A 51,617-nucleotide genomic window follows, 5' to 3' on the forward strand; every position below is an offset into this window, starting at 1 on the left:
GGGGGGCGCGAGCGCACCTGTGAGTGCAGCTGCCGTGCAAGAGTTCCCTTTTATTATTCTCTGTTGGGAGTTGGCTGTCTCCCCCTCTCCGCCCCTGGACGGAGGCTTTTGTTTAAAGGTCCGGCAGAGACTTGCAATCACTGCCAGTTATTGGTTTCCCTCAGTGTGCTAGCTAGTCTGCCTCTGTTGGTCTCCTGCTTCTGTCATCTTGTCTGCTATACATTGCTATTGTCCGCCAAGTTTTTCCATCTGCCTCGGTCTGCTTAGTATTGTTCGTGTTGGTTTATTACATCTGTCTTTTCTGTCGGTATTCTACCCTATCCACCCAGGTATGCCAGCGTTCCTTTTCAGTCCCTAGTGAGAGTAGGGATCGCCGCCCAGTTGCACGCCTGGGGTTAGCCAGGAGTGGAGGCAAGCAGGCAGAGACAGGGGTTGTGGGTGAGATCTAGGGCACCCGAGCTGGCGTATTAAGGGTAGTACACCGTAACATAACTGCCCCTTAAAATTGCTCTCCAATAGAGGCCATGAGTACCCTCGCAAGTCGGTTGCAGGATTTAGTGGTCATGATCCAAGACCTGTCCGGTTGTATGGTGGCCCAGGAGCAGCGGGAGTTAGTGCATGTTTCTACCAGCCCTTCTATTCCCCCTCCCAAGTGTCCTCTTCCTGAGGTATTTTCAGGGGAGAGGAGCAAGTTTTTTGTTTTTTATCAGGCATGTAGATTGTATTTTCGGATGCAGCCCCGCTTCTCTGGCTCAGAATCCCAGAAAGTTTAATTAAATATGTCCTTACTGCGGGGTTCCCTCCAGACATGGGCCTACTCATTGCCCGAGAGTTCAGCTTGCCTGCAGTCAGTTGATTTGTTTTTTCAGGAACTTGGAGGTATTTTTGATGAGCTGGACCGTGCGGGGTTGGCGGTATCTCATCTCATGTCTCTACGTCAGGGGCAGCAGTGGGTAGAGGACTATTGCGCTAAATTTAGACTGTATGCAGGTAAAACCTCTTGGAACGATAGCGCCCTTAAAGATGTGTTCTTGTTGGGTCTTTCTGACGCTGCCAAGGATCTACTCATTTCTCATTCTGCTCCTGTGACACTCAATGATGCGAAGAAATTGGCGGTCAAAGCTGACAGGAGGCTGAGATCTAGAAAAGAGGAACGTCAGGCCCGTAAGGCTAGGGAATCCTGCAGGCCCGCTCCTCCTTCTCCCATTCCAACTTCTGGTGCCAAGCCTGTGGAAGTGGATCAGCTAAGTCCCGAGGAATGGTGACAGTTCCGGATGACTCATTGCCTCTGCCTCTCTTGTGGGAAAGCTGGACATCGTGTAGCGACCTGTCCTCAGAAGCGTCTACAACATCAGTCTGAACAGGTGGAAAACTTCAGATCCTAGGCGATCTTTGGGAGGATCGCCTAGAATCACAGGTACTCCCTAAGTTGTTGGTGCCTTGTCAGTTTGCCTTCCGGAATTTCACTCGCTCCGGTCAAACTTATTGATTCGGGTGCTGCCGCCAATTTGATTAATTTAAGTTTTGTCAGACCTCTGTTGACTGAATTCTCTGCATTAAAAATTCCCATACGCTTCACTAGTATAGATTCTACCCTTCTGTCTGCAGGGGTTGTACGATGGAGGACTCCCATGTTACAGTTTAGTCATGCCCTTAGGACTTTGTAACGCTCCCACTGTGTTCCAGGGATTTATGAACACGGTCTTCCACGACTTCCTGGGGGTATTTTTGGTCATATATCTCGATGACATTCTGGTGTACTCCCCAGACTGGGACTCACATGTGCGGCACCTGAGGTGGTTCTGACCCGTTTGCGTGAGTACCAACTTTTTGTCAAGTTGGAGAAATGCATTTTTTGTACTAAACAAGTGTCTTTCCTTGGTTATGTGATTTCACCCACGGAGATTCAAATGGAGTCTGATAAAGTGGCAGCAATCACCCAATGGGTCAGACCAGATAACCTGAAAGCTCTCCAGCGGTTTTTAAGTTTCGCAAATTTCTACCGTAGATTCATTAAGAATTATTCTGTTATTGCTCAACCCCTGACTGATCTTACAGAGAAGGGTGCCGACTTGGTAAGATGGTCGCCTGAGGCCCTAGAGGCTTTTAGTCATCTCAAAAGGGCGTTTACTGCTGCCCCGGTGCTAGTACAGCCTGACGCGTGGCGACCGTTCATTGAGGTCAATGCGTCTGAGGTGGGGGCAGGGGCTGTATAGTCTCAGGAAGTCAGCGGGAGACCTGGGTATAGTCCATATGTGTTCTTCTCACGGACGTTCAGTTAGGTGGAGCGTAACTATGACGTGGGTAATTGTGTGTTATTGGCGATTAAGTGGTCTCTGGAAGAGTGGCGTCACCATCTTGAGGGGGCAAGGCATCCCATTACCGTGCATACTGATCATAAAAACTTGGTATATCTCGCCAATGCTAAGAGACTCACGGCTCGTCAGGCCAGGTGGGCGTTGTTTTTTGCCAGGTTTAACCTCGTCGTTACATATATTCCAGGGGAGAAGAACATGAAGGCAGTCGCCCCCTCATGGATTTTCGGTTCGCTGGAAAGTGAGACAGCAGCTCCCGAGAATATCTTGGCACCTGGGGTGGTGGTGGCAGCTGTAGAGTCTGGTCTCGTTCCTCATCTACAAATATGTCAGCAGGACGCTCCCTCGGGAGTGCCGGAGGGCAGATGGTTTGTGACAGAGACCTTGCGTCTCGGAGCCATTGAAGAGTCTCACTCATCTGTTCTCACAGGCCATCCGGGGGCTCAGGGGACTCTGGATCTTTGTACTAGACGCTACTGGTGGCCAGGCATGTCTCGAGAGATCCGCAACTTTGTTAAGGGATGCTCTGTCTGTGCACGCAGTAAAAGTCCTCGGCGGCGTCCGGAGGGGCCTCTGAGACCGTTACCGGTGCCTTCTCATCCATGGTCACATTTATCGGTAGATTTTATCACCGATATACCTGAGTCTCAGAAGTTCACCACTATCCTAGTTGTTGTAGACCGTTTCTCAAAGATGGCACATTTCGTGGCGTTAAAGAAGCTACCTTCTGCGATAGAATTTTCCAAAATTTTTGTAAAGGAAATCATTCGTCTACATGGGGTTCCCGAGAACATTGTATCTGATCCCGGTGTTCAGTTCGTTGCGCAATTTTCGCAAACCTTCTGTAGAAACCTGGGAACGTCACTTTCCTTCTGTTCAGCATTCCACCCGCAAACTAATAGTCAGACTGAGCGGAAGAACCAGGATTTAGTGCAATATTTACTGTTGTTTGCTAGCAAAAAAGCTCATCAGTGGGCAGAATTTCTGCCGTTGGCAGAGTTTGCACTAAGCAGCCATACTTGTTCTTCCACTGGGGTATCTCCATTCTTTTACGTATATGGTCATACGGTCAGCATCCTCGCTTTCTTACAGCTATATCTACACTTTTGGCCTGTCCTGCAGCTGATGTCGCCATGGGAGGAGTCTGTCAGTATCTGAACCTTACAGGATGGGACAGAAGGTATATTTGTCTTCTAGAAATGTTAAATTGAAGATTCCGTCTTTGAAACTGGCGCCGCGTTACGTGGGTCCCTTTGTCATCACACGGGTAGTAAATCCGCTTGCTTATGAACTTGATTTGCCAGCTACATGGAGGGTTCATAGGGTTTTTCATAAGTCAATATTGAAACCTTTTGTCCCTTCGGTATAAATATATCAGGGGTCTGTGTGCGGGATCCCGCGGTCGGGGCGCGTCCCTGGCTTGTTGTCCGGCTGCTGGGGGAGCGGGTGCCCGCCGGCGAGGAGCGTGTGCGCACCTGTGAGTGCAGCTGCCGTGCACGAGCTCTCTTTTATTATTCTCTGTTGGGAGTTGGCTGTCTCCCTCTCTCCGCCTCTGGGCGTAGGCTTTTGTTTAAAGGTCGGGCAGAGACTTGCAATCACTGCCAGTTACTGGTTTTCCTCAGTGTGCTAGTTAGTCTGCCTCTGTTGGTCTCCTGCTTCTGTCATCTTGTCTGCTATACTTTGCTATTGTTCACCAGGTTGTTCCATCTGCCTCAGTTCCGCTTAGTATTGTTCGTGTGGGTTTGTTACATCTGTCTTTTCTGTCAGTATTCTACCCTTTGCATCCAGGCACGCCAGCATCCCTTTTCAGTCCCTAGTGAGAGTAGAGACCGCCGCCCAGTTGCCTGCCTGGGGTTAGCCAGGAGTGGAGGCAAGCAGGCAGGGACAGGGGTTGTGGGTGAGATCTAGGGCACCCGGGCTGGCGTATCAAGGGTAGTACAGCGTAACAGGGTCAGTACAGAGATCTCTCCCATCATCTATTATACCCAGGACTGTAACACTAACAAGGGGGCGCCCTCTACATCTAGAGGAAGGACGGATTCTACACCGACATAGAAGGGGTTTCTTTACTGTAAGAGCAGTAAGACGATGAAAAGCTTTGCCTTGATAAAGGAGTTCAAGAGGAGCTGGGATGCATTTCTTCAGCATTACAATATTACGTTATAATCATTATTAACTGCAAAAGGGTGGGTGATTATTCTGATTGGCAGTTCCTGTTTGACTCAAAGCTGTCTTGTGATAGCCCACCCTATATAACCTGGCCTGGACCTACCATCCTTGCGAAAGTATTGTGCTCCCAGCTAGTAGAGAAGCTCTTCCACCTGTCGCTCTTCCATACTGCTACCTGACATACCTACCTGTATACCGAATTCTGGCTTCCCTGAATAAGCTACCCGCCTGCCACTCTGTTCCACGAACTGCTACCTACCTGGGTACCAATCTGCACTGCTTACAATAAAAGACTCCAAACCAGAACTGGATTGTATAATGTGTATTTATTTCTTTAATGTGCATACTCCTGCTATATATACTATACATACTACAGGGCTCAGTGTATAATGTGTCCCCTCCTGCTATATATACTATACATACTACAGGGCTCAGTGTATAATGTGTCCCCTCCTGCTATATATACTATACATACTACAGGGCTCAGTGTATAATGTGTCCCCTCCTGCTATATATACTATACATACTACAGGGATCAGTGTATAATGTGTCCCCCTCCTGCTATATATACTATACATACTACAGGGATCAGTGTATAATGTGTCCCCTCCTGCTATATGTACTATACATACTACAGGGCTCAGTGTATAATGTGCACCCTCCTGCTATATATACACTATACATACTACAGGGCTCAGTGTATAATGTGTCCCCCTCCTGCTATATATACTACAGGGCTCAGTGTATAATGTGTCCCCCTCCTGCTATATATACTATACATACTACAGGGATCAGTGTATAATGTGTCCCTCCTGCTATATATACTATACATACTGCAGGGCTCAGTGTATAATGTGTCCCCCTCCTGCTATATATACTATACATACTACAGGGATCAGTATATAATGTGCCCCCTCCTGCTATATATACTATACATACTACAGGGATCAGTGTATAATGTGTCCCCTCCTGCTATATATACTACAGGGCTCAGTGTATAATGTGTCCCCCTCCTGCTATATATACTATACATACTACAGGGCTCAGTGTATAATGTGTCCCCTCCTGCTATATATACTATACATACTACAGGGCTCAGTGTATAATGTGTCCCCTCCTGCTATATATACTATACATACTACAGGGCTCAGTGTATAATGTGTCCCCCTCCTGCTATATATACACTATACATACTACAGGGCTCAGTGTATAATGTGTCCCCTCCTGCTATATATACACTACAGGGCTCAGTGTATAATGTGTCCCCTCCTGCTATATATACTATACATACTACAGGGCTCAGTGTATAATGTGTCCCCTCCTGCTATATATACTATACATACTACAGGGCTCAGTGTATAATGTGTCCCCTCCTGCTATATATACTATACATACTACAGGGATCAGTGTATAATGTGTCCCCCTCCTGCTGTATATACTATACATACTACAGGGATCAGTGTATAATGTGTCCCCCTCCTGCTGTATATACTATACATACTACAGGGATCAGTGTATAATGTGTCCCCTCCTGCTATATATACTATACATACTACAGGGCTCAGTGTATAATGTGTCCTCTCCTGCTATATACACTATACTTACTACTGGGATCAGTGTATAATGTGTCCCTCCTGCTATATATACTATACATACTACAGAGATCAGTGTATAATGTGTCCCTCCTGCTATATATACTATACATACTACAGGGCTCAGTGTATAATGTGTCCCCCTCCTGCTATATATAGTATACATACTACAGGGCTCAGTGTATAATGTGTCCCCCTCCTGCTATATATACACTATACATACTACAGGGATCAGTGTATAATGTGTCCCCCTCCTGCTGTATATACTATACATACTACAGGGATCAGTGTATAATGTGTCCCCCTCCTGCTGTATATACTATACATACTACAGGGATCAGTGTATAATGTGTCCCCTCCTGCTATATATACTATACATACTACAGGGCTCAGTGTATAATGTGTCCTCTCCTGCTATATACACTATACTTACTACTGGGATCAGTGTATAATGTGTCCCTCCTGCTATATATACTATACATACTACAGAGATCAGTGTATAATGTGTCCCTCCTGCTATATATACTATACATACTACAGGGCTCAGTGTATAATGTGCCCCTCCTGCTATATATACTATACATACTACAGGGATCAGTGTATAATGTGTCCCCTCCTGCTATATATACTATACATACTACAGGGATCAGTGTATAATGTGTCCCCCTCCTGCTATATATACACTATACATACTACAGGGATCAGTGTATAATGTACCCCCTCCAGCTATATATACTATACATACCACAGGGCTCAGTGTATAATGTGTCCTCCTCCTGCTATATATACTATACATACTACAGGGCTCAGTGTATAATGTGTCCCCTCCTGCTATATATACTATACATACTACAGGGATCAGTGTATAATGTGTCCCTCCTGCTATATATACTATACATACTACAGGGCTCAGTGTATAAAGTGTCCCCCTCCTGCTATATATACTATACATACTACAGGGATCAGTGTATAATGTGTCCCTCCTGCTATATATACTATACTTACTACAGGGATCAGTGTATAATGTACCCCCTCCAGCTATATATACTATACATACTACAGGGATCAGTGTATAATGTGTCCCCTCCTGCTATATATACTACAGGGCTCAGTGTATAATGTGTCCCCCTCCTGCTATATATACTATACATACTACAGGGCTCAGTGTATAATGTGTCCCCTCCTGCTATATATACTATACATACTACAGGGCTCAGTGTATAATGTGTCCCCTCCTGCTATATATACTATACATACTACAGGGCTCAGTGTATAATGTGTCCCCCTCCTGCTGTATATACACTATACATACTACAGGGCTCAGTGTATAATGTGTCCCCTCCTGCTATATATACTACAGGGCTCAGTGTATAATGTGTCCCCTCCTGCTATATATACTATACATACTACAGGGCTCAGTGTATAATGTGTCCCCTCCTGCTATATATACTATACATACTACAGGGCTCAGTGTATAATGTGTCCCCTCCTGCTATATATACTATACATACTACAGGGATCAGTGTATAATGTGTCCCCCTCCTGCTGTATATACTATACATACTACAGGGATCAGTGTATAATGTGTCCCCCTCCTGCTGTATATACTATACATACTACAGGGATCAGTGTATAATGTGTCCCCTCCTGCTATATATACTATACATACTACAGGGCTCAGTGTATAATGTGTCCTCTCCTGCTATATACACTATACTTACTACTGGGATCAGTGTATAATGTGTCCCTCCTGCTATATATACTATACATACTACAGAGATCAGTGTATAATGTGTCCCTCCTGCTATATATACTATACATACTACAGGGCTCAGTGTATAATGTGTCCCCCTCCTGCTATATATAGTATACATACTACAGGGCTCAGTGTATAATGTGTCCCCCTCCTGCTATATATACACTATACATACTACAGGGCTCAGTGTATAATGTGTCCCCTCCTGCTATATATACTATACATACTACAGGGATCAGTGTATAATGTGTCCCCCTCCTGCTATATATACACTATACATACTACAGGGATCAGTGTATAATGTACCCCCTCCAGCTATATATACTATACATACCACAGGGCTCAGTGTATAATGTGTCCCCTCCTGCTATATATACTATACATACTACAGGGATCAGTGTATAATGTGTCCCTCCTGCTATATATACTATACATACTACAGGGCTCAGTGTATAAAGTGTCCCTCCTGCTATATATACTATACATACTACAGGGATCAGTGTATAATGTGTCCCTCCTGCTATATATACTATACTTACTACAGGGATCAGTGTATAATGTACCCCCTCCAGCTATATATACTATACATACTACAGGGCTCAGTGTATAATGTGTCCCTCCTGCTATATATACTATACATACTACAGGGCTCAGTGTATAATGTGTTCCCCTCCTGCTATATATACTACACGGCTCAGTGTATAATGTGCCCCCTCCTGCTATATATACTATACATACTACAGGGCTCAGTCTATAATGTGTCCCTCCTGCTATATATACTATACATACTACAGGGCTCAGTGTATAATGTGCCCCCTCCAGCTATATATACTATACATACTACAGGGCTCAGTGTATAATGTGTCCCCCTCCTGCTATATATACTATACATACTACAGGGCTCACTGTATAATGTGTCCCCTCCTGCTATATATATACTATACATACTACAGGGCTCAGTATATAATGTGTCCCCTCCTGCTATATATACTATACATACTACAGGGATCAGTGTATGTGTCCCCTCCTGCTATATATACTATACTTACTACAGGGATCAGTGTATAATGTACCCCCTCCAGCTATATATACTATACATACTACAGGGCTCAGTATATAATGTGTCCCTCCTGCTATATATATTAGACATACTACAGGGCTCAGTGTATAATGTGTCCCCTCCTGCTATATATACACTACAGGGCTCAGTGTATAATGTGTCCCCTCCTGCTATATATACTATACATACTACAGGGATCAGTGTATAATGTGTCCCTCCTGCTATATATACACTATACATAGTACAGGGCTCAGTATATAATGTCCCTCCTGCTATATATACTATACATACTACAGGGCTCAGTGTATAATGCGTCCCTCCTGCTATATATACTATACATACTACAGGGCTCAGTGTATAATGTGTCCCTCCTGCTATATATACTATACATACTACAGGGCTCAGTGTATAATGTATGCCTCTGAAGATCAGGATGAGCGTAAGTTTCATCGATGGGGGGCAGGGGGGGGTCACTATTATTACTGAGGGCCAATGTAAGGGTCGCTATTGCTACTGACGGCCACTGTGGGGGTCACTATTGCTACTGAGGGTCACTTTGGGGGTCACTATTACTACTGAGGGCCACTGTGGGGGTCACTATTTCTACTGAGGGTCACTTTGGGGGTCACTATTTCTACTAAGGGCAACTGTGGGGGCCACTATTACTACTGAGGGTCACTGTGAGGGGTCACGCTTACTACTGAGGGTCACTAATATTACTGGGGCCACCGTGGGGATCACCATTACTACTGAGGGCCACTGTGGGGGTCACTATTACTGCTGAGGGTCATTGTGGGGTTACTATTAGTACTGAGGGCCACTGTGGGGATCACCATTACTGCTGAGGGTCACTTTGGGGGTCACTATTTCTACTGAGGGCCATTATTACTACTGAGGGTCACTGTGAGGAGTCACCCTTACTACTGAGGGTCACTAATATTACTGGGGCCACTGTGGGGATCACCATTACTACTGAGGGCCACTGTGGGGGGGTCACTATTACTGCTGAGGGTCATTGTGGGGTTACTATTAGTACTGAGGGCCACTGTGGGGATCATCATTACTACTGAGGGTCATTATTACTACTGAGGGTCATTGTGGGGTTACTATTACTACTGAGGGCCACTGTGGGGGGGTCACTATTACTGCTGAGGGTCATTGTGGGGTTACTATTACTACTGAGGCTGCTCTGCAAGTGGCAGCATAAATCCAGCTGACCTATGGTATGTTTACACATGACGGAAATAGTGCGAATGTCCGCAGCGGAAATTCCTGCAGCATTTCTGCATCCAAAAAAACCTAAATCTGTACCACTGGTGTGAATTGTGACTGGAAATCAGCTGCAGATCCACAGCTGATGTCATACAATGCGGTGCTTCCCCTCGCCTCTTCCGTAGGCTTCCCGCTGTCAGCGCTTACCAGCTTCCGGTTCCCAGCGGCCTGGTCAGGTGCGGCCCCGCTGGTCAGGTGATGCCACTACAGGCCATTGGGAACCGGAAGCTGGTAAGCGCTGACAGCGGGAAGCCTACGGCGGAGGTGAGGGGAGCGCCGCATAGTATGACATCAGTTGTGGGTATGGGGCTAATTTTCAAAACTGGCACCAATAATACAGATTTGACTGTTTTCTGCATGAAGAAATGCTGGGGGATTTGCTCGCTGTACTTTTTATAATGTTGGAGGTAAAATCATACATCATAAGCCCCGCCCCTGACCACACCCCTCTGCCCCACTTTGACCATGGGAAAATCTGGTCACCTTAGCCCTGGTAGTCATAACCCGTCACTAGAGCCCCGGTAGTCATAACCCCAGACACTAGAACCCCGGTAGACGTACCCCCCCGTCACTAGAACCCCCGGTAGTCGTACCCCCAGTCACTAGAGCCCTGGTAGTCGCAACCCCAGTCACTAGAGCCCCGGTAGTCGCAACCCCAGTCACTAGAGCCCCGGTAGTCGCAACCCCAGTCACTAGAGCCCCGGTAGTCGCAACCCCAGTCACTAGAGCCCCGGTAGTCGCAACCCCAGTCACTAGAGCCCCGGTAGTCGCAACCCCAGTCACTAGAGCCCCGGTAGACGTAGTGCCCGTCACTAGAACTCCCGGTAGTCGTGTCCCCCGTCACTAGAACCCCCGGTAGTCGTGCCCCCCCGTCACTAGAACCCCCGGTAGTCGTGCCCCCCCGTCACTAGAACCCCCGGTAGTCGTGCCCCCCCGTCACTAGAACCCCCGGTAGTCGTGCCCCCCCGTCACTAGAACCCCCGGTAGTCGTGCCCCCCCGTCACTAGAACCCCCGGTAGTCGTGCCCCCCCCCCCGTCACTAGAACTGCCGGTAGTCGTGCCCCCCGTCACTAGAACCCCCGGTAGTCGTGCCCCCCGTCACTAGAACCCCCGGTAGTCGTGCCCCCCGTCACTAGAACCCCCGGTAGTCGTGCCCCCCGTCACTAGAACCCCCGGTAGTTGTACCCGTACCCCCGTCACTAGAACCCCCGGTAGTCGTCCCCCCCCCCCCCCCGTCACTAGAACCCCCGGTAGTCGTACCCCCCGTCACTAGAACCCCCGGAAGTCGTACCCCCCGTCACTAGAATCCCCGGTAGTTGTACCCGTACCCCCCGTCACTAGAACCCCCGGTAGTCGTAACCCCCCCCCCCCCCCCGTCACTAGAACCCCCGGTAGTCGTACCCCCCGTCACTAGAATCCCCGGTAGTCGTACCCGTACCCCCCGTCACTAGAATCCCCGGTAGTCGTACCCCCCCCTTCCGTCACTAAAACCCCCGGTAGTCATACCGCCCGTCACTAGAGGCCCGGTAGTCGTACCGCCCGTCACTAGAGGCCCGGTAGTCGTACCGCCCGTCACCAGAGGCCCGGTAGTCGTACCGCCCGTCACCAGAGGCCCGGTAGTCGTACCGCCCGTCACCAGAGGCCCGGTAGTCGTACCACCCGTCACCAGAGGCCCGGTAGTCGTACCGCCCGTCACCAGAGGCCCGGTAGTCGTACCGCCCGTCACCAGAGGCCCGGTAGTCGTACCGCCCGTCACCAGAGGCCCGGTAGTCGTACCGCCCGTCACCAGAGGCCCGGTAGTCGTACCGCCCGTCACTAGAGGCCCGGTAGTCGTACCGCCCGTCACTAGAGGCCCGGTAGTCGTACCGCCCGTCACTAGAGGCCCGGTAGTCGTACCGCCCGTCACTAGAGGCCCGGTAGTCGTACCGCCCGTCACTAGAGGCCCGGTAGTCGTACCGCCCGTCACTAGAGCCATCACCAGAGCCGCGGTAGTCGTACCACCGTCACTACAGCCCCGATAGTCGTACTCCCGGCACTAGAACCCCGTGAAGTCGTAACGCCCGGCACTAGAGCCCCGGTAGACGTACCCCCCGTCACTAGAGCCCGGTAGTCAGACCCCCGTCACTAGAGCCCGGTAGTCAGACCCCCGTCACTAGAGCCGCGGTAGTCGTACACCCCCCTCCCCCCCCATCACCAGAGCCGCGGTAGTTTTACCCCCGTCACTACAGCCCCGGTAGTCGTACTCCCAACACTAGAACCCCGGGAAGTCGTACCGCCCGGCACTAGAACCCCGGTAGACGTACTGCCCATCACTAGAGCCCCGATAGTCGTACCCCCCCCCCCCCCCCATCACCAGAGCCTCGGTAGTCGTACCCCCGTCACTACAGCCCCGGTAGTCGTACTCCCGGCACTAGAACCCCGGGAAGTCGTACCGCCCGGCACTAGAACCCCGGTAGACGTACTACCTGTCACTACAGCCCCGGTAGTCGTACAGCCCCGGTAGTCGTACAGCCGTCACTAGAACCCCAGGAAGTCGTACCCCCCGTCACTAGAGCCCCGGTAGTCAGACCCCCGTCACTAGAGCCGCGGTAGTCAGACCCCCCGTCACTAGAGCCGCGGTAGTCAGAACCCCCCCCCATCACCAGAGCCCCGGTAGTCGTACCCCCGTCACTACAATCTCGGTAGTCATAACCCCCGTCACTAGAGCCCCGGTAGTCGTAACCCCCGTCACTAGAGCCGCAGCAGTCGTACCCCCCCGCCCCCCCCAATCACCAGAGCTCCGGTAGTCGTACTTCCGTCACTACAGCCCCGGTAGTCGTACAGCCCCGGTAGTCGTACACCCGTCACTAGAACCCCAGGAAGTCGTACCCCCCGTCACTAGAGCCCCGGTAGTCAGACCCCCCGTCACTAGAGCCGCGGTAGTCAGAACCCCCCCCCCCCCCCCATCACCAGAGCCCCGGTAGTCGTACCCCCGTCACTACAATCTCGGTAGTCATAACCCCCGTCACTAGAGCCCCGGTAGTCGTAACCCCCGTCACTAGAGCCGCAGCAGTCGTACCCCCCCCCCCCCAATCACCAGAGCCCCGGTAGTCGTACCACCGTCACTACAGCCCCGATAGTCGTACTCCCGGCACTAGAACCCCGTGAAGTCGTAACGCCCGGCACTAGAGCCCCGGTAGACGTACCCCCCGTCACTAGAGCCCGGTAGTCAGACCCCCGTCACTAGAGCCCGGTAGTCAGACCCCCGTCACTAGAGCCGCGGTAGTCGTACACCCCCCTCCCCCCCCATCACCAGAGCCGCGGTAGTTTTACCCCCGTCACTACAGCCCCGGTAGTCGTACTCCCAACACTAGAACCCCGGGAAGTCGTACCGCCCGGCACTAGAACCCCGGTAGACGTACTGCCCATCACTAGAGCCCCGATAGTCGTACCCCCCCCCCCCCCCCCCCATCACCAGAGCCTCGGTAGTCGTACCCCCGTCACTACAGCCCCCGTAGTCGTACTCCCGGCACTAGAACCCCGGGAAGTCGTACCGCCCGGCACTAGAACCCCGGTAGACGTACTACCTGTCACTACAGCCCCGGTAGTCGTACAGCCCCGGTAGTCGTACAGCCGTCACTAGAACCCCAGGAAGTCGTACCCCCCGTCACTAGAGCCCCGGTAGTCAGACCCCCGTCACTAGAGCCGCGGTAGTCAGACCCCCCGTCACTAGAGCCGCGGTAGTCAGAACCCCCCCCCATCACCAGAGCCCCGGTAGTCGTACCCCCGTCACTACAATCTCGGTAGTCATAACCCCCGTCACTAGAGCCCCGGTAGTCGTAACCCCCGTCACTAGAGCCGCAGCAGTCGTACCCCCCCGCCCCCCCCAATCACCAGAGCTCCGGTAGTCGTACTTCCGTCACTACAGCCCCGGTAGTCGTACAGCCCCGGTAGTCGTACACCCGTCACTAGAACCCCAGGAAGTCGTACCCCCCGTCACTAGAGCCCCGGTAGTCAGACCCCCCGTCACTAGAGCCGCGGTAGTCAGAACCCCCCCCCCCCATCACCAGAGCCCCGGTAGTCGTACCCCCGTCACTACAATCTCGGTAGTCATAACCCCCGTCACTAGAGCCCCGGTAGTCGTAACCCCCGTCACTAGAGCCGCAGCAGTCGTACCCCCCCCCCCCCCCCCCCCAATCACCAGAGCCCCGGTAGTCGTACCACCGTCACTACAGCCCCGATAGTCGTACTCCCGGCACTAAAACCTCGGTAGACGTACTGCCCGTCACTAGAGCCCCGGTAGTCGTACCCCCCCCCCCCCCCCCCGTCACTACAGCCCCGGTAGTCAGACCCCCCGTCACTACAGCCCCCGTAGTCAGACCCCCCGTCACTACAGCCCCCGTAGTCAGACCCCCCGTCACTACAGCCCCCGTAGTCAGACCCCCCCCCGTCACTACAGCCCCGGTAGTCAGACCCCCGTCACTAGAACCCCGGTAGTCAGACCCCCCCCATCACCAGAGCCCCGGTAGTCAGACCCCCGTCACTAGAACCCCGGTAGTCGTAACCCCCGTCACTAGAGCCCCGGTAGTCGTAACCCCCGTCACCAGAGCCCCGGTAGTCGTAACCCCCGTCACCAGAGCCCCGGTAGTCGTAACCCCCGTCACCAGAGCCCCGGTAGTCGTAACCCCCGTCACCAGAGCCCCGGTAGTCGTAACCCCCGTCACCAGAACCCCGGTAGTCGTACTGCCCGTCACTAGAACCCCGGTAGACGTACTGCCCGTCACTAGAGCCCCGGTAGTCGTACCCCCCGTCACTAGAGCCCCGGTAGTCGTACCCCCCGTCACTACAGCCCCGGTAGTCGTGCTGCCTAATGCTAGTGCTCCAGTAGTAGAGGAGAAACGAGACACGAAGTAATGCATCATGGGAGATGAAGTCCATGCGACTATGTGGAATCATTTACCTTCCAGTGTGCTGAACTACAGTTCCCATAAGGCAGCGCAGCAGAACAATCAGCCAATGACAGCCGCCGCCCGGAAGTGCGGCAGGACAGAGGCCGAAAGCTGCCAGGAGACGTGAAGAGGCGGAAGCAGAATGGAGACATTGATGTGACGGCAGCAGGTTGTTATGGTTATACTTGGTATATCAGTGAGGCGGCGGCTGCCCGGGGTGAAGCTGCTGTTCCTGCGGGGACGTGTCTGTAAGCCCCGCGCCTCCTGCACAGACAGGCCGGTGCTGGAGAGCCCTGCTGGTAGTGATGGCGGCGGCTCCGTGCGCCTCTTCCCTGCAGTGGGCAGCATCTCAGAGTGTCCCGGCTGTTGTGCGGGAGAGGCCTGTGGGGAAGGGAGGAAAGTGGCGACCAGCGAACACTGCCATGTTCTATGGGGCTCGTAGTGACCGGAGGGGGAAACGGGTGGTTCTGGGGGTGGATTGTACTTCCCGTCCCGTGTGCTGTGGGTCCAGCGTCTCCCGTCCCTGGCGCGTCTTCCCGTCCCCGCCGCCACACCGGCGCGTCTTCCCGTCCCCGCCGCCACACCGGCGCGTCTTCCCGTCCCCGCCGCCACACCGGCGCGTCTTCCCGTCCCCGCCGCCGTCCCCGGCGCGTCTTCCCGTCCCCGCCGCCGTCCCCGGCGCGTCTTCCCGTCCCCGCCGCCGTCCCCGGCGCGTCTTCCCGTCCCCGCCGCCGTCCCCGGCGCGTCTTCCCGTCCCCGCCGCCGTCCCCGGCGCGTCTTCCCGTCCCCGCCGCCGTCCCCGGCGCGTCTTCCCGTCCCCGCCGCCGTCCCCGGCGCGTCTTCCCGTCCCCGCCGCCGTCCCCGGCGCGTCTTCCCGCCCCCCTTATGGAATGGAGTGCCAGAGACAACTGATGGGTTATTCCTCCTGTCAGATCAGTGGGGCTCGCAGTGGTAAGTACTATTACAGAGGGCGGGGCATGGGGGAGAGCAGCAGCTCTTAGCAGTGAGCGAGATGGAAATGTAGCTGTGTAGTATTGAGTGGGTGTGGTTATACTGCACAGGCGCTGAGAGTGGAGGGGGAGCTGAGCTTGGGTGCCTGCTTGAGAGACCAGCTGATCAGTGCTGGGAAAGCCTTCAACCTGGAAACGTGAATGTAGGAGAGCCTGGAGACCAAGTATGAGGCTTGCAAAATGCATGAGAAGGAAAATGCAATGCAAAAAACAAAATCAGCGCCTTGTTTTTCTGTCGGGTCTTGGGGCCCCGGAGGTCGTAGTAAGATGGGTGTTCATCTTTCATACACAAAGGTTTCCACTGCAGTATGTCCATACTGGAGTGTATTATCCTCTTCGAAAGACCAACCAAGGCAGACCTGGGGGCCACTGCTAGACCTGCAGTCGCCATGTAAACAAATGGGCCCTCCAGGCGATGACATCACAGAACAAGCTCCTCCCTCCTTTTAAATGTAAACTATGAACGCGGCCTGGAAGGGTAAGGGTCAGGATCAGCGCTCTGCTCCTGGTCATCGGAGTGGGACCCTGGCTGTCACATCCAGCTTTTGCTGTGGCGTTGGTTTGGCCCCTGAGCCGCGCCCTTCGTATGCCATCTTGTGGGAACCGCTCTCCTTCCATGCCGACGTTTAACTGCTATTCAATTCTTTTCTTGGAGACGGAATGACCCAAAAAAAGAACATTTCTGTCTATTAAAATGTTACATTATTAATCCTTTGTCAAAAAACACAAATAAACTGGAGCTTCACAGATGTTACACCGGCGCTCAGACTTTATTTAGAGTCTACTTTGTTGCGACACTCGGCAAAAACGGGTTGTTTCGTGTTTTTTTTTCCTTTTTACAACTTTTTTTTTAATTTTTATAAGTGAAAAATCTTTAAATACTTACGTTTTCATAGGGAACTGGCGATCCCTTGATTGCTTATACAGTATAATGCAATACTACCGTGTTTCCCCGAAAATAAGCCCCTGTCTTATATTAATTTTTGCCCCAAAAGAGGCACAGTGTCTTATTTTTCGGGGGGGGGGGGGGGGTCTTAATACTCATCTAGCAGTCGTCATGCAGTCCCTCTCGCTGGTCTCCGGCGCTGCGGCAGAGAACATTCTCTTCCTGGTAACGGGGCTTCAATACCCTGCCTCCAGCAAGAGATTGCTGTGATTGGCTGAGCCACGGTGCTTGTGATCCAGTCAGAGCCGTCGCTCGATGAGCCAATCACAGCCATTCAATGATGTCATTCACTGAATGGCTGTGATTGGTTGGACGTGCCGGATGTGATTGGTTCATCACCATAGCACTCGCGATCTAATAACAGCAATCTCTTGCTGGAGGCGAGGTGTTCAAGCCCTGTTACAGGGAAGAGAATGCTCTCTTAGTGCTCAGGACTACACAGAAGACTGCTGGAGCGCCAGAGACTAGCGAGAGGGACCCAAACGCCGCCTGCTAGGTGAGTTTTTTTTTTTTTTTTTTTTATGTAGTGGTAGCTAGGGCTTATATTTTGGGGGAGGGCTTATATTTCAAGTCCCCTGTCACCTCTTAAAATCAGGGTAGGGCTTATTATAGGGCTAGGTCTTACTTTCAAGGAACCACGGTATGGTATTGCATTTTGTTGTATTTTAACTAGCTGCCTATTAGACGTGCTCCAGGCACGTCCCTAATAGGCAAACGACCGTGGCATCCCTGGGGGCCCTCAGAAGGCCTCAGGCTGCCATAACACCTGGAAGAGGTACCCCGTGATATTATCTGGAAGGGGCCGTTCTCGACATTTAAGTCCAAATCAAATGGGGCATTTTTAATTCCATTATCAGAACTGACAGCATTTAAATAGCGGGGATCAGAATGGCCTCCGATCACAGCTGTTGTGGGAGGTGTTGGCCATCACACCCGCCGTGTATGGAGCAGGTTTGGCTCCCTTGCCCGCTCCATGCATGGCATATGCTGTGGATGATTATAGACATCCTTGCTGCATGGCGTATGTGCCATAGGTGTAACGGGCAGGGGTTACACATCCTATATAGGGTAGCTGACCTCTCGCTGGCCTGTAGGTCATATTTTTCAAGCCTTTCATTCTCTAATAAGTTAATTTCCATTTAGTTCCATCTTCTGAGGTCATTAATTATATCCTCTATGAACCCACCGAGCTCCTTTTTAACTCTTGCTTTTTATGCTTCCATTGGAATCCCGACCATTAAGATCTGTTTTTGTTCCTCTTTTGGGAGGTCTTCCGTGACGAGCTATCTATCGTTTTATGGTTTAGCCCAGAGCCTCGGCCTTCGCCTGTCCCGAGGTTGTACCCCCACCCCCCCCACCCCCACCTACGATGCCTCGGTGCGGAGTTACTTTCTTTAAATCAACCTAAAGAACGTTCCATGCTCCCGAGGCTGTAAGAGAGGAGATGGAGGAACCGATATAACAGTGGACTAGTGGATCCTGCCGCCGCACCTCTGTAGGGTCGGACCGTCCGTCTGGTTGGGGGGCTCCTTCCACTAGACCCATTTCATCATCTGGGGCAGACGGGAACAATACTGACATTCATCACATCTGGAAGGCAGCTGTCCGAGGTAATGAGCGATTGGCCTTCAGTAGGGCTTCAGGCTATAAACACTCCCTAGTTATTAACCCCTTAACGCTACAGGCCGTACAGTTACATCCTGCTGCGTCTGGGTATGTATGAAGAGAGATCGCACTCCATACAATGCTGGTGCCAGCTGTTTCTTACAGCCAGCACCTGCCCAAAACCTGCCCAATGAGCCGCGTGGCTCATTGGAACTGTTCACCTTTTAAATTGTGCTGTCAATTCTGTCAGCAGCATTTAAATCCCCCGACTGATGTTCTGGGGTCTCAACAGGCTCCGTCTGATGACATCGCTGGTTGCTGTGCGGGTGTCATGGCTGCCAGGGCCCAGGGCTGTCCTAGCAGAATACCTATCAAGCCATGCCCGTGAGGTGGCTTGATAGAATGCCTGTCAGATCGTAGTATGACGTAATGCTGTGGCATTACGTCATACTGCAGGAACGATCAAAGCATCGCATGTTCTTGTTCCCTCTGGTGACTTTAAAAAAAAAATAAAAAAAGGTTTAAAAAGTTTTATTTAAAAAAAATTAAATTAAAAAAAACCTTTATAAATATGGCAATTGACAAAAACACATATTTGGTATCGCTGCGTCCATAAAAGTCCGATTTATCAAAATAATGCGTTATTTACCCCGCACAGAGAGCGTCGTCGGAAAAAAAGTAACGCCAGAATTGCCCTTTTTTTTTTTTTGGTCACCCTGTCTCCAAGAAAAAATGTATTAAATAAGTGATCAAAAAGTGGTCTGTATTCCAAAATGGTACCAACAGAAACCACACGCTGCCCCGCACAACTGTGTCCATGTAAGAATAAAAGTGTCCTGGTGGTCAGGAGGAGGCGGCAGAAAGTGATGGAAAAAATTAAATCTCTTTGAAAAAAAATAAAGGTAATACAGCAAAAAAAGCTATAAATGTGGTCTGTAGTAATCGTACTGACCCGGGTATAAAGGTAGGAAAAAACCCTCCCAAAAATGGCCGGATTTTGCTTTTTTTTCCTTTTCACTTCACTTTTAAAAGTTGTTTTCCTTACGCCCAAGTAATAAAACCCCCCAGGATTATTTACCGGTAATCCGTGGGCCGCTGACGTGACGCTAGAGAAGTAGTGGCAGATCTCGCTGTGACGGAGGAGGTGGCGCCCGCCTGTAGACATCCGCGAGGTTCCTGTCCGGACGCTAAACCTCTCTCATGGGTGCCGATAAGTTAGATTGGGTACTGATTCCTCGGGGTCCAGTAAAAGTCCTTATTTCATTTTGTCTATCTTTATTCATGGCGGTTTATGTATGAACTGTGCTTTTTTTTTCTTCTTCAAAACTCTTTTTTATTACAATTTTTTATAATCAAAAACAAAACAGCAACTCACATTGCGACACGAGAAAAAAAATGCATAGTTAAATCACATTAAAGGGGTTGTCCCGCGCCGAAACGGGTTTTTTTTTTTTTTCAAACCCCCCCCCCCCCCCCCCCCCCCCCCCCCGTTCGGCGCGAGACAAACCCGATGCAGGGACTTAAAAAAAAAAACCGCACAGCGCTTACCTGAATCCCCGCGCTCCGGTGACTTCTTACTTACCGGTTGAAGATGGCCGCCGGATTCTTCTCCCTCGGTGGACCGCAGGGCTCCTGTGCGGTCCATTGCCGATTCCAGCCTCCTGATTGGCTGGAATCGGCACGTGACGGGGCGGAGCTACACGGAGCCCCATTGAGATAAGAAGAAGACCCGGACTGCGCAAGCGCGTCTAATTTGGCCATTAGACGCCGAAAATTAGGCGGCAACCATGGAGACGGGGACGCTAGCAACGGAACAGGTAAGTGAAAAACTTCTGATAACTTCTGTATGGCTCATAATTAATGCACAATGTACATTACAAAGTGCATTAATATGGCCATACAGAAGTGTATAGACCCACTTGCTGCCGCGGGACAACCCCTTTAACATCTTTGACAATGTTGAGTTATGTATGAACTGTTCTGTCGGGGACTTTCCCACACAAGTGGGGTTTTTACTGTTTATTATGCGGTAATACATTTGACATCCCTTTCATTTGTGCTTCTCACACATGGCACGCCAAAAAGATGGCAGCATGCAATATCTTGGCGCTTATTACGCCCCCATACATACTAAGATAGTCTTTGTCGGCACGCAGCAGGTACGCCATGTGGTACATACATATAATGTTCTTATGGGAGCCCTATGATGTGCTTTTGTTGTTCCATGTTTGCCAGAAGGATAAAGCCGGAGCCGTCGCACAATGAGCCGAGGAGCCTAGATGACTGCAGAGGTGAGCGCTGCTGGGAATGCTGGGTCACTGTACAGTGATACAAGGGGTACTGATCCGCATGATGACTCTATTATCCTTTGTGTGGAAGGGGGCAGGATGAGACGGGCCTTTTCTCCATGGAAGAGTGGGAATACTTAGAAACACACAGACATCAGTATGGAGAAGCACAAGCCTCTCAAGTCGCCAAGTAAGAGAAGACTTTCATTGACTGCAAATGGGGGGAGATTAGCTTTGGGGAACACCCAGATACACGTCAGGTGACCTTCACGGAAATATTGTTTCTAGTTAAATCCAGCCCAGAATTATATACAGTTTTTGTATTTACACTAAATCAAACAATGTTTCTATCCCCAGATATCCGAGGAGTGATGTTAGAATAGTCCGCCCCACCTCAGTAAGTGGTCACACCTCTTATCACCCGCTCAGGGAGCCCTCCGTAGAACCAGAGCGCAGCAGCGCTGAGCGGGTGTGACCACCTTGGGGCAATTACTGAGGTGGACACAATAGATACAGCAGGTGGCGCTATTCTTACATAACATTTAAGGACATGTTTATAATTAGGAGTTAGATTGGACTATAAAAAGTGTTTTTCGTGGGGCAATCTCTATATAAGTTTTCACTGACAGTGCGTTTGTTTCCTACAGGTAAATCTAGTAAGAGGAATTCATCAAAAAGTCGAAAATCAGAGGAAAATCACAATGCCTCACGATCGCCTCCGAACCATCATATTGGTAAACCTAAAGGTAAACCTGTGCTGTACTGTGGTGTGATTGAAGTGACATAGCTCTTAAAGTGGCCATAGAAGTTAGATCAATGTTAGCCAATATACCCGATTCAGCTAGACTGGCGCACCATGGTCTGTACATTATATGAGGGTGGCCTGTTTCTCTCTCAGTGACAATGTTATTGGAAATAAGGGCCTTTTTAGGTTTCAACATACCTGATCCTTCAGTCTTCTGGGAGATAAGCCACTGTCAGAGACTTCTAGGAGCAGCCTATTCCCCTCCCCCTATTGAGAACATAGGCAAGCTTGGCCAAGCCGAACATGAGGGATGAGGAGGAATAGGTAAGGTGTGCGGCTAAGTTTCACTCTTAGGGCTCATGTCCACGGGCAAAATAAGAATTAAAATCCGCAGCGGATTTTAACTCTTCTCCTGCCCGCGGATCCGCACCCCATAGGGATGCATTGACCACCCGCGGGGTAGATAAATACCCGCGGATCGTCAATAAAAGTGATTTTAAAAAAAATGGAGCATGAAAATATCTGGACCATGCTCCATTTTCATGCGGGTCTCCCACGGGGACGGCTCCCGCGGGCTTCTATTGGAGCCTATGGAAGCCGTCCGGATCCGCGGGACACAAAAATCTGATTTTACTCACACGCTCCGGTTCTTCTCTTCGCCGCGGCGCCATCTTCTCTCAGTCGCGGCCGGATCATTTTGCTTCGGCCCGACGCATGCGCGGGGCACGTCACCGACGTCATCATGCACATCCGCCGAGCCGAAGAAAGAAGATCCGGCCGCGACAAGAGAAGATGACGCCGCAGCGAAGGAAGTATCTGGAGCGTGTGAGAGGTAAGTTAATTCTGATTTATTCCTATTTTCAGCGCTTATGTCCGCGGGGCAGGAGGGACCCGCTGCAGATTCTCCATGGAGAATCCGTAGCGGGCCTGATTTTCCCCGTGGACATGAGGCCTTAGAGAATACTTGCTGTGGTTTTTGTTTATGTGAACTTTTATTTAAAGGGTTGTCTGAGTTATGTAAACTAATGGTCTCTCATGGTGAAAAATAACAGTGCAGCTCACACTCGCCCCCTGTTGGCGGCTGTGGGTCTCGCTGCGGTCAGCCTGTGAAGTCTCATAAACTTGCTGCTGCAGCTTGGTGATCATCTTGTTGTCGCTGTCTGTAGCACAAGGTTTGCGAGAAAACTCAGGATGACTGGAAGCCTTACGTCAGCAGGAAGGCCTTATTATTTTTATTTATGGCATAGATTGAACATTCTTATGATGCCTGTCCTTTTTTAATGTTCCGATTTACATACAATAGGCAGAAATAGTATAAAATTCAAATGTCCTTAATTTTTTTACATTTTCAGTGTGTATATATATAATATTTTCGCACCCTGCTATGTATAACAAGTCCAGATATGTGTACTCTGATTCCGGTCTCAGTATTTCCGGTCATTAGCTGAGAGCTGATCATTACAATCCCTGACAAAGTGCCGGCCCAGTCTCATTGCCACTAAAGCCGATGATGTGTATATATATATATTCTAGCTTCACGGTGCATCAACAATTAAGATATATAGATAATGCATATTATATGTAGATGGTGGGTTAAAAATATATGCATTTATGTATTTTCAGGTGGTTCCAGCAGGAGAAACACATCAGAGAATTTCCCAAGTCCTCCCTATTCCCAAGAAGATCACAGCATCCTACAAGACAACCAGGTACAAATGAAGTACAACATGTGGCGAAAAAACACTGTCAGAATCACTTGGATATGCAAAACCTTTACGGTGTTATTCCATGTTAAAGTGACACAAGTCAGATTTTCAAAATTTGGCCTGTTCATTAAGGCGCAAACAGGCTTTGGTCACTAAGGGGTTAAGGATAATTTTAAGAAGTACCGACCACCTCAAAAACTTCTCCAGAACCCACTCTGTTCTTACTATAGAAACTGCTAAATCTTATTGTTGCTCTCATCCTTTCTTGTCTTGACTACTGAAACTCACTAGTGATCGGTCATCCCCTTAAAGGGGTTGTCTCGCGGCAGCAAGTGGGGTTATACACTTCTGTATGGCCATATTAATGCACTTTGTAATATACATCGTGCATTAAATATGAGCCATACAGAAGTTATTCACTTACCTGCTCCGTTGCTAGCGTCCTTGTCTCCATGGTTCCGTCTAATTCGCTGGCGGCTTGCTTTTTTAGACGCGCTTGCGCAGTCCGGTCTTCTGCTCTGAGCACGAGCCACTTCAGCCTGCTAGCCGCTACAGCTCTTCTGCGCATGCGCAGACGAGCTGTATCTTCTCGGGAGCGCGCTGGAGCGGCCATTCTGCTACCATCCTCTCTTAGAGGAAGGTGCAGAGCCGCCCAGCCGTGCCGAGAAGCCGCCCAGCAGAGCCGCCCAGCCCAGGCGCCCAGGTAAGTAATGGGTGACGGACTGATGGGGGTGGCCCCGGGGCCTAGCGCTGTGGCCCCGGGGCCTAGCGCTGTGGCCCCGGGGCCTAGCGCTGTGGCCCCGGGGCCTAGCGCTGTGGCCCCGGGGCCTAGCGCTGTGGCGCCGGGGCCTAGCGCTGTGGCGCCGGGGCCTAGCGCCGGTTACCTGCTGCCTGGCGGTGGGTGATTGGTCGGCCGCGTTCAATCCCGGGGTCCGGTCGGCGGCTGCGGGGCGTCTGGTTGTCAGGGAGACACAGCTGGTAGCGTCTCGGGAGCGCACACGTCGGGCTACAGCAAGCGACGGGAAAAGAGCCGGCGGCCATCTTGGGGAAACTTTTTATAAGTTGCTGAAACGCTGGAACTGTAAGTACAAACCAGCTAGAAAAGTCATCTACAGGGGGGCTTAGTAATGTATGCTTAATTAGGGGGACTGGGCAAAAAAAAAAATTTCACTGCTTCCTCGAGACAACCCCTTTAAGTAAACTCTCTCCAATCCATCCTTAAAGGGGTTGTCCCGCGCCGAAACGGGTTTTTTTTTTTTTTTAACCCCCCCCCCCCCGTTCGGCGCGAGACAACCCCGATGCAGGGGTTAAAAAAACCACCCGCACAGCGCTTACCTGAATCCCGGCGGTCCGGCGTCTTCATACTCACCTGCTGAAGATGGCCGCCGGGATCTTCTACCTTCGTGGACCGCAGCTCTTCTGTGCGGTCCACTGCCGATTCCAGCCTCCTGATTGGCTGGAATCGGCACGTGACGGGGCGGAGCTACACGGAGCCGCTCTCTGGTACGAGCGGCTCCATAGAAGACTGCTGAAGACCCGGACTGCGCAAGCGCGGCTAATTTGGCCATCGGAGGCCAAAAATTAGTCGGCTCCATGGAGACGAGGACGCTAGCAACGGAGCAGGTAAGTATAAAACTTTTTATAACTTCTGTATGGCTCATAATTAATGCACAATGTACATTACAAAGTGCATTATTATGGCCATGCAGAAGTGTATAGACCCACTTGCTGCCTCGGGACAACCCCTTTAATCTAGCAGTCACATTCCATTTTTTTTCTGTCCAACCACTACACCAGTGATTCCCAACCAGGGTGCTGTAACACCTTTGTTCGTCATGCATTCTCTTTCTCTTCTCCTCCTGTAAACTAACCGCAGACTGGAGAAGTTTGGCTGACCTCCAATATCAGCTGAATGTGGAGAAGGCGCCAGGGGAAAGTACTATCGGAAATGTACTCTAATGCAGCCGATGCAGAGAGGGGACTGTGAGAGAGGCTGCACATGCATCTCCCAGTGTACAGTCCAGAAAGTCACAGTGACCAACTTTGTGTAGGAAAGTAATTGATTTTCTTTGTAAAAAAATTAATTCCTGGGAACAATACAAAAAGGCAGTGGTGGCAGCAGATGCTGCAGGAATGGGAAAGATAATCAGGTCCACACATTGCTGTTGGCGGAGCGGGAGAGGGGCAGGGAGGCCGGCACATTGCTGTTAGGGGAGTGGGAGAAGGGAGTTCGGCACATTGCTGTTGGCGGAGCGGGAGAAGGGAGGCTGGCACATTGCTGTTGGCGGAGCGGGAGAAGGGAGGCCGGCACATTGCTGTTGGCGGAGCGGGAGAAGGGAGGCCTGGACACTTTGCTGTTGGCGGAGCGGGAGAAGGGAGGCCGGCACATTGCTGTTGGCGGAGCGGGAGAAGGGAGGCCTGGACACTTTGCTGTTGGCGGAGCGGGAGAAGGGAGGCCGGCACATTGCTGTTGGCGGAGCGGGAGAAGGGAGGCCGGCACATTGCTGTTGGCAGAGCGGGAGAAGGGAGGCCGGCACATTGCTGTTGGCGGAGCGGGAGAAGGGAGGCCTGCACATTGCTGTTGGCGGAGCAGGAGAAGGGAGGCCTGCACATTGCTGTTGGCGGAGCAGGAGAAGGGAGGCTGGCACATTGCTGTTGGCGGAGCGGGAGAAGGGAGGCCTGCACATTGCTGTTGGCGGAGCGGGAGAAGGGAGGCCGGCACATTGCTGTTGGCGGAGCGGGAGAAGGGAGGCCGGCACATTGCTGTTGGCGGAGCGGGAGAAGGGAGTCCGGCACATTGCTGTTGGCGGAGCGGGAGAAGGGAGGCCGGCACATTGCTGTTGGCGGAGCGGGAGAAGGGAGTCCGGCACATTGCTGTTGGCGGAGCGGGAGAAGGGAGGCCGGCACATTGCTGTTGGCGGAGCGGGAGAAGGGAGTCCGGCACATTGCTGTTGGCGGAGCGGGAGAAGGGAGTCCGGCACATTGCTGTTGGCGGAGCGGGAGAAGGGAGTCCGGCACATTGCTGTTGGCGAAGCGGGAGAAGGGAGTCCGGCACATTGCTGTTGGCGGAGCAGGAGAAGGGAGTCCGGCACATTGCTGTTGGCGGAGCGGGAGAAGGGAGGCCTGCACATTGCTGTTGGCGGAGCAGGAGAAGGGAGGCCTGCACATTGCTGTTGGCGGAGCAGGAGAAGGGAGGCTGGCACATTGCTGTTGGCGGAGCGGGAGAAGGGAGGCCTGCACATTGCTGTTGGCGGAGCGGGAGAAGGGAGGCCGGCACATTGCTGTTGGCGGAGCGGGAGAAGGGAGGCCGGCACATTGCTGTTGGCGGAGCGGGAGAAGGGAGTCCGGCACATTGCTGTTGGCGGAGCGGGAGAAGGGAGGCCGGCACATTGCTGTTGGCGGAGCGGGAGAAGGGAGTCCGGCACATTGCTGTTGGCGGAGCGGGAGAAGGGAGGCCGGCACATTGCTGTTGGCGGAGCGGGAGAAGGGAGTCCGGCACATTGCTGTTGGCGGAGCGGGAGAAGGGAGTCCGGCACATTGCTGTTGGCGGAGCGGGAGAAGGGAGTCCGGCACATTGCTGTTGGCGGAGCAGGAGAAGGGAGTCCGGCACATTGCTGTTGGCGGAGCGGGAGAAGGGAGTCCGGCACATTGCTGTTGGCGGAGCGGGAGAAGGGAGGCCGGCACATTGCTGTTGGCGGAGCGGGAGCAGGGAGACCTGCACATTGCTGTTGGAGCGGGTGAAATGAGGCCGGCACAATGCTGTTGGAGCGGGAGAAGGGAGGCCGGCACATTGCTGTTAAAAACTGTGTCCAAAATTGGGTCACAGATTCAACTGCTGTGCAAGAAGAAGCAAGTCCAGATGTAAGTCAAAGCCAGAGTCTTCTCCAGAACCAAAAGATAGCCGTGTACAGACAGACTGTTTCAGGGCTTTTGCCCCTCATCAGTGTGCAGTAGGTTGCTGGGTGTGGGGTCTGTTAGACGATCGGGAGGGGTAAAGTGTCTCCTTACGTCAAGCATCTAGTAGGTGTGAGGAGTCTACTAAGGCCATCCATGCACACTGATGAGGGGCAAAAACTCTGAAAGTTTCTGCCTATGCTTATTTTTCTTTTGGGAGAAGACTCTGGCTTTGGCTTTAGTAAGTTAAAACCACGGCTGATCACGCTTTGCTATGATCTGTGGCCCAGTCTGAACTTTCATTGATGGGATGCAAGTTTGTGGTTTGAAATGACTGACTTTTCATCTACATCACCCAACAATGATCCTAATGGCCATCAGATTTTTCATGTACATCTGCTATCGGTTTGCACCAGGCAGCGCCACGGCTTAGTGCTTGGCTTTCTTTCCTTGCGGAGCTGGGGTCCTGGGTTCAAAATATCAAAGGACAACATCTGCATGCGGTTTGTATGTTCCTCCAGATACGAGTTTCCTAAAAATTGAGAGCCCCATTGTGATTGAATGTCAAGTGCTGTGTGATATAGCTGTGCGATGTGTATGTCATATATGTGTGTATATATATATATATATATATATATATATATTTCATATTGTAGTTGGGGTCTTGAGTGTCGCTGCTTGGGGAGCAGTAATAGAGATTGATGTGTATAATTCATCACTCACTTTCACGTTTTTTTGTTTTTTTTTTAAATAAACATTTAGGGTGAACATTTCAGTGATTTTGAGATTATTGTTAAGGAAGAGGTGCAAGAGGAGAAGGTGGTAATACCTGTGACCATTGAAGAGGAGGAGGTTCCCAAAAATACCAGCCCAGGTAAAAACCACCTAGTGCAAGAACGAGTTTTATGTTCTGTGCATGGAGTCCCTAGAACAGTCTCCTGCTCTTCACCGCAGTACAGGAAGGAGCCATTAGTCTCGGTTAGACCTGGATCACAGAACCGTATTTCTTGTGGGCCTCAAGGTTCTGCAGATGGAATCGGTGTTGGTCAATGCGTCAATTCGTACAGCCATGTTTAGCCTATACCCCTCAATGTAGCCTGAAGAAAATATGCGGCTGCCTAAGCACTTCCTGGCCTGACATTTTACCTCCTCCTGAGCCACATAGACATCCATAGTCTACAGGCAACCAGGAACTGGTTAAAGGAAATGTGTCATCAAAGAATGGCTAATTCTATAAATCAAGTTTTATTCAACTTTTTTTTTAAATTTTCAGTGTTTTACATTTTAACCCCCTTCACGACCAAGGACGTACCGGTACGTCCTGTGGCTGCGGGGTATGTATGAAAAGAGATTGCAATGCAACCTCTCTTCATACAGTGCGGGCGTCAGCTGTTTATAACAGCTGACACCCGCGGGCAATAGCCGCAAGCAGCCGCGAGCGGCTATTAACCATTTAAATGCCGCTGTCAGTTCTGACAGCAGCATTTAAATCCCCCGAACGATGTTCGGGGGTCCCACACGGCCCCCCCGCGGTGATATCAGGGGAGCCGTGCAGGTGTCATGGCAGCCGGGGGCCTAATGAAAGACCCCAGAGCTGCCTTAACAGACTGCCTATCAAGCCATCCACACAGGGTGGCTTGATAGACTACCTGTCAAAAAGCAGTATGACGTAATGCTATAGCATTACGTCATACTGCAGAAGCGATCAAAGCATCGCATCTTAAAGTCCCCCAGGGGGACTTCAAAGTAATGTAAAAAAAAAAATCAATAAAGTTTTTTTAATTGAAAAAAAAAAAAAAAGTTGTAAAAGTTTAAATCACCCCCCTTTTGCCATATCTATTATTAAAAATCGAAATAATAAATTAAAAATATTTATTTGGTATCGCTGCGTCCGTAAAAGCCCGAACTATCAAAGTAGTGCATTATTTTTCCCGCACGGTGAACGTCGTCCGGAAAAAAAAAAAAGAACGCCAGAAATGCACTTTTTTAGTTACCCTGTCTCCCAGAAAAAAGCGTAATAAAAAGCGATCAAAAGGTCGTATGTATTCCGCAATGGTACCATCGTAAACTACAGGACATCCCGCAAAAAATGAGACCTTGCTCAACTATGTTGACGGAAAAATAAAAAAGTTATAGCGCACAAAATGACGGCAGAAAATAATTGAAAAAATGTAATGTATTTGAAAAAAAAAAAAAGAGTATAGTAAAAAACAAAAACTATACAAGTTTGGTATCATAGCAATCGTACCGACCCGTAGAATAAAGTTATCATGTCGTTTTTGTTGTCGTTTGTGCGCCGTAGAAGCAAGACGCTTTACTCCACTTACTATTTTTTTTACGTTTTTCAGTACATTATATGGTACTTTAAATAGCACCATTGAAAAATACAACTCGTCTCGCAAAAAACAACAAGCCCTCATACAGCGACGTCGATGGAGAAATAAGGGAGTAACGATTGTTTTAAAGGGGGGAGGAAAAAGTGAAAATGGAAAAAGAAAAATGGCCGCATCATTAAGGGGTTAAAATCTTCTAAAATTCTGCAGTTTCCTATTGACCGCTCAGCCTAATAGGCTGATACTTCTGTCCTGTTCAGTTGTCATCTCGCTATTACAGGCAGTATTACACTGACAGGACTGTGCAAAGGTTTTAGGCAGATGTGTAAACAGGCTGCAAAAGAAGAATGCTTTCAAAACTAGAAGTGTTAATAGTCTATTTTTATAAATTAACATAATTTAAAAAGAATGAAGAAAATCTAAATTGCATCAATATTTGGTTTGATCGCCCTTTACTTTCAAAACCGCAACAGTTCTTCTTAGTAGTACACTTGCACACAGTTTTTGAAAGCACTCGGCAGGGAGGTTGTTCCAGACTTCTTGGAGAACTAAGCCCAGATCTTCTATGGATGTCGGCTCGCTCCAATCCTTCTGTCTCTTCATGTATTCCCAGACAGACTGGATGATGTGAGATCAGTGGGGGCCACAGCATCACTTCCAGGACTTTTTGTTCTTCCCAATGTGGAAGATAGTTGTTAATGACATACTGTATACAGAGATAATAGGGGATCTATCATTCGTAATGGGTGAGAGTCACGGCTTATCTCTTCCCCCTCCCTGCTTAATGACCTCATGCCGAAAACACTGTCACTTAGAAGACAATGGTTCCCTTTCTATCCATTGTGTCCATAGCCCATAAAGCTGCTGTAAAGCTTCTCTAACAGCAGCTCAGGGAAGATGGCAGCTGTCATTGTCAAGTACAGAAAATAGTTTGTTTTAATCCACAATCATAAAATAAAAACAGATTAACGACATTGAATGTTTCACTATCTGGTTATAAAAAGGAAAACAATCTAGCAATACTTGTCCTTTAATTTGATCTGTTCTCTTCCTTTAGTGGCCGGTCGGCGCTACAGGAGCAGGAAACAGGCCACCAGCTATCCCCTTTGTTTCATAGAGAGTCAGACTGCAAAGATTCCTCGCCTCAGGAGGATGGAGCTGAAAGTCAAGGAACTAATTTCTGCAGTGAAAAGTCATCCTGAGCTGTGGGACCCCTCAGACCGAGGATACAGCGACCGGCAGAAGAAGACCGCTGCGTGGTCATCTGTGTGCTGCCATCTGTACCCCGACTGGGACTGCCTTGATAGCAGAGACAAAGGGATCCTTGGTCAGTATATGCGGTTTTTACCACAGTGCACACGTCACCATTATCTATGTCGCCCTGTAATTCTGTAATATGCAGAGTTTATGAAGACCTTTGTAGCGCACATTCACACGGAGCGGAAATGGTGCAGAAAATCCGCATTAAAGCCATGTCAAAGTCCGCATTAAGAAAGACTTTGTGTAGCACTGCATTCCAGGACCAGAGCTGTATGAGGGCTTGTTTTAGGTTGTAGTTACATATGACTAAATAATGTAAGGTTTTACAATCTGGGTCCCTGTAGATGTGCTGATGGCAGGTATGTGTAGGGTTCTTTTTTCAATATTTAAAGCCTGGTATAAGAGGGAGAGGTTTTTCTTAAACTTTTCTGTAAAAACTTTAAACCCTGCAGATGCTGTAGTCAGTGTTGACTGTGGTATCTCAACGATATAGTTGAGTGAGTAGATAAGTCCTCATATTTTCACTCCTTTTCTGAAAAAAAGATCCCCATATGTGACAATTGGAGAGCAAATATGTTCTCTGATGGGGGGGTGATGTCATGAAAAATAATTTGTCACTCCTCACCAGGAATAGGGAGATATACACAAGAATCACAGCTCTACTCTGCTGCCTGCGTGCCCTCTCTCCCTTACCTTTCTGCTTTGCACACTGACTGGAAAGTTACAGCTGTAAATTCAGTATTCCCAACCCCACTTCAAATGGCTGTAGTTCTGGTTCTATCAGTGCTACTGATATGCATTTGGTTCTTTAATCTTTGCTTTAAAATGACACAAAAGGCATGTCAATTGCACTGTTAGAACTAAAGCTACAGTCGTTTAAGGTAGAAGGAGCTCTGTTTGTCCAAGACTGTAATGTCCTTTTCCTGCAGAAGGAACAGAGCTTGTCATAAACTGGAGAGGCATTAAATTGATTATACTATTAATTTATTTAAAAAACTTTAGGCTGCGAATTGCCGACCGCGAGCTGAGAATCGCAATGGTTCTCCGCTCGTAGACAGGAGCCCTTAAATGTTCGGTTATGCTTTAACTTGTCTCTAAATGCAGCATATCCCCAGATGTATGGTGCGAGGTATTGGGAAATATTGGAGTATATTGGGAAAAAAAGATGTTTAACAGATGCCTCAACAAATGCCATCCGTCAGCTATAGCCGGCGATGTTAAAAGTATGTTTTAATGTATACTTTTTTTAAAACTTAATAGCTGCGACAAATGCCATGTGTCAGCCATAAGCTCCCATATACGGTAATGTAATTTTTTTTTCCCACTGGATGTCAAAAAAAAAAGTACCGAATTTGTTTCAAGGCAAGCTGTATAATTTAACAGAATTCAAGCTGAGTTAAAGGGGTTGTCCCGCGCCAAAACGTTTTTTTTTTTTTTTCAACCCCCCCCCCCCCGTTCGGCGCGAGACAACCCCGATGCAGGGGTTAAAAAAGAACACCGCACAGCGCTTACCTGAATCCCCGCGCTCCGGTGACTTCTTACTTACCTGCTGAAGATGGCCGCCGGGATCTTCTCCCTCAGTGGACCGCAGGGCTTCTGTGCGGTCCATTGCCGATTCCAGCCTCCTGATTGGCTGGAATCGGCACGTGACGGGGCGGAGCTACACGGAGCCGGCATCCTGCACGAGCGGCCCCATTGAGAAAAGAAGAAGACCCGGACTGCGCAAGCGCGTCTAATTTGGCCATTAGATGCCGAAAATTAGACGGCTCCATGGAAACGAGGACGCCAGCAACGGAACAGGTAAGTGAAAAACTTCTTATAACTTCTGTATGGCTCATAATTAATGCACAATGTACATTACAAAGTGCATTAATATGGCCATACAGAAGTGTATAGACCCACTTGCTGCCGCGGGACAACCCCTTTAAACGGTTACCATGCATTAAAACAACTTGTCTGTTGCTTTGTGAAATCTGTCTCAAGTAACACAGGAAGTGGAGATAAGTAATGATTTATGATGCCCTTAGAAGTCTCTGGAGAGGGGAGGGAAAGTGAAGCTGAGACTCACAGAATTGTTGCTGGAGCTAATGGTGTGTGATTTGTTGTGTTACAGCCTCTGAAATCACTTCTGCACCATTCAGAACTGGTGTATAATATCCTCTGTCGTGTTTCTCTGTGTGTGCTACAGAGAAATGGGAAATCTGATGTTTTCTCCATGTGCAGTATATAGCGCTGGTCTCCACCCACCAGTTCACAGAAAACTAAGAATGAGATATAGAGCCTGCAGAGGGGAAAACTGGTGAAAACGTATGAAGGAAAATGGTGTGCTGCCTCTTGCAATGCCACCTATTGGAAGGCAGCTTCCTTTAGAAGTCAATGTCCTACCTTCTAACAGGTCTTGTAGCATGGCAAGAAATATAAGCCAAAACCAGAATCTTCTCCAGAAAGGAAAGATAACTATGTATATGTTTGCCTCTCATCAATGTACAGAAGGTTTCTGGCTGCCTGGGTGAAAGGCTTTTGATGCGAGTCAGAAGGTGTAAAATTTCTACTTCTGTAGACCACCTAGTAGGCATGAGAAGAATTATAAGGCCATGCAATGCTCATCTGGTAAATTTGGTATGCAAATGGGAAATGGTATTCTGCTTCTGTTGCACCTCCTATTGGAAACCAACTTCCCTAAAAGTCAATGTCCAACCTTCCAACAAGCCTTATAATACACATGGCAGCTTGTTCTAAAAAGGCTTCTGAAAGTGTAGGTACGCTTTAAGAGTGAACACATCTGTAGTTGCATGTAAAATGTTGGATTCCAGTACAGCGTTAAAGTTTTTAATTGTTCTTAGTTTTGTGTTCCTATTTGTAGATAATGATGTCCGAAGGAGATGGCGTAGTGCTCGAGACCAATTTCGCAGGGAGATTGTGCAACGAGAGGGTCAGAATGGGTCAGCTCCCCCCAGCAAGAGACCATACATCTATCTAGAAGAACTAATGTTTCTGATGCCTGTCTTGGATCTTCGGCCGTAAATCCTTTTTCCCGTCACAAATGTTTTTGTCCATCTCTTCTTCTTACTTGTTGTTTGCAAAAGCTTTTGAAATGTACATGTTTTTGATATTACAGAGCGAATGCTAATGGAGGAGAAGCAGATGTCCAGACAGCCCAGGAGCATCAGCTGGAGGAGTCTGAACTAGACGTACCAGCAGCAACTCCAGCAGGAGGGGCATCAGATCCTAATGATGGAGGTAGATCGATGTGCTCTGAAGAGCCACCCACCACCAGCACTGCCACATTGGTCTCCCAAAGAGTTTTACCACTTCAGTTTGGGGGATGGAAAGACAAGAAGACCAGCTCTAGCTCAGCTAGTGAGGATACAATTGATACTCAGGTACTGGCCTACTTGCAAAGAAATATTGAAGAAGACTCAGAGGACGCATTTGTCCGCAGCCTGGGAAGTTATATCCGAAAAGTCCCAGAGCGATGGAGGCTGTGGCTGCGATCCAGCATTCAGACCCTCATTGAGGCCTGTATTCCCCCCAATGATCCTGAGAAGGTCCTTGGTTTACTAGACCAAGTGAAGCTGGCCCGTCCTTCTAGCATAGCACCAACTATGGATATAGAGTTCACAGACTCATTACCTGCCTGTCAATCAGCAAGTCAACCCCATTATAGTCTCTCGGCTTCCTCTGAGGCCACCCCAAATTCATACCCCCAGTCCCCACCATGTTCTTCACATTCTTTTTCACGGCTCCCCTCGTACAATTCACATTCTTCCAGAAGGTATACCCAGGACTCTTCCTCCCAACCCAGTTATGCCTATGGTGTCTCATATAACTCCTCATTATCATCTTCTAATATTCCTCTCTCCTCTTCCAGATCTTTTGACCATGTCCCTATGTCTACTCCTCAATCTTGCCTTACTGCCTGTGTTTCCATGTCCTCTTCTCCATCCACTCGCTCCTCTTACAGTACATCACGGCCCAAGTCACAATAGTCTTCTCACCATTAACCTTCTAATTTTCACATGCAAATTCTGAAACCCTACAAATGTTGTTGAAAACATTTTAGATGCACAAGTTTTTAGTTTATATATTTTTTGTAAATATATATTTCTGTTAACTTCATTTTGGGTTTTATTGTATGTGAAAAATCTGCAGACTAGTAGTAGTAGCTCGTGGTTAGAGTGTATATAATTTTATTTTATAATTTTGTATCATTTATTGTATAAAATTTCAATTAAAAGTTAAAAATTATATGCGTTGTTTTGCTTTCAGGAGCAAGACTTGGGTCCGGATACAGTTTTAAAGAGAGTAAGACTATGGAAGGGTTAAAAAATTCAAATTAAGTGATAATTGAGCATAGTGCTAAATAACTGTCTTTCTTTTGTAAATTATATATATATATATACACATATATACAAATGATAAAGGTTGCAACTTTTATTACATCACAAAGTATAAAGATTGCAACTTACATCGCATCACTGGAAAAGTAGCAATATCTTACTTAAAGGGGTTGTCCCGCGAAAGCAAGTGGGTCTATACACTTCTGTATGGCCATATTAATGCACTTTGTAATGTACATTGTGCATTAATTATGAGCCATACAGAAGTTATCAAAAGTTTTTCACTTATCTGTTCCGTTGCTGGCGTCCTCGTCTCCATGGTGCCGTCTAATGGCCAAATTAGACGTGCTTGCGCAGTCCGGGTCTTCTTCTTTTCTCAATGGGGCCGCTCGTGCAGGATGCTGGCTCCGTGTAGCTCCGCCCCGTCACGTGCCGATTCCAGCCAATCAGGAGGCTGGAATCGGCAATGGACCGCACAGAAGCCCTGCGGTCCACCGAGGGTGAAGGTCCCGGCGGCCATCTTCAGCAGGTAAGTAAGAAGTCACCGGAGCGCGGGGATTCAGGTAAGCGCTGTGCGGTGTTCTTTTTTAACCCCTGCATCGGGGTTGTCTCGCGCCGAACGGGGGGGGGGGAGGGGGGGTTTGAAAGAAAAAAAAACCCCGTTTCGGCGCGGGACAACCCCTTTTAATAGACAAACTTCTCCAGGAATTTTCCTTGCATCTCTGGGAGGTAGCATCATCCAACTTGAATATCAGCAGCCGGAGTAGCCCACGTCCAAACGGCGCCAAGACATAGAAATTCTCCCGGAATGTGATGAGCCGTGTGTCCCCTTACGCATCTAAAGGCTTCTGTCTTGGTTCCGGAAAGTAAAACTTTTAAACTATCTTAGCACAAAATGCCTACGTGTCCATTTCCTAGTCTTCATGACAGAATGGCGTCAATTTCTGCCATGAGACAGAAAAACAAACCTATTGTGTGCAGTATTTGACTAAAACATACACAGGTGATCCTCACTTCCAGAAGCATGATAACATAACTCTTTATTGTGTACTAACTTACTCAAGACCTACGTCTCTTCATTTTATTACACCACCATAAATGCCTACTTAAACAGGGATTTCAGCTCTCTGTCTAGATCAGAAAAATAATTGGTTCATCTCTGGTTCATAACGGCTAAGAGAAGCAAAATAAGATTCTAAATCAGCATATTCATAAGAGTTCAAAAATGTAGTGATAAGAAATTTAAAAATATTACTTGCTTTAATGGGGTTTTCTGAGATATGCAACTTTTTTACTTTATGTCAGAAAATAAACTAGCTCCGCTCTCCCAGGTCTCACTTGTCCATTTTCAACAGCCCCAGGTCTTCCCTGCGAGATACTGTTTAGAGGCTGCAGCAGCCAGTGTATGAGAAGTCACAGGTTGCTGCAGCCAATTACAGAACCCAGTGCTTGATTGCTGAGGTCTGTGATTGGCTGTAACAGCCTGTAAACAGTACATTAGAGGGAAGATGCGGTGCTGTCAGCTGGGGAATGAACGACACACATGGGAGGTATTCGTTCCCTTATTTTATCTCATGGGGAACTAGTTTTCTTTCCTATTTATTTTGGAATATCCCAATAATACATGTATACATGTTCATATGCACTAGATAGCAGAAAGTTTGGGGACACCTAACACCACAGTTAGGAGCTTGTTAGACATCTCATTCCCATTCTCATGCAGAATTCACTAAATAATCCCAGACAGATGTCTGTCCAGCCTCTGTTTGAAGCCTTCCATTGAAGGAGAACTCGCTACCTTCTGTTCCACTCAATGATCACCCTCACTGCCAGACAGTTTTTTTTCTAATATCTAATTTGTGTTTCCTTCCTTTCGGTTTCATCCCATTGCTTCTAGTCTTTCCTTGTGCAGATGAGAATGGGGCTGATCCCTCTGCACTGTGACAGCCCTTCAGATATTTGTAGACCGCTATTACGTCTCCTCTCAGCCTTCTCTTCTGCTAAACATTCCTAGATCCTTTAACCGTTCCTCATAGGACATGATCTCCAGACCGTTCACCATCTTGCTGCAGTTTGTCTGTCTTTTTTAAACCTGAGTGCTCAGAACTGGACACAGTATTCCAGATGAGGTCTGACTAAGGACGCATGTACATGGGCGGGTCGGATTCCGCCCCTGGTAGCAGCGTCTGCGCAAATATGCTTTCTTGAATCTTCATCCATACTACGGATGGTCTGCACAGCTCGCTGTCGACCATGCGCAGTACAGACTTTTAATTTTTTTTAAAACCCCTGGTTTTCTCATGTCATCGTCTAGCGATGACGTAAAATCTGCAACCGTTTCGCAAGGTCAATTGCAAAAGCGGTTGCAGATGGCTTCCATTTACTTCAATGGAAGCTATCCGCGCAAAAATGGAGCATGCTGCGATTTTTTTTTTCTATCCGCAAGCGGTTTCCACTCGTGTGCATGGAGAATCACTGGATGGTACTTGCTGCAGAATCCAGAGGCAGATGCCCGCTCCAGATTCCGCGATTCAGATCTGCCACTGTGCATTCATCCTAAGGAAGAGTAGTGATGGATAATGACCTCACGTGATCTAAACTCTATGCTTCTCTTAATACATCCCAGAATTGTGTTTGCTTTTCTTTGCTGCTGCATCACATTGTTGACTCATGTAAATATGATTTGGATATATTAATAGATCACAGACTGAACTTGCGTTGCTGCTTAGCCCAATTCCTCCCATTCTGTATGTGCTTTTCTTCATTTTTCTTGCCCAGATGTAGGACTTTACATTTCTCTTTGCTAAATACCATTCTGTTAGTTGCTGCCCACTGTTCAAGCTTTTCTAGATCTTTTTGAATCCTTTCTTCCCTAGTGTTAGTGATCCCTTCTAGCCTTGTGTCGTCAGCAAATTTGATCCATTTCCCCTGAATTACCTCCTCCAGATCATTCATAAAAAATGTTGAACAACGCTGGGCCTAGGACAGAGCCTTGTGGCACCCCACTTGACACATTCTCCCACTTGGATGTGCAGCCATTTATGACCACTCTTTTAATACGATCACTCAGCCAGTAGTGAATCCACCTAACAGTTGTCTTGTCAATCCCATATTTGGTCATTTTTTCAATAAGTATGGTATGAGATATTTTGTCAAATGCTTTACTAATGTCAAGATATACTATATCCCCCGCATTTCCCTGATCAACCCAGTCGGTGATTCTGTCATAGAAGGAAATCGGATGCGTCTGGCATGACTTGTTTGTTATAAATCCATGCTGGCTCTGGTTAATTCATTTTTAGACAAGTACTTGCATACATGCTGCTTAATAATTTGTTCAAAGATCTTTCTTTTATAGAAGTCAGGCTCACAGGCCTGTAGTTTCCTGGATCCACCGTCTTCCCTTTTTTTTTTTAAAGATGGGGACAACATTTGCCCTTTTCCAATCTTCTGGGACTTCTGTTCTCCAGGAATTTTCAAAGACCATGGCAAGTGGTTGAGCAATTACCTCCACTGCTTCCTTTAGTATCCTAGGATGTAATTCATCTGGACCCAGACACTTGAATTGATTTAAGTTAACTATGTGTTCCCTAACCATCTCTCTGCTTATAGATAGCCCACATTCTTTTATTCCCCCAATAGCACAGGGAAGATTAGTTGATGCTGCATCTACTTTCTGAGAGAAAACAGATACAAAATAGCAATTTAAAAGTTCGGCCTTCTCAACATCATTCTTAACCAATTTACATCTTGTAAGCATCCAATAGCATCTTTGACTTTTCCTTTGCTTTTGACCTGCCCCCAAAATCCTTTTTATTGCTTTTGGTCTTTCTTGCAAGCCTCAATTAATTACACTGTGCAACACATTTTTTTTGGTAACAAATAAGCACTTAGGTGGCTTTTAGTGCGCTGAATTCAAATATGATGTCCGTTTTTTTCCCTGCCATGTAAGGTTTTACAGTGATGGGGAATAATGTAACCAATTTGCCGTTGTGCTTTTATTTTTTTGGAAATATGCCTATGCAATTAATCTAGTAGGCTTGCCATTAACCTTGCTTAATATAAAGAATATTGTAAAAAATCTGTAGCTCAGATCACAAACTTCTTGTTGCACAATTTAGAATAAGACTAAAGAGAGTAAGAAAGCCACACAGATCAGTTCGATATGATCTCACTAATATTCCTAATGAATATGCAGTGGAGGTGAGGAATAGATTTGGGGGACTAGATTTAACAGATAGGGTTCCAGAAGAACTTTGGACAGAAGTTCGCAACATTGTTCAGGAAGCAGCAACAAAGAATATCCCAAAGAAAACCAAGAAGGCAAGATGGTTGTCTGCTGAGATACTGGAAGTAGCCCAAGAAAGAAGGAAAACAAAAGGAAACAGTGATAGGCGGAGATATGCCCAATTAAATGCACAATTCCAGAGGTTAGCCAGAAGGGATAAGGAACTACTTCTAAACAAGCAATGCATGGAAGTGGAAGAAGACAATAGAATAAGAAGGACCTCTTCCAGAAAATTAGAAACAGAGGAGGTAAATTTCAGGCAAAAATGGGCATGATCAAAAACAAAGATGGCAAGGATCTAACAGAAGCAGAAGAGATCAAGAGAAGGGGGCAACAATACATAGAAGATCTGTACAGGAAGGATGATATCGAGGATGGCTTTGACGGTGTTGTGAGTTAATTAGAACCAGACATCCTGAAGAGTGAGGTTGAATGGGCATTAAGAATCATTGATAATAACAAGGCAGCAGGAGATGACTGTATCCCAGCTGAACTGTTTAACATCTTGAAAGATGATGCTGTCAAGGTAATGCATGCCATATGCCAGCAAATATGGAAAACACAAGAATGGCCATCAGATTGGAAAAAAATCAGTTTATATCTCCATACCAAAAAAGGGAGACACTAAAGAATGCTCTAACTATCACATGCCAGTAAAGTAATGCTCAAGATCCTGCAAGGTAGACTCCAGCAATTCATGGAGCGAGAGTTGCCAGATGTACAAGCCGGGTTCGGGAAAAGGCAGAGGAACTAGAGACCAAATTGCCAATATCCGCTGCATAATAGAGGCAGGCAGGGAATTTCAAAAAAACATCTATTTCTGTGTTATTGATTATTCTAAAACCTTTGACTGTATGGATCATAATAAACTGTGGCAAGTTCTTGGTGGTATGGGGATACCAAGTCACCTTGTATGCCTCTTGAGGAATCTGTATAATTACCAAGTAGCAACAGTAAAAACAGACCATGGAACAACATATTGGTTTAAGATTGGGAAAGGAGTACCGCAGGGTTGTATAGTCTCACCCTACCTATTCAACTTGTATGCAGAACACATCATGCGACAAGCGGGGCTTGATGAATCCAAGGCTGGAGTTAAGGTCACAGAGGTGAGAAAAAAATGCTCAAAGACATAACTCACAAAAAAAGCCAGATACAAGCGATACACTGCCGGAAAGGCTCGATCGCCGTTTACCCTGGTAGCATGCAGCAAGCCAGATTGCTATGTAGAAGAGAAAAAATGTTCAGGTGCCCGCTGATTGATTAACCAGTCAACTCAACCCAGTGTGGGGGAGAGGTGACTGCCAAGAGACCCAGCTTGCACCATAAGAACTGATACCAGGAAGACCGCCATAGATATGTGCGCCACACAAATCAGCATGATCAATCAGCGGGCACCTGAACATTTTTGCTCCTCCACATAGCAATCTGGCTTGCTGCATGCTACCAGGTTAAACGGCGATCGAGCCTTTCCTGCAGTGTATCGCTTGTATCTGGCCTCTTTTTCAAGACAGGAGTTAAAATCGCTAGAAAAATCATTAATAATCTTAGATATGCAAATGATACAACTTTGATGGCTGAAAGCGAGAAGGAGCTGAGCAGCCTTATTACCAAGGTGAAAGAAGAACGCGCAAAAGCTGGGTTGCAGTTAAGCATAAAAAAACAAGATTATGGCAACCAGATTGATTGGCAACTGGCAAGTAGAGGGAGAAAATGTGGAGGCAGTGACATACTTTATATTTCTAGGCGCAAAGATTACTGCAAATGGGGACTGCAGCCAGGAAATCAGAAGACATTTACTTCTTGGGAGGAGACTAATGACCAATCTCAATAAAATAGTCAAGAGCAGAGACCTCACACTGACAATGAAGGTCCGCATAGTTAAAGCAATGGTATTCCCCATAGTAACCTATGGATGTGAGAGCCGGACTATAAGAAAGACTGAGTGAAGGAACTGTGGTGTTGGAGGAAAATTCTGAGAGTGCCTTGGACCGCAAGAAGATCAAACCAGTCCATACTCTAAAAAATAAAGCCAGACTGCTCACAGGAGGGAATGATATTAAAGGCAAAACTGAGTACTTTGGCCACATAATGAGAAGACAGGATAAGTTGGAGAAGATACTGATCTTGGGGAAAGTGGAAGGCAAAAAGAAGAGGGGCCGACCAAGGTCAAGATAGATGGATCGATGATATCCTTCAGGTGACAGACTGGATTTTGGTGGAGTTGGGGGTGGTGACAGCTTAAGGAAGCTGGGCTGGTCCACAAGGTCACAAAGAGTCAGAAGCAACTAAACGATATAAAGAATAACAAAAGTGATTGTGCAACTATTTCACAATCTCTGTTACACACTGCGCGCTGTCTAAACACTGAGGGTAGGTTTATGTAACATATACGGTATATTTCCACGTGGAGGAAACGCTGCTGATTATCCACCAGTAAATTGTAACTAATCAACTGTATTTTTACAGGTCATTGGTTAAACTTTTTTTGAAAATTTTATAACAATATGGCTGGGTGGCATGGATGTCTAAACAACAGACAATGTCTGTGGACAGTTCACAACAAAGACACAGCTGAGAGGAAAATATCATCCTTGGTAAAGTGTGCCTATCACAAGTATTTCAGAATAAAGCTTGGTGACCAAGATAAGAAGTGGCAACGCACAACATCTGTGTGTCCTGTAACACTCATCTCACACAGGGGCCATTCACCAGTCTGATGGTATGGCGAGAACAAGGAGACCACCATGCTGACTGTTCTTTCTACATGACAAATACCAAAGGTCTCTCCAGTAAACATTAAAATTCTGTATCAAGATATACCTTCTGCAATAAAACCTGAGCCTCATGACGCTATTGGCCTCTGGTTGGCCAGCATCCCTGGGACTACTATGATGGTCACTATTACTACTGTGGCCACTATAGCAAAGAGAGGGGGTGGGGCTAGTGGGTGGATCCCACTAGCCCTGTCCCCTCTCAACCAGAGATGGAATCACTGAGAATCCCCCTAGCCCCACCCCCAGGGAAAGCCCTTTAGCCACACCTCTATATCTCCAAATATAGGGAGATATGTAAGAGATGACCTGTAGCTCCGCGCCCCCCTCTCTATCCCCTCGCTTTGGGGGATTCCAAGGCTGTTCCTTGATCATCTTCTGTTGATTTCAATGGGGCTCCAGCCCCATTGAAAACAATGGGTGATATCGCAGCGAGGCTTGAGTGAACACATCGTAAATGAGAATGAAACCATTAAAAATCATTGGTTTCATAGTCATGCATTTACACTCACTCTCACATCGCTAGAAAACCTATTGCGAGTGGGTACGAGCCCTTAGTCAACCCAAAGAAATGTCAAGGGTAGGGGGTGGAGGGAAGCAGTTACTCGCACAAACATGCCCATTATTATGGTGATTATTCACCATTGATTGGTTGCTATTTTTTATCCTGCTAAGGTACAATGAAAGCTGCGCTGTGATTGGTTGCTATTTCTTATCCTGCTGAGGTACAATGAAAGCTGCGCTGTGATTGGTTGCTAGGGGCAACACATTTTCTTTTGGACGGCTTTCATGAGTGTGTGCTGGGCTCATTTTTGTGTCCCACTTTGTATATTCCAGGACTACTATTCATAAAATCGCTGTGCAATTTACAGGTATATCATCCAGTATATAATTATCACTCTCAAAATAAAACAATCCAGCATGCAGTTACAGCTCATGTATATATAGAAATGCTAGACTTGTGGACAGATTAAATCTAGAGCTGTTGACCACTAGATGCCTATCTGATGCAATCAAAGAGCTTTTGCCCAGTCAGCAGGGTTTGACAGGGGGCTCATTGTTGGAATGCAAGAAGCTGGACAGTCGTTTCAACTAATTGCCCAATATACCAAAGGATACCATACAAAACCTGTAAGTCTTCATGCCTGCATGTATCCCATCTTATAGCCAAGCTAGACGTAGTACTACAGGGTCCTAGAGTCTCCATGCCCGCCCATATCACATCTTCTATCCCAGCGAGAGGCATCCCAACAGGGTCCTAGAGCCTCCATGACCCCCCACCCCCTTCCACGTATCACATCTTGTATCCAAACTAGAGGTGGTACAACAGGGTACTAGAGCCTCCCTTCAAGGGGTCGGGTTTCCACAATAAATTCTCCTTTTGCTCTGATATTGTAATCCCTTAATTATATCCACGATGCAATCACACCCGCACTGTGATCTTAAAGGCTGTTTAGTCTGATGAGGTTCAGATGTGTACTTTTCCCCGTGGAATAGTGCAGCATATTGCGCAATTGCATTGGTATTGAGTGCACATTTATGCACCTCCCGAAGACCTCTATGGGGACCATTAACACGCAAATGCGCACAAAAATAGAGCATGCTGCGTTTTTTGCATATTCAAAAAAGACAGATGAGAAGGAGCCCATTAAAATAAATGGATTCTATTCTCTGCATGTTGTTTGTGTAAATACGATTGTGTGAGGCTGTCCGTAAGGAGAGGCCACAATTAAAATCAGCAAACTTCTTGGAGTTATGTTTTTAGCAGCTTACTTACAAAGTGAACCGCTAAAAACATGTATTCTATAGATACTACCTACATAACAAGTAGAAGTAGCTTACTAGTTACTTACAACAGGCTCATTCACCTACACCTCTCATGTAAGGGACATTAACTAACTCTTCTATTTGTTTAATTGAGGGATGCTGAATTTGAAGTAAAGATGCGTATACAGTGCAAGGTGCGTGCCATTGTATGGAGCGAGCTCTAGAGTTGGGCCCACGACAGGTGGCTGTCTGACAACTGACACCCGGCTGCAACAGTCGGGATATTTACTAACTTTGATCCCAGTCGGTAACCATTTAGATGCCACTGTACATATGGCTTACAGATCTATGAGGTACTAAAGTATTGCAGTATATTATACATGTTAGCAGATGACTGCCAGTTCAAGTCCTCCACGGGGACTAAAAAAAAAGTTTAAATTAAATGAATACATTTATTTTACTTATTAGTACATCATATATTAAAAGTTTAAAACGTTTTTCCAAGTCATTACATTAAAAATTGACTAAAATATCACATTATATCCTACAAGAATTATAGCAGAAAAAATACAGAACACTAGCTTTGTCGTTTTTTGGCTCGCTCTGTCACCAAGAAAAAAAACGGAATAAAAAAAAAATAAAACTTATACCTCGAAATGTTAGCAATTGAAAATACAATTCGCTCTGCAAAGAACAAGCCCTCCCATCGGCCCACCAATAGAAAAATAAGTAAAAGTTATTGGTTTCAAAATATGTGAACAGAAAGCAAATTAATAATACAAAACACAAAAATGATCAAAATTTGGTATAGCTATAATCATACTGACCCACAGAATAAAGAATGTCATTTTTACCGCATTATGAACAAAAATAAAAAATAAAATTAGTATTACAGTCCTGGGTATAATAGATCATAATCATAGAGTTGGAAGGGACCTCCAGGGTCATCAGGTCCAACCCCCTGTAAGGCTTGAGGGACAGTTAGGAGGGAAAGCCTCATGGGATCTGGGAGCTTTATGTACATGATGGATGGATGATATGTCACCTTCTATGGAGCCTCATGGGATATGGGAGCTTTATGTACATGATGGATGGATGATATGTCACCTTCTATGGAGCCTCATGGGATCTGGGAGCTTTATGTACATGATGGATGGATGGATGATATGTCACCTTCTACGGAGCCTCATGGGATCTGGGAGCTTTATGTACATGATGGATGGATGATATGTCACCTTCTGTGGAGCCTCATGGGATCTGGGAGCTTTATATACATGATGGATGGATGATATATCACCTTCTATGGAGCCTCATGGGATCTGGGAGCTTTATGTACATGATGGTTGATATGTCACCTTCTATGGAGCCTCATGGGATCTGGGAGCTTTATGTACATGATGGATGGATGATATGTCACCCTCTATGGAGCCTCATGGGATCTGGGAGCTTTATGTACATGATGGATGGATGATATGTCACCCTCTATGGAGCCTCATGGGATCTGGGAGCTTTATGTACATGATGGATGGATAATATGTCACTCCCTATGGAGCCTCATGGGCTCTGGGAGCTTTATGTACATGATGGATGGATGATATGTCACCTTCTATGGAGCCTCATGGGATATGGGAGCTTTATGTACATGATGGATGGATGATATGTCACCTTCTATGGAGCCTCATGGGATCTGGGAGCTTTATGTGCATGATGGATGGATGGATGATATGTCACCTTCTACGGAGCCTCATGGGATCTGGGAGCTTTATGTACATGATGGATGGATGATATGTCACCTTCTGTGGAGCCTCATGGGATCTGGGAGCTTTATATACATGATGGATGGATGATATATCACCTTCTATGGAGCCTCATGGGATCTGGGAGCTTTATGTACATGATGGTTGATATGTCACCTTCTATGGAGCCTCATGGGATCTGGGAGCTTTATGTACATGATGGATGGATGATATGTCACCCTCTATGGAGCCTCATGGGATCTGGGAGCTTTATGTACATGATGGATGGATGATATGTCACCCTCTATGGAGCCTCATGGGATCTGGGAGCTTTATGTACATGATGGATGGATGATATGTCACCTTCTATGGAGCCTCATGGGATCTGGGAGCTTTATGTACATGATGGATGGATGATATGTCACCTTCTATGGAGGAGGTTTTCTGGTTAACCATGATATGTTACAAAGGTCATTACTGGGTCAGGTGAGATGGCAGAGAGTGAGTTCTGCCCAGTGATGGACTGGTTGGCAGCAGCAAATGATTGGCTGTAGAAAAATGGTGGGAAATGCCTGTGGTTGTCAGGCAGAATCTGGTGGCCTGACAGTGGCTAGTGATTGGTCCAGAGGAGCAGGCTGAGAGGAGCAGCAGTGAGATATGGAGGTGCAGAGATGTAGGCCATCATCATCTGGAAAGGAAGCAGCATGCAGCATCCAGTTGACAGCTCCCTGTTCCTGTCAGCTCCGCTCACAATTCCTGTCACAGCTTCAGATCCTCTGTGAAGATGGAGGAACTTCTGCAGCGGCCGATCGTCAGCGAAGATGAAGCGGACGGTGAGGAATAGCTGCGCAGATGTCTGGAATCCCCTGCGCTTCAGCTTAGGACTTGTCAGCAGCGCCGGCCAGGAGGAGCTACAGAGAACATTGTGTGAACGCTTGTATCTGAGGAGGACTTGTCAGTAGAGAACCACCAGCGAAGCGAACGCAGACGCTGCCATTACCTTAATCCGTTATGAGGCGACTGAAACCTGGCAGCAGGAACAGTGCCTAGCAGATGCCAACACCAGCAGGAACAGTGCCACCAGGAGACAACACCAAATCCTGTGCTGCTGTAATGGCAGGATACAGGTGAAGCTCTACAAATTGGGAAGACCCCCAGTAACCAGGTGGTACCCCTGGTTACTGGCACCTGTGTATAGATGGATTTAGCTTGTGTAGCAGTTGGGAGCGATTTCGCACGGTGGTTTTTGTGTTCGGTTTTTTGGCGGGCCGGAGCCAGGAGCGGGTCCATTATAGGGAAGACATGCAAATCTTTCCATCATACTTTCTCTCTGCTCCTGGCTTTGGCTCACAAGGTGCTGGGCATGGGGGCCGTCGTGTGAGCGCCCCCTAAGGTAGATTGGTCAGTTTTAAATGTGTTAGTATTAACCCTTACTAGGCTGTAAAGAAAGGGCGAGTCAGGGTGATGATGGGGAATTTATGTCTGTTAAACAATTGTGTTTTATTAATGGTATCATGTCTGAGCTGAGGTAACTGAACACTGCACTGAGGTAACTGAACGCTGCACTGAGGTAACTGAGCGCTGCACTGAGGTAACTGAGCACTGTATGGAGACTGGCAGCTCTGAGGTAAATACTGCATGCAGTCTGTCGGCTCTGAGGTAACTGAGCACTGTATGCAGACTGTCAGCTGTGAGGTAACCACTGTATGCAGACTGTCAGCTGTGAGGTAACCACTGTATGCAGACTGTCAGCTGTGAGGTAACCACTGTATGCAGACTGTCAGCTGTGAGGTACCCACTGTATGCAGACTGTCAGCTGTGAGGTAACCACTGTGTGCAGACTGTCAGCTGTGAGGTAACCACTGTATGCAGGCAGTCAGCTGTGAGGTAACCACTGTATGCTGACTGTCAGCTCTGAGGTAACCACTGTATGCAGACAGTCAGCTGTAAGGTAACCACTGTATGCAGACAGTCAGCTGTGAGGTAAACACTGTATGCAGGCTGTCAGCTGTGAGGTAACCGCTGTATGCAGACTGTCAGCTGTGAGGTAACCACTGTATGCTGACTGTCAGCTCTGAGGTAACCACTGTATGCAGGCAGTCAGCTGTGAGGTAACCACTGTATGCAGGCTGTCGGCTGTGAGGTAACCACTGTATGCAGACTGTCAGCTGTGAGGTAACCACTGTATGCTGACTGTCAGCTCTGAGGTAACCACTGTATGCAGACTGTCAGCTGTAAGGTAACCACTGTATGCAGACAGTCAGCTGTGAGGTAACCACTGTATGCAGGCAGTCAGCTGTGAGGTAACCACTGTATGCAGGCAGTCAGCTGTGAGGTAACCACTGTATGCAGGCAGTCAGCTGTGAGGTAACCACTGTATGCTGACTCAGCTCTGAGGTAACCACTGTATGCAGGCAGTCAGCTGTGAGGTAACCACTGTATGCAGACTGTCAGCTGTGAGGTAACCACTGTATGCAGACTGTCAGCTCTGAGGTAACCACTGTATGCAGACTGTCAGCTCTGAGGTAACCACTGCATGCAGCCTGTGGTTGAGGCGGCTGCTGCTGTTAATCAGATTTGGTTTATCATTACTTGTTATTTTATATCTGTTACTTTCATATAAAGAAGCAGAATCCAATGATGACCGGAGGAACAGAGATGGGTAATAATGGTCACTGGGATGTTGGTGTTACCTCAGTGTAACTAGTTAGGTGGTTGTTAGACATCCTTGGGGCCCTTACTACCTCGGTGTAACTAGTAAGGTCGTTGTTAGACATCTTTGGGGTGCCTCACTACCTCGGTGTAACTAGTTAGGTGGTTGTTAGACATCCTTGGGGCGCCTCCCTACCTCGGTGTAACTAGTTAGGTGGTTGTTAGACATCCTTGGGGTGTCCCACTACCTCGGTGTAACTAGTTAGGTGGTTGTTAGACATCCTTGGGGCCCCTCACTACCTCGGTGTAACTAGTCAGGTGGTTGTTAGACATCCTTGGGGCTCCTCACTACCTCGGTGTAACTAGTCAGGTGGTTGTTAGACATCCTTGGGGCCCCTCACTACCTCGGTGTAACTAGTTAGGTGGTTGTTAGACATCCTTGGGGCCCCTCACTACCTCGGTGTAACTAGTTAGGTGGTTGTTAGACATCCTTGGGGCGCCTCACTACCTCGGTGTGACTAGTTAGGTGGTTGGTAGACATCCTTTGGCTCCTCACTACCTCGGTGTAACTAGTTAGGTGGTTGTTAGACATCCTTGGGGCGCCTCACTACCTCAGTGTAACTAGTTAGGTGGTTGTTAGACATCCTTGGGGCCCTTACTACCTCGGTGTAACTAGTAAGGTCGTTGTTAGACATCTTTGGGGTGCCTCACTACCTCGGTGTAACTAGTTAGGTGGTTGTTAGACATCCTTGGGGCGCCTCCCTACCTCGGTGTAACTAGTTAGGTGGTTGTTAGACATCCTTGGGGTGTCCCACTACCTCGGTGTAACTAGTTAGGTGGTTGTTAGACATCCTTGGGGCCCCTCACTACCTCGGTGTAACTAGTCAGGTGGTTGTTAGACATCCTTGGGGCCCCTCACTACCTCGGTGTAACTAGTCAGGTGGTTGTTAGACATCCTTGGGGCCCCTCACTACCTCGGTGTAACTAGTTAGGTGGTTGTTAGACATCCTTGGGGCCCCTCACTACCTCGGTGTAACTAGTTAGGTGGTTGTTAGACATCCTTGGGGCGCCTCACTACCTCGGTGTGACTAGTTAGGTGGTTGTTAGACATCCTTTGGCTCCTCACTACCTCGGTGTAACTAGTTAGGTGGTTGTTAGACATCCTTGGGGCGCCTCACTACCTCAGTGTAACTAGTTAGGTGGTTGTTAGACATCCTTGGGGCGCCTCACTACCTCGGTGTAACTAGTTGGGTGGTTGTTAGACATCCTTTGGCTCCTCACTACCTCAGTGTAACTAGTTAGGTGGTTGTTAGACATCCTTGGGGCGCCTCACTACCTCGGTGTAACTAGTTAGGTGGTTGTTAGACATCCTTGGAGCGCCTCACTACCTCGGTGTAACTAGTTAGGTGGTTGTTAGACATCCTTTGGCTCCTCACTACCTCGGTGTAACTAGTTAGGTGGTTGTTAGACATCCTTGGAGCGCCTCACTACCTCGGTGTAACTAGTTAGGTGGTTGTTAGACATCCTTGGGGCGCCTCACTACCTCGGTGTAACTAGTTGGGTGGTTGTTAGACATCCTTTGGCTCCTCACTACCTCAGTGTAACTAGTTAGGTGGTTGTTAGACATCCTTGGGGCGCCTCACTACCTCGGTGTAACTAGTTAGGTGGTTGTTAGACATCCTTGGAGCGCCTCACTACCTCGGTGTAACTAGTTAGGTGGTTGTTAGACATCCTTGGGCTCCTCCATGTAAGGCTATGCACATGGGCAGCAGGAAGGGATGTTACCAATATTCACTTAATGGGGTACCGCTAGGGAAAAGTGAAATGGAAAAAGACCTGGGGGTACTAGTGGATTGTAGACTAAACTGGAGTAACCAATGCCAGTCAGCTGCTGCAAAGGCAAATAAAGTTTTGGGATGCATTAAAAGAGGTATAGGGGCGAAGGACGAGAACATTATCCTTCCATTATATAAGGCACTTGTTAGGCCTAACATGCAATACTGCGTACAGTTCTGGTCACCGGTGCTCAGGAAAGATGTCACAGTGCTTGAGGGGGTTCAAAGAAGGGCAACTAAACTAATACATGGAATGACGGGACTGGAATACCCAGAGAGGCTATCCAAATTGGGACTATTTACTCTAGAAAAAAGAAGGTTAAGAGGCGACCAAATAACCATGTATAAGTACATGAGGGGACAATACAAGGATCTCTCCCAGGATCTGTTTATACCCAGGACTGCAATGGTAACAAGAGGACATCCGCTACGATTAGAGAAAGCAGGTATCATCACCAACATAGAAAGGGGTTCTTTACTGTTAGAGCAGTTAGACTGTGGAACTCTCTGCCTGAGGACGTAGTGATGGCAAAATCCTTAGAGGAGTTTAAAAGGGGACTGATGTCTTTCTGGAGAGGAAGGATATTATAGGATATAAATATTAGGTTAATTGTTAATCCGGGTATACAGGCAGGTAGGGACTATTAGGGGTTGATCCAGGGAACAGTCTGATTGCCATTAGGGAGTCGGGAAGGAATTTTTTCCCAAAAGGGCTAATTGGCTTCTGCTCTTGGGGTTTTTTGCCTTCCTCTGGATCAACAAAACAGGAGGCTAGACAGGCTGGACTAGATGGACATTGTCTTCATTCAGCCTTACGAACTATGTTACTATGTTCCTCACTACCTCAGTGTAACTAGTTAGGTGGTTGTTAGACATCCTTGGGGCGCCTCACTACCTCAGTGTAACTAGTTGGGTGGTTGTTAGACATCCTTGGGGCGCCTTACTACCTCGGTGTAACTACTTAGGTGGTTGTTAGACATTCTTGGGGCCCTTACTACCTCGGTGTAACTAGTTGGGTGGTTGTTAGACATCCATGGGGCGCCTCACTACCTCAGTGTAACTAGTTGGGTGGTTGTTAGACATCCTTGGGGCGCCTCACTACCTCGGTGTAACTACTTAGGTGGTTGTTAGACATCCTTCGGGCGCCTCACTACCTGGATGTGTGGTTATATTTATGGGATCGAGGTAATGGAGAGGTGTGGGTACTGACATGAGGGCTCATATTGGGCCGCTCTTATCCATTTATGGTTGTTTTAGTCAGAAATCAGTACAAATTCCTTGCATTTAGGAAATAGAGAATTTCTTACAATGGGGCAAGACTCCAGTGAGGCTCTCATATTGGAAGT

At 47.9% G+C, this 51,617-nt stretch overlaps 1 protein-coding gene across 4 annotated transcripts; it reads left to right on the top strand.

Moving 5' to 3' along the window:
- The first annotated feature begins 15,132 nt into the window (after nt 1-15,132).
- On the top strand, nt 15,133-35,127 carry LOC136588093 (uncharacterized). Of its 4 annotated transcripts, none has more exons than XM_066587042.1 (9): nt 15,133-15,261; nt 20,889-20,944; nt 21,033-21,131; nt 21,589-21,687; nt 23,310-23,395; nt 28,049-28,160; nt 30,677-30,946; nt 33,743-33,899; nt 33,998-35,127. In XM_066587042.1, the coding sequence occupies exons 3-9, from the start codon at nt 21,101-21,103 to the stop codon at nt 34,866-34,868; spliced, it is 1,626 nt and encodes a 541-aa protein (XP_066443139.1). In that variant the 5' UTR covers nt 15,133-15,261; nt 20,889-20,944; nt 21,033-21,100; the 3' UTR covers nt 34,869-35,127. The 4 variants fall into 4 exon arrangements, with proteins under 4 accessions (XP_066443139.1, XP_066443142.1, XP_066443141.1 ...); XM_066587045.1 differs by having other exon boundaries at nt 30,737-30,946; XM_066587044.1 differs by having other exon boundaries at nt 15,170-15,261; nt 20,892-20,944.
- The last annotated feature ends 16,490 nt before the right edge of the window (nt 35,128-51,617 follow it).

This window comes from Eleutherodactylus coqui, chromosome 13 (genome assembly GCF_035609145.1).
Source record: "Eleutherodactylus coqui strain aEleCoq1 chromosome 13, aEleCoq1.hap1, whole genome shotgun sequence".
Classification (NCBI taxonomy): Eukaryota; Metazoa; Chordata; class Amphibia; order Anura; family Eleutherodactylidae; genus Eleutherodactylus; species Eleutherodactylus coqui.

Coding starts and splice junctions, on each gene's coding strand:
- LOC136588093 (XM_066587042.1), top strand. CDS start 21,101: ATGGAGAAGCACAAGCCTCTCAAGTCGCCAA. Junction 28,161..30,676: donor TCCCAAAAATACCAGCCCAG/GTAAAAACCACC, acceptor CTCTTCCTTTAG/TGGCCGGTCGGCGCTACAGG. Junction 30,947..33,742: donor CAGAGACAAAGGGATCCTTG/GTCAGTATATGC, acceptor TCCTATTTGTAG/ATAATGATGTCCGAAGGAGA.